The 72,089-nt window shown below is 40.3% G+C and overlaps 2 pseudogenes; one reads left to right on the forward strand and one right to left on the reverse strand.

Moving 5' to 3' along the window:
• The first annotated feature begins 1,559 nt into the window (after positions 1 to 1,559).
• LOC116589668 lies at positions 1,560 to 33,685 on the forward strand (annotated as a pseudogene).
• A 13,453-nt stretch (positions 33,686 to 47,138) lies between these two features.
• On the reverse strand, positions 47,139 to 48,743 carry LOC116589684 (annotated as a pseudogene).
• Positions 48,744 to 72,089: the final 23,346 nt, after the last annotated feature.

Consider the following 72,089-nt stretch of genomic DNA (forward strand, 5'->3'; position numbering starts at 1 on the left):
TAGTGTTGTGTCTCTTAATGTTTTGTCTTATTGCTGGTTCTCCAGTGGTTTGCTCCTCCAGACTAGGGAAAATTTTTCCTAAGTTATCTGTAACTTATAGAGATGTAAAAGCGCTCATTTGTATATGAATCAAGGCATTCAACTTTTCTCTTTCTATCTGAACCCTCTGAAGCCAAAAGGTCTAGGTTAGTATTCTTTCTTCCTTGGAAATCAGTCATTTGCATAAGTTCAATAAGAATCTGTTCTCCTTGTAACAGGACCAGCAGGCAGGACGAGGGGGCACATCCACACCTCCCCGATTCCACCATTGCGCTGCCCCGAGGGAAACAGGACCCCCCTGATGACACTGGTAACCCTAGACTCCAGTACTGGTCTTTTTCCACTAGTGATCTGTATAATTGGAAAGCTCAAAATGCCCGCTTCTCTGATAACCCCGGAGACTTAATTGCCCTTTTGGACAGTGTAATGTTTACCCATCCGCCCACCTGGGACGACTGTCAGCAACTTCTCTGGATCCTGTTCACCACAGAGGAACGGGAAAGGATCCAGGTGGAAGCCCGAAGGTAGGTCCCAGGAGATGATGGCCAGCCCCTGACCTGATTAACTCTGCTTTTCCTCTCACCAGACCCCCACAGGATGGCTGGGACCACAAGGAGGCAGAAGGTAGGGGACGACTACTCATTTATCACCAGACTCTAATGGCGGGTCTCCGGGCTGCTGCTCACAAGCCCACTAATATGGCCAAGGAATATGTGCATATAGAATAAGACAGAGAGTCCAGCGGCATTTCTAGAAAGGTTAATGGAAGCCTTTAGGCAGTTTACCCCCATGGACTCTGAAGCTCCTGAGAATCAGGCAGCATTGGTTATGTCCTTTATGAACCAGGCAGCCCCAGACATTAGGAAAAAATTACAGAAATTAGAGGACTTAGAAGGGAAACAGATCCAGGATCTACTTAGGATCGCCCAGAAGGTTTTTAACAATCAAGAGGCACCGGGAGAAAGGCAGTTAAAGGCCATGGAAAAGATGATTAAAGTCTTGGCAGCAGTAGTACAGCAGGACAGCCCCCCCCCACCCGCTTGCGCAAAGGCGGATCCCCTCCTCCCCGCTTACGGCGGGACTTAGAGCCGAGGCATAGCCAAGGCGATCTTGATCCAACATCTGGGTCCATGGTGAGGGCCAGTAGCTTACCTGTCTAAGAAGCTGGATTCAGTAACAGCTGGATGACCATCGTGCCTCCGGATGATAGCAGCTACTGCCTTGATGGTAAAGGAACTATGGGACAGGAGCTACAGGTTACTACCCCACAGTCCATTGAGGGCGTCCTCAAGCAGCCACCTGACCGCTGGCTCAGCAATGCCAGACTCACTCACTATCAGGGACTGTTGTTTAAAGTATTTTCCTGCCACCAACCGCCCTTAATCCTGCGTCACTTCTGCCCGACCCCGACCTGGGCGCACCGCTCCACGACTGCACAGAGATTTTGGCCCAAGTGCATGGAGCCAGAGAAGATCTGAAGGGCCAGCCGCTGATGGATGCTGAGGTCGTCCGGTTCACCGATGGCAGCAGCTTCGTTCATCAAGGACAAAGGTATGCAGAGGCATTGCCCCCGGGGCACCTCAGCACAAAAAGCTGAGTTAATCGCCCTGACCCAGGGCCTAAAGTTGGGGCAGGGTCTCCGGATGACTGTGTACACGGACAGTCGATATGCCTTTGCCACAGCCCACATCCATGGAGCAATTTACAGAGAAAGGGGGTTACACACTGCCGAGGGGAAAGACATTAAAAACAGGGACGAAATTATGGCCCTACTAATGGCCATCTGGGCCCCCAAGAAACTGACCATAGTACACTGCCCCAGCCACCAGAAACGAAACGATCCGGTTTCCCGGGGAAACAACCTTGCTGACCAGACTGCTCACCAGATAGCCCATGGGACCATTTCAGTGTTGCCTATACAGCTGCCTGACCCAGGGCCCCGAGAACTGCCACCTCACCCCAAGTACTCTGGAGAGGACATCGTCTGGATTAGTACACTCCCAATGACACAGATCAAGGATGGTTGGTGGCAGGATACCAGGGATAACATTATCCTCCCTGAAGCCTTGGGGCAGACAGTCTTGGAGCGAATTCATCGCACGACCCAGTTGGGTTCTAAAAGACTCCAACAACTTATAAGGCAATCCAAGCTACTCATCAAAGATATCACCAGGAAGACAGAGAAAATTACCTCAAGCTGTGCAGCCTGCCGTCTCCAGAACGCTCACCCACATCCTGCTGCAGCCGGATCCCGAGAGATGGGGACCCTGCGGGGAGCCTACTGGGAAATAGACTTTACAGAGGTAAAGCCTGGAAAATATGGCTATAAGTATTTACTGGTGTTCATAGATACCTTTTCAGGTTGGACTGAGGCTTTCCGAACCAAGCACGAAACAGCACAGGTTGTAACAAAGAAACTACTCGAGGACATCCTGCCCAGGTATGGCTTTCCTATTGTGATAGGATCAGATAACGGGCCTGCCTTCGTTTCTAAGGTAAGTCAGGGACTGGCTTCCATACTTGGGGTTAATTGGAAATTATATTGTGCATATAGACCCCAGAGCTCAGGACAGGTAGAGAGGATGAATAGAACCTTAAAAGAGACCCTTGCTAAATTGACCATGGAGACTGGCGCTAACTGGGTGGCTCTACTCCCCTACGCTCTGTATCGCGCTCTGTATTGGGTACGCAACACCCCATACAAGCTGGGGCTCACGCCCTATGAGATCATGGATGGCAGGCCTCCTCCTGTCATTCCCAAATTCAAAACCGATCTCATAGAGTTGGACCAGGATAACTCCCTCTTGTTTTCCCTCCAAGCCCTGCAGCAAGTCCACAAAAGGATTTGGTCTAAACGGAAGGACTTGTATAAGACAGAGCCACCGCCTGCACCCCATCAGCTCTGCCCAGGGGACTGGGTCCTCGTCAAGCGACATCAGCCTGAGACCCTTGAGCCCATGTGGAAAGGACCTTACCAGATCATCTTGGCCACCCCCACAGCCGTCAAAGTAGACAACATAGCATCCTGGGTCCACCACTCTCAGGTCAAACCAGTCGACCCCCTGTCGGATCTCGTTGGGGAACCTGACCAGGATGTCAGTTGGACAGTGGACCGCAGTAAGGACAATCCTCTTAAACTAACCCTGCGCTGAAAACCTGACCCCCGCTTCCCCAATAATTAATATGAAACTTTCTCTCTTTGCTCTGCTGTTTACATTCCTGCCATGGTAAGGGGCCTCTAGTCCCCAAGCCCCAGCCATTTTGACTTGGCAGGTCACTAATATTGTGTGGGCTTAGTAGTTTGGAACATATCACATGCAGCCACTCCCTACACCTGGTGGCCTAACTTATACCCTGACATTTGTAAGTTAGCCATGGGAGCTCCAGCCTGCTGGGACGTAGAGAACTACTTTAACCTACAGAAGCCCCCTTCCCAACCATCCCCCCGAGGGTGACTCGGATTAGATCCTTGGGGAGGCTGTGGGGACTGGAGTCAGTGAAGTATGCTAAGGACACTTACTTTCTATGTATGCCCCGGGCTCCACAGACCCAGGGGGTGGACCCACTCATGTGGTGGGGCAGCCCATTTTTATTGTCGCAATTGGGGCTGCAAAACCACTGGTGACACTTACTGGAGACCTACTTCAAGCTGGGACTACATAACCGTGACAGCAAATTATTCTCACGCTAGGAGCAGTCCCTGGACACAGAACCCAGCCTGCAAAGACCAGTGGTGCCACCCACTCAAAATAACCTTTACTGAGTGGGGAAAAAGACAACTTAACTGGGTGAGGGGGCATACTTGGGGCCTTAGATTCTATAAAGAACGATATGACGATGGTCTAACGTTCACTATAAAACTTTCTATAGAGACCTCTAAAGCCGCTATAGGACCCAATCCAGTTCTCGCCTTGCCTCCGCGGAGACCAAGGCCGGCACCACCTACACACATGCTAACCATCCCTACCCTAAACCCCGAAAAGCGGCCTGTAGAAATCACGGGCCCTAAGCCAAAAGACACCCAAACCCGCTTAACCCAACTAGTTCAGTACGCCTTTCAAGTTCTAAACTATACTAATCCTAGTGCCACAGAGTCTTGCGGGTTGTGTTATGAGATCTAATACCACCCCAAAATACCTGGTGGGCCTGTGCCTCCGGACTTACCCCATGCATCCATTTGTCAGCACTGAACCGAACTAATGACTATTGTGTTCTGGTGCATCTTGTACCTTGCCTAATTTATCACCCCTATGAGGACTTGATTTCATACTGGGAGGGAGGATCGCACAGGTTTAAGAGAGAACCTGTGAGCCTGACTCTTGCACTTATTCTAGGATTAGGACTAGGAACTGTGGCTACTGGGACTTTAGCCTTAATCTCGCAACAACACCACTACCAGGGCTTGCGAGAAGCCATAGATGCAGCTAGAATTATCTATCTCAAAGTTGCAAGAGTCTGTCAGCTCGTTATCAGAAGTAGTCTTACAAAATAGATGGGGGTTAGATCTCCTATTCCTCCAACAAGGGGGCCTCTGTGCAGCCCTTAAGGAGCAATGTTGTTTTTATGTTGACCACTCTGGGGTAGTTAAAGATTCTATGGCTAAGGTGAGAGAAGGGTTGGCAAAGTGGGAAAAGGAGCGAGAGGCAACAGAGGGTTTATTCCAATCCTGGTTTGCTTCATCCCCTTGGCTAATGACCTTAATTTCTTCCTTGCTGGGACCCATCTGTATTTTACTCCTCCTGTTGACTTTTGGACCATGCATTTTAAACCGCCTAGTAGCTTTTGTCAATCAACGCCTCCAGACAGTACAAACTCTGGTCTTAAGACAGCAATATCAGCCCCTAGACTTACATGACAACAACTGCATACATGACCATGGAGGATCCAAGATTGGATCCTCAGGTACTTGAGAGAGGGGGAAATGAAAGGCCTGGACAAACTTCACCCAAAAGTTGTTTACTCCACACGAAAGTTGTTTGCGCCTGAAAGTGTTATCAACCGGCAACTTCTGCTTCTGTAAAAATGCTTGCTCAACGCGCGAGCTAACTAGCTACTTTCGCTTCTGTTTGAATGCTTGCTTGATGGCGCGCGGGCTCCCAATACCAGTCAACCAACACCAGGTATGATTTTTTAAATTTGTTTGTACCCCACCCAAAACTTGTTTGTACCTGCTTATAAAAACCCTGCACTTACTCTGCCTGAGACCTCTCAGCGTCACTGGCAACGAGTGCGCGGAGGTCCGGGTTCGAACTCGTAATAAACGACCCTTGCTGTTTGGCTTTGACTTGCGTCTCTGGTGGTCTTTTAAGGTGGGCATACAATGCGCTCGGCATTACAGGGCTATTGGGGTGAAGAAGACTATCAGGATATTGAAGGCCTGGTTACTATCAAGCCAAGGCCACTTTCCCTCTAATGAGGCATTAACATAAAGACAATTGGGAGTCTCCTGGTGGAATGTTACATTCCTGCTATCAAGCGTCCTTGTTAATGAGATTTAGGTTTAGAAGAAATTTAACTTTATTTACTTTTCCTTCTACCTCCGCCTCCTTTGGTTTTTTATGGAGGGGAGGGTGACGTTAGGGCTTGAGGAACTGAGTTATGTGTCTTTGGAAATTGGGCTATTGATAAGGTAACTTCTTTGTTGTAAATCTCAAGGACATTTGCAAACCAAGGGAGACTCCTGCCTTGTAGGACTGTGATCTCTGCAAGTTAACTATTTATCGTTTTATGGCAGTCAGGGGTGCCTGATGTATGCTACACATATTATGGAGGGGAGCGGGTGGAGAGGGCGTAAGGCGCCAGCTTTTGCTCTGTCCTCAGCCTGCCTCCTACTCCCTCTTCAGTTGGGCCTGGCCACACACAGGTAGCCAATGAGATTGTAACACACACAGGAAACTCCACAGTGATGCTAGGTGACCAATTGAGTTACAATTTACCCTAGTGGACATTTGAACCAGCCTATTACACCTTGATTGGGATTGGCGCCCAAAAGTCTCCCAAAGGGTGGGGCCCATACTCCTTGGTAACCAGGGAGACAGTATGCATCCCTCCACTGATCGGATGTTTCACCTTTGTATCTGGGCTTTGTTACCTGGGACTGGTTTCCGGGACTTGCTTTTAAGTAAGTTCCCCTGGGGGGTGGTGCCAAGGTCAATTTAAGCTTTACAGCAAAATGGCAGTTCAAACGGGGTGGGGCTGCTCTGGCTGAATAGGCCCTTATAATCTAATCTATGTTTCTTTGATTGATGTGTCTATCTCTTCCTCAGTATCATACTCTCATTACTAAGCCTTAAAATCAAGTAGTCTAGGGACGCCTGGGTGGCTCAGTTGGTTAAGCAGCTGCCTTCGGCTCAGGTCATGAGCCCAGCGTCCTGGGATCGAGTCCCACATCGGGCTCCTTGCTCAGCAGGGAGCCTGCTTCTCCCTCTGCCTGCCATTCTGTCTGCCTGTGCTCGCTCTCTCCCTCTCTCTCTCTGATAAATAAATAAAATCTTTAAAAAAAAAAAAAGAGCTGCCTCAACCATGAGGACCTTTAAAAAAAAAATCAAGTAGTCTAGTTTTTCCAACTATAGTCTTCTTTATCAAAATTGTTTTAGCTATTCCAATTTATTTATTTTCCATAATACTTAGAATAGTTTTGTCTATACTAACCAAAAAACCCTGCTGGGAATCTGACTGATATTAGATTTCCATTATACATTGTTTGTGTATAGAAATATGACTAGTTTTTGTATCTTGACCTAGTACCCTACGAACTTGCTTACCTCACTTATTAGTTCTAGGAGATTATTTGATGATTCCTTGAAATTTACTACACAGAAAATCATGTTGTCTATGAAAGGGGATCACTTTATTTCTTCCTTTGTAATCTATATGGTTTTTAAGCGGGTTTTTTTGTTTTGTTTTTTTGGGTTTTTTTTTTTTTGTTCGTTTGTTTCTTTTTCCCAATTCCATTAGCTAAGGCTTACATTTTGAGTAGCGGTGGTGAGTAGACATCCTTGCCTTGTTCCCAATGCTAGAAGGAAATTATTCTACCTTTTACTAATGAGTATGTTAATTGTAGATTTTTTTTTTTATAGGCACCCTCTATCAGGTTGAGGAGATTCTCTTCTGATTCTGCACCTAATTCTGATGTGTTTTCTACACCACTGAGAAATTCTCTGACACCAGCTGGGCATCTTAAATTTCAACTCAATCCTAACACTGTCTATGTGGCGATAGCATCAGATCCCTTGGGCTCAGTCCCATTTCAGACACAAATCACAAAATCAAGTTATCACCTGCACTTCTGACCAGCTGGCTAAAGATTGGAAATTGCAACAAACTCCTGCTTGGGTTTGACTAATTTGCTAGAGCAGCTCCGAACTCAAAGAAACATTTTACTAGATTATCAGTTTATTATAAAAGGATCTAACTCCAGAACAGCCAGATGGAAGAGATGTGTAGGGTATGTGGGAAGGGATGTGAAGCTTCCATGTCTCCAGGCATGCCACTCTCTTAGAACCCACCTCATATTCACCAACTCAGAAGTCCTCTAAGTCCAAACCTTTTGGGGTGTTATGAAACTTCATTATGATGAGGAAGCAGAAGGCTTGTTGAGGACAAAGCACAAGCTGACACCCCCTCTCCCCATCATGGATTCTGTGCCACGTTCCTCCAGGAAACTTCCAACTTTTTTAATGTTCATGCTTTGCTAAAGGGAAAAACAATCTTGATAATAGTAAGCCTCCAGTATCCTGAAGGTCTTTAGCATATGAAAGTCCTTTTAGACACCTTTTTTCCTTACCTCCCCCAACTCCCAAGTATATAACCAGTCACCCCTCACAATCCTGGTGCAGCCCTTCTGCTGAAGTTTTAGAATGTAAGTGAGGTTCAATGGGTTGAGGTCCAGAGCTGATGGCCAAGAAATAATTCTTGAGACATCTTTGGTACAGAATGATGGTTTTTTAAAACAGGGGACAGTACCCATGAGCAGAAACAAGCTGCTGTCCTGGGGTTTTGAGGGGTGGCAGATTATTCATGTAAGGGTTGGGGGAGGTAAGGAAAAGGGAGGTTTCAATAGAACTTTCATATGCTAAAGATGGCCAGACCTGTAAAATACCGGATGCCTTAAGGCCTAGTCATTGTTAAGGTTTTTCCCTCTAGCAAGGTATTAACATTAAGATAGTTGGGATATTCCTAAAGATTGTCACATATGTTAAAACCTGTTTAACTATTAGGGCCTGCTTAGCCAGAGCAACTTCCTATTGCCTAGGTAGCCATATTGTTGTTTACATCCACGGACTTCATTCTGGGAATAACGCCCCTGTAGTTCCTGGTATAGGTTCTGGGTATCAATTCCAGGAGTAAATTCCTTAACAATAGAAACCACGTACCTTGGGTCTGTGGTTATGCCCTATAAAACCAGCCTGTGAGATTGGAAGGGGGTTGCTCTCTTTGGAAGGGGCCCTGCCTGGTCAGTCTGACTTCTAATGCTTGGCATAGAATAAAGCTTCACATAACTTTCACTTTGTCTCCGTCTCGTTCCCCTGGCCAGTCAGTCTAACTTTTAATGCTTGTCATAGAATAAGGCTTTGCATAACTTTCACTTTGTCTCAGTATCATTCCTTTGATAATGGACCCCAACAATGTCCCACCTAGGAGTGGGGGTAGGGGAAGGTTGCAGGGTGTCAGTTTTTTCTTTGTCCTCAGTCAGCCTTCAGTTCCTTCATCACTTCTTGCTACCCATGGATCTTGTCCCCATGCTTTAATAAAACCACCAAAGACATCTCAAGAATTCATTCTTGGTCTTTGGCTCAGGACCTCACCCCACCAAACCTCACCTACATTCCAAAACTACATCAATTACATAGGCATGTTGACTAAATCATTGGTCATTGATGCTTGAACTGAATTTCTGGCCTTTATCTCTTCCCAGGAGGTATGGGGGAAGCGGGTAGGGGTTGAAAGTTCAATCCTTTTTTTATTCTTTAAGATTTTTATTTATTTGAGAGAGTGAGAGTGAGGGAGAGCAAGTGCGCAGCTGTACAATCTGGGGAAGGGGAAGAGGGAATGGGAGAAGCGGACTTTGTGCTAAGCTCAGAGGCCCCTGTGGGGCCTGCCCTAGTGATAGCACTGGGGATCAAGCCAAAGCTTTTGATCCCAGGAACCTGAAGATCAAGATCTGAGCCAATGCCAGAAATTGACTGATGCTCCCAGGTACTCCTTCCAGCAACCTCCCCTATCCTTAGGTGCTATGTAGAAGTCATCTTGATGAGGTAGCAGGAGGCTGGCTGAGGACAAAGCAAAAGCTGGCACCTCGCACCCCCCTCTCCATCTGCTCCCCTAGGTAATGTGTGTGACATTCCTCAGGCACCCTTGACTGCCATAAGCGAGAAACAAATAGTTAACTTGCAGAAATCACAATCCTACAAGACCTGAGTCTCCCTTGGTTTACAAATGTCCTAGAGATCTACAAACAAAGAAGTTACCTTATCAATAGCACAATTTCCAGAGGCAAATAACTCATTTCCTCAAACCCTAATGTCACCCTCCCCTCCATAAACAAAACTGAGGTAGAAGGAAATGTAAATATTGTTAAATCTCCTCTGAACCTAATCTCACTAACAATGACGCTTGATAGCAGGATTGTGACATCCCACCAGGAATCTCCCAACTATTTTGATGTTAATGAATGGCCAAAAGACAACATTGATCAAGCTGCAAGGCCTCCAGTATCCAGGCACCTTGTAGGCCCTCTTTAGCATAAGAAAGTTCCTTTGAAACTTCCCTTCCTCTTATCTTCCTAACTTGCCATCTCTCACACTCCGGAGCAGCAGCTCTTCCTGCCCATGGGTCCTTTCCCCCATGCTCTAATAAACCACCATTTTGCACCAAAGATATCTCAAGAATTGGCTCAGTGGGTTAAAGCCTCTGCCTTTGGCTTTGGAAATGCTCTGGCTAAATAGGTCCTAAATAGGTCATGATCCCAGGGTCCTGGGATGGAGCCCCGCATAGGGCTCTCTGCTTGGTGGGGAGCCTGCTTCCCCCTCCCCCCCCACTCTCTACCTGCCTCTGCTTACTTGTGCGCTCTCTCTCTCTCTCTCTCTCTGTCAAATAAATAAATAAAATATTTTAAAAAATTCTTTTCTTGGTCATCGGCTCCGGACCTCAGTCCACCAAACCTCACCTAGGCTCTAGAACTTCATCAATCTCATTAACATATTAAGAGACCATATTAAGAGACCCCTGCTCTTATCACAGGAAAATTCCAAGGGTTTTAGGAGCTCTGCTTGGAACTAGGACCTAATATATATTTTGTTATAAATTCCAATATCGTACCTTCTATTCTTTTTTGAGAATTCTTATCAGGAATGTGATGTGGGGCCACAGAGTGAATGGTCAAGAAAGAATTCTTTGAGAAGTTTTTGGTGCAAAAAAGATGCCTTTTACTATGGCACACAGATAGGACCAAGGGCAGAAAGAGCCACACTGTGATTGCACAGAGCAACTGATTATACACTTTTTAAGTTGGGTAGGGGTAGAGATAACAGAATTCTCTAAAGGGATTTTCATTTATTAAAGACGACTTACAGGATCCTGGAGGTCTGGCGGTTACCAAGCTAAGGTTTCCTTTGTCTCTAGCAAAACATCAACATTAAGACCACACTGAGTTCCTTGAGGAATGTTACACTCTGCAAGTCTCAGGTATTTATCACTGGGCTGCAAATTTTAAGGAAATTTAATTTTTTCTACATTTCTCTTTTGTTCTTATCAGAATGACTGTTGGAATTCGTCAAAATGTCTTTTCTGCATCTATTGACTTGATCATATGGAGTGTTTTTTCTTTAGACTACTGATAGTGAATTACAGGGATCAATTTCTGAATATCGAGTCAGCTTGCATTCCCAAACCAAACCCCACTTTATCACTGTGTATTATCCTTTTTATATATTGTTTTTCATAATTTGCGAATATTTTCTTGAGCATTTTTATATCTACTTTCATGAACAATGTTAGTGTGTGTTAGGTCCCCCAAATGGGTCTGAGATTAAAGGAGTGAGACTGATAGAAAGCAAAGGTCAAGCAAAGCTTTATTCCACACCAAGCATCAAGAATCAGACCGAAGGTTCGGGGTCGCACCTCTTACAAGAGAGGGCAACCTCTCTCTGTTTCACAGACTAGCTTTTAAGGGCAAAGGCCATGAGGTTGGGCCTGGCCACGCACAGGTGGCCAGTGAAATTGTAACACACAGAGAAAGCTGCACAGTCATGCTAGGTCACACATAAGTGACCAATTGAATTACAATTTACCCTATAGTAGACATTTGAATCAGCCTATCACCTTGGTCAGAATTGGCACCCAAAAGGTGCCCAAAGGGGGGGCCCCATACTCCTTGGTAACTATGGAGACAGTATGCATCTCCCCACTGATTGGACGTCTCCACCTGGCCTGACCCACCCTTGTATTTGGGCTTTGTTACCTGGGGCTGATTTCTGGGACTTGTTTTTAAGTAAGTCCCCTGGGGGAAGGGGAGCAGGGACAGTTAAGTTTTAAACAACAAAATTATTGTTTAACCTGGATGGAAGTGCTCTGGCTAAATAGGTCCTTACATATGTACTTTCATTTTTGTACTGTCTTTGTCCATTGTATCAGGGTAATGCTGGACTCAAAAAATTCTGGAAAATATTTCCTTCTCTTACTCAGAATTGATATTTGGTTGAATTTGCCCATGAAACCATCTGTATCTGTTGATTTATTTTTTGGAAAGATTTTAGCTATAAGTTCAATTTCTTTCCTTTTTTTTAAAAGATTTTATTTATTTATTTGACAGAGATCACAAGTAGGCAGAGAGGCAGGCAGAGAGAGAGAGGAGGGGAAGCAGGATCCCTGCTGAGCAGAGCTCCCAATGCGGGGCTCGATCCCAGGACCCTGGGAGCATGACCTGAGCCAAAAGCAGAGGCTTTAACCCACTGAGCCACCCAGGTGCCCCTAATTTCAATTTGTTTAATAGTTATAGGACAATACAGGTTCTCTATTTTATCTTAGGTGAGGTTTGATTGTGGATTTTGAGGAATTGGTACATTTTATCTAAATTTTTCAATACGTGTTTAGGGCAGCTTGTAGTAGTCCTTTTAAAGCTTGTCAAGTCTACAGTGACCCTTTTTAATTCATTCCTAGTGATGTGGTTTTGGAATATAAGTGAGGTTCGGTGGGGTGAGGTCTGGCGCCGATGACCAAGAAAGAATTCTTGAGACATCTTTGGTGCAAAAAGGTGGTTTTATTAATGCATAAGGACAGGACCCATGGGTAGAAAGAAGGGTTGCACCAGGATTGTGAGGGGTTACTGATTATATTCTTGGGGGTAAAGGGAGATAAGAAAAAGGAAGGTTTTCAGAAGAACTTTCATATGCTAAAAAGGACCTAAGAGATCCCAGAGGCCTTGCCATTGTCAGTTTAAGGTTGTTTTTTCCTTCAGCAAGGTATTAACAGGAAGATAGTTGGAAGCTTCTGGGAAGAATGTCACAGGGTTTGTAGGGTGTCAGCTTGTGCTTTGTCCTCAGCTTGCCTTCTGCTTCCTGATCACCAATACTGGTAATTTGTGTCTTTTCATTTTGCTTTTCAGTCCTGCTAAATGCTTGTTAATTGTATTAATCTTTTAAAAATACTAGCCTTTAGTTTCATTGGTTATCTATTCTTTTTCTTTTCCAATTAATTTCTGATCTTTCTGTTAGACTTTTAAAAAAATATTCACAGTTCCTGTGGTTTATCTTTTTCCCAAATCTTTTTTGTTTTTCAGATTAACATAGATCAATAGAATTTAGCCAAAGCTCATTGACCCTCTCCTCCCTCTATTTGCTCTTGAGTACATCCAGACAGTTTTTTACTGTTGTTGTTGTAATTTTCCTTACAAAATTTACACCTAATCTTTCCTATGTACTCTGTTTCTTTGCTGAGACTTTCTATTTTTAGCATTTGTTTCAAAGTGCTCACAATTGCTTGAGTAATTTTATAATGGCTGACTTAACATCTTTGTCAGATAATTCTGTCATTTTTTTTTCTATGCATCAGCATCTGTTGATTGTCCTCCTCGCAAGTTGAAATTTTTGTGGTTCTTCATATGCTGAGTAATTTTGGACTGTATTCTTGATGAAGTTTTAGAATATAAGTAAGGTTCAGTGGGGTGGAGTCCAGAGCTGACAACCAAGCTTAAAAGAATTTTTGAGACATCTTGGTGCAAAATGGTGGTTTCTTAAAGCACGGGGACAGGATCCATGGGCAGAAAGAGCTTCTGCTCTGGGATTGTGAGGAGTGGTCCATTATATACTTGCAAGTTAGGAGGCGGTCAGGAATAGCCTAAGTCTCTAAGGAATTTTGAAAGCAAGGTTTCCAGGATGTTGAGGGGCTAGCTGTTGTTGGGAAAAGGTCATTTATTACTGTTTAATAAAACCTTATTCACGAGACCCTTCAGATATATATCGGTGGGCCATATGCTTGGGGATGATTGCCAGCATGTATCTTGGAGTGTACAGAGATAAAGGAACTTTCTAAAGGAATTTTTATATGTTAAAGTAGACTTACAGGATCTTGATTAGGGGACAGGGGGACATTCAGGCTAGGATTGCCTTTTGTGCTTAGCAAAGTGTTAAGGTGGAGGCAGTTGAGTCCCTTGAGGAATGTCACTCTGCCTGTTTCAAGGACTTGTCAGTGGGCTCTCCAGAGCAAGGAAATTTAGTAACTTTTCTTCTGCCTCTGTTTCCCACATCATCCAGACATTTTAAGTATTATATTTTGATACTCTGAATCTCGTTCAAATCCTTTGGAGAGTGCTAATGTTTTTGCTTTCGTTGCGTTTTTTGTTTTTCCCCAGAGCTAATGTTTTTGTTTTAGCAGGCAATAGATCTGATTGGGTTTAGGCTAATAGTTTCAACTGGAAGCTATGTTTTCAGTATCAGTTTAGTTGTCAGAATCCTTGTAATGCTCTTCTTGTCTGTCATGAATGTGTATCACCCAGTCTGGAACCCAGCATTGTCAGTGTACTCTATCCGGGTAATCTATCCATTACTTTAGCCGTCAAAATCTTTAATATGCTATTTGTGATATCATGCACAAGTCAAGGCTCAGATGAGAGCACTGAAGTTCATAAACAACTGTTTATAACAGCTCGTCTCATTAACATTTGCTTTTCTGAGCTATTCCATCTCTGTAGTCTCCCTGGTATTTTCTGATTTCTTAGAGCTCTCCTTTTCAGTCTTCTGGCCAGAAAACTGGGAATGTAGTTCTAATACTCAACCACACACTTCTATGACTGGCTCTGCATTCAGGCCAAATGCTGGGAAGATAGAGATAAAAAATCAACAGGGGTTGGCCGCATCATTTGGTATCAAAGTCAAATACTGCAGCACTTGACAGGATTACCTGGGGGCTGTGGTGTGAGAGAAAAAAAGGGAAGATTATCCAGGAGGATTTCTGGATTTCTTTCTTTCTCCCTCTTCCTCACCCCCAGCTCTGTGTGTGTGTGTGTGTGTGTTTAGCTTTCCAACTTCTCAAGCAAAAAAAAAAAAAAAAAAAAATTCTTCTGAAGCTTTTCTGTGCCACAGGGCTCACTTCTGAGTTTCTGGCTACGTTGAGTTTGACTGGGAGATATTGCAGGAGAAAAGAAAATAAACTCCTTACCAAATTGATGGTCGTTTGTTTCTGAGTTCTGCCCCAGTCAGCCTGCTGTTATTTACTTTTTGAAGTTCTCAAATAACTATCTTATGCACTGTGTTCAACTTTCATAGTCATGTACAGTAGGAGTGATGGGTAGGTGCTTATTCTATATTATTCAAAAACTGAAAACCAGGTTTAAGAATTTATCCCAAGGAAATAATCAAAATGGTGCGTTGAAAATTTTGACAGTAGTCCCCCTTATCCATAGTTTCATGTTCTACAGTTATACTTACTCACAGTCAACCACAGTCAAGAAGCTGATGATGATCATCCTTGGGACATATTGTCAGAAGGCCAGTAGTAGCCTAACACTACATCACAATGCCTACATCATTCACCTCACATTTTATGTATACATTTTATCATCTCACATAATCACAAGAAGTACAAGGGTGAGGTACAATAAGAGATTTTGAGAGAGAGAGAAATCACATTACATAACTTTAGAGTATATTGTTATATTTTTTCTCTTTTATTATTGTTAATCTCCTACTGTGCCTAATTTATAAAGTAAACTTTATAATACCTTTGTATATATAGGGAAAAACAGTAAAGTTTAGGTACTAATTGCAATTTCAGGCATCCATGAGGAGTTTTGGGATGTATCACCTATAGATAAGGGGGTCAACTGTATTCAAGGATTTTCATCACAGTAGTGATGAAATATAAATATATATATTTATATATTATATATAAATACATAATATTTATATATTTGTATAATTTATATAATTCATATTTTATTTTACATAATATCTTACATTTTATATTTATACCAAAAAGGAGAATTAGAGACTATTATCCCTGATGAATGTGGATGCAAAAGTTCTCAACAAGCTACTAGCTAATTGGTTCCAATGATAGGGAAAAACTGTACTCTAAGATGGCTGACCAAACCAGAAAGGGAATTCCAGTTCCTGTCTCAAAGCCCTTCTGGGTTCTTCTTTCCTACCCCGCTTCCCACACACACCAAAGTACTAAGTATGTGGAAGTAGAAGGGTATAAATCCCCTTCCCTACTTGGGCTTGGGGCTCAGACCTTTGGAGAACAACCTTGTCTGAGCCCACCCGTGTTAAATAAACCTCCCATCCTCCAAAGTTTCCAAGGGCTTCTTGGTTCTTCTATCAGGATCCAGTCCAGGTTCTGCAACACCAACGGTACATCAAAAGGATTTTTCACCATGACCAAGTGGGATTTATTCCTGGGTGGTAGGCATAGTTTGACATCCACAAATCAGTCAGCATGATACACCACATTAATAAAAGAAAGAATAAAAACCATATGATCTCTCAACAGATGCAGAAAAAGCATTTGACAAAATATAGCATCCTTTCTTAATAAAAACTCTCCACAATGTAGGGATAGAGGGAACATACCTCAATATCATAAAAACCATATACAAAAACAAACAAACAAAAAAACCCAAAAAACAAAAACAAACAAAAACCTATAGCAAAAATCATCCCCTCAGGGAAAACAGCTTTTCCCCTAAGATCAGGAAGGTACATGACAGGGATGTCTGCTCATACCACTGTTGTACAACATACTACTGAAGGTTCTAGCCTCAGCAATCAGAGAACAAAATGAAAAGGTATCCAAATCATCAAAGAAGAAATCAGACTTTCACTCTTTGTAGGTGACATGATATTCTGTAGGAAATCCAAAATACTCCACCAAAAAATGCTAGAACTGATACAGGAATTTAGCAAAGTCACAGGGTATAAAACCAATGCATAGAAGTCTGTTGCATTTCTATACACTAACAATGAAGCAGCAGAAAGAGAAATCAAGGAATCCATCCCATTTACAATTGCACCAAAGCCCTAAGACACCTAAGAATAAGCCTAATCAAAGAGGTAAAAGATCTGTACTCTGAAAACTATAGAACACTTATGAAAGAAATTGAGGAAGACACAAAGAAATGGAAAATCCATGCTCATGGATTGGAAGAACAAATACTGTTAAAATGTCTGCGCTACACAAAACACTACACATTCAGTGCAATCCCTATCAAAATACCATCAACATTTTTTATAGAGCTGGAACAATCCTAAAATTAGTATGGAACCAGAAAAGATCCTCAATAGCCAAAGGAATGTTGAAAAAGAACACCAAAGTTGGAGGCATCATAGTTCTGTACTTTGAGCTGTATTACAAAGTTGTAGTCATCAAGCCAGTATAGTACTGGTATAGAAATAGACACATAGATCAATGGAACAAAATAGAGAACCCAGAAATAGACCCACAAGTCTTTGGGTCAACTAATCTTTGACAAATTAGGAAAGAATATCCAATGGAAAAAAGACAATCTTTTCAACAAATGTTGTTGGGAAAATTGGACAGTCACATGCAGAAGGAAAATGGACCACTTTCTTTCTTCTTCTTCTTCTTCTTCTTTTTTTTTTTTTTAAATTTTATTTATTTGTCAGAGAGAGAGAGCAAGCACTAACAGGGGGAGTGACAAGCAGAGGGAGAATCAGTCTCCCCACTGAGCAAGGAGCCTGACTGGGGACTCTATCCCAGGATCTTGATCATGACTTGAGCTGAAGACAGATATTTAACTGACTGAGCCACCCAGGTGTCCCAGAAAATGAACCACTTTCTTAGACCATACAAAAAAAAAATAAACTCAAAATGGCTGAAAGACCTAAATGTGAGATAGGAAACCATCAGAATCCTAAAGGAGAACACAGGCAGCAACCTCTTTGACCTCAGCCTCAGCAACTTCTTCCTAGAAACATCTCCAAAGGCAAGGGAAACAGAAGCAAAATTGAACTATTAGGACTTCATTAGGATAAAAAGCTTTTGCACAGCAAAAGAAACAGTCAATAAAACTCAGAGACAACCTATGGAACGAGAAAAGATATTTGCAAATGACATATTAGATAGAACACTAATATCCAAAACAGATGAGGAACTTATCAAACTCAAAACCCTGAAAACCAAAAAATCCAGTCAAGAAGTGGGCAGAAGACATAAACAGACATTTCTCTAAAGACATACAAATGACTAATAGACACATGAAAAAATGCTCAACATCGTTCAGCATCAGGGAAATACAAATCAAAACCACAATGAGATACCACCTCACACATATCAGAATGGTTAAAATTAGCCACTCAAGAAACAAAAGATGTTGTTGAGGATGTGGAGAAAGGGGAACCCTCTTACACTGTTCGTGAGAATAAAAACTGGTGCAGCCACTCTGGAAAATAGTATGGAAGTTCCTCAAAGAGTTAAAAATAGAGTGATCCTACACCCCAGCAATTGCACTTCTAGGTTTCCATCAAAAGGATACAAAAATAATGATCCAAAGGGGCACATTTCACCCCAATGTTTATAATACCAATGTCCACAGTAATCAAAATATGAAAAGAACTCAAATGTTCATTGACAGATGAATGGATAAAGATGTTAAAGATATGGTATGTATGTATGTGTGTGTGTGTGTGTGTGTGTGTGTACACACACACATACATACATATAAAATGGATTATTCCTCAGCCATCAAAAAGAGTGAAATGTTGCCGTCTGCAATGATGTGGATGGAACTAGAGGGTGTTATGCTAAGAAAAGTCAGTCAGTCAGAGAAAGACAAATACCATATGATTTCACTCATGTGGAATTAAGAAATAAACAGATAAACACAGGGGAAAGGAAGGAAAAATAAAACAAGAGGAAAATGGAGAGGGAAACCATGAGATTCTTTTTTTTAAAATTTTATATCTTTATTTGGCAGAGACAGCGAGAGAGGGGGAGTGGAAGAGGGAGAAGCAGACTTCCCACTGAGCAGGCAAACTGATGTGGGGCTCAATCCCAGGACCCTGGATCATGACCTGAGCTGAAGGCAGATGGTTAATGACTGAGCCACCCAGATGGCCCAAACCATGACACTCTTAACTCTAGAGAACAAAGTGAGGGTTGCTGGAGGGGAGGTGGGTGGGAGGATGGGGTCATTGGGTGATGGGCATTAAGGAGGACAATTGATGTAATGAGCACTAGGTGTTATATGCAACTGATGAATCACTAAATTCTACCCCTGTATCTAATAATACACTGTAAGTTAACTAAATTGAATATAATAAAAAACTTAAAAAACAAAGAATGCCAAGGAGGATGAGAAACTAGCCTAAGTTGTGTAGTCACAAAAAAATGTCCAAATTCAAGCCCCTAGAGACTGCCTCAAACACCAGTATCCAGTTTTGGTTACTGTGAGTTACACTGGACTCTAATCACCACTAATTATAGTGTAGCCATTGCTGTCCCCAGATGCCACTATCAGCAAGGACAGTTATCTGTTGTTCTCACTCTTTTGGATCCCTCTGACCCAATCATAATGTCTCTTCTTTATAACACTTCCAAAAGGTCACTGAAGGCTTTGTGTTTTTTAATAACTTTGTACTAACACAAGATACTAACTTTAAGCACTAAACTGTGTACCAAAGTTGATAAGGGTAGAATTTTAGAGGACAGGGACACCACTGAGAACATCAGTTATAGGAGAGAAGGCTTTTGGTGAGTTGGGGCAGAGCTGGGTCTTGAAGTATGGTATCAGAAGGAGGGTTGTACAAGTCAGCTATTGCTACAAACTGAAGTGTAACTGTTTTTAGATAATATTTCTCACTTACGGACTTAGAGGCAACCAGGGAAGTTCTAATTCTGGTTTTAATTTTGCCCTTTCTACAGTTTCTATGAAATCCTGTGGTTTACATCTTCACATATCTCATACCTTTCAACCTGACAGCATTAGGTTTTTCCAAGTTTGCATCACACCAACCTGGCCTCACCAGTTCATATAAGAATTTACTCAGGTGAGATATTTTGTGGTTTTGCTATATTTCATCAAGGATTTGAGGGATCGTGTGAAAGGGTCCCATCTTAAAATACATGGCCTTCAGCCACCTCAATGGCTATTTTCTCTTCTTCTTCTCCCTGCCCTTCTCCCTTTTTCATTAATTTCCACTTCCCCCTTCTCTCAACCCACAAATCTCTTCTCTGCTCTTTCACTAACCATTTTATGCTCACCCTGTCCCCTCAGGGTCTCACCTGCTTACTAATGGCTTAACAAAGTATTTCTTTCAAACATACCCCGTACTCTACTCAAGAGAACACTTGGTAAAGAATATTCTCTCTCAAAGCAATCACAGTTATGTGTTTTTCTTCTATTTCCAATCAGTTATTCTTACTCAAGTTGTTATTATCCAAGAATAACTAGGCATTCAATAAGCAAATTATTTGTAGGAGATTTAACCTACTTAAAGGGGGGAAGAAATGAGATGTGGCTACCTGTGTACTATCCCTTGAAGAAGCTTATAAAAGTACAGCCCCAGTAGCTGGGATGCTCTGAGGAGAACCCCAGTGGGGAGAACAATGGCTAAAAATAGGACTTGACCTTGGGTATCTGAAAGGAAAATGATAAAAAATGTTGACCGAAGAGTTTAAAGTATCTTTGAAGAAAAAAGAAAAATAAAAGCACACCCACTTTTTTAAAGTGCATGGAAGTCACCTTCTGCACTTTCTGGAAAGGAAAAGCTATTCAGCCAAGATGTAGGCTTTCAGGTATGACCTTCGACAGGCAAGGGGCAGCAATCCATGTACCAAGAAGATGGTGAAGGAAACAGGGCAGCAAAGGAGAGTGATAGATGCCCTCCCCAAACTTGAGAGATCACAAAGTAAGTGGCCAGATTGGGAGGCAGAGCTATCATGTAATCAAAACTTTTAAAAAGGCTACTTTCACTCTCAGCAAAGAGATACACATCAGATGGGCTGCAGGTTCTGGTGTTGATGACATTAATGGGAATTGAATGTTCCCACAGAGGAATAAGGGAAGAAGCATCTGATTCTAATACCTTCTTACAAATGTATTCACCAACGCCAGCACCCCACCCTAGCCACTTTGCAATGGAGATTCTTATTAATGTGAGGAAATGAAAGACTGAAAGAGGTTTCTTTTTGATTCTCACACTCCCCAATTGCTGTCTTGCTCTGATCTTTCCCTTTGCTCTTCCCCTTTACTCTTAACTACATAAAAGCTTACCTCATGCTAGCAACTATGGAAAACTCAAAAATGAATGAGGCAGTCACTATCCAGCTTGTCCATAACCTAGTAAAGCTAAGAGGTTAATGAAACCTATGTTGGAAAAAACCATTATTGTGCCCACAGAAATAAGGAGGAAGACTTCGGTTTATGTAAGAAGTAATTTTAAGCAAAGCCCCAAAGAACATTCTGACTATTTTGGGTGGAGCTGGGCTGGGAAAAAAAGACCTTTAGTGAGTAAAGGTAAGTGTATCTGTCACGTGCTAGTCACGTGCTAGACACTGTTACTATCCATGGGTTATGTTATTTAACTTTGTTTCAACAATTTATTGAGTAAACTAGATCTGGATCCAGTTATGAACAGAGGACTCATTTTCTTTATGGAAATTGGAGTCTAATGGTATGACAGTCAGAACAATGGCCTTCCAATGTGTCTACATCCTAATCCAGAGAACCTGTGAATATGCTGTTGTTATGTTATGTTTTATGTTATGTTATGTTATGTTATGTTATGTTTTATGTTATGTGACAATGAAGAATTAAGGTAGCAGGTGAAATTAGACTCACCTTAAAATAGATTGATGATCTTGAACCAGTGTAATGACAAGGATCCCTAAACACGGAAGAGGGTGGCAAAAGAAAAAGTGTCAGTGATTGCTGTGAAAGACTTGACCAGACATTGCTGACTTTGAAGATAGGAAAGGCCATGAGCAAGGAATGCAGACTGCCTTTAGAATCTGGAAAAGACAATAAAATGGATTCTTCCCTAGAGCCTTGAGAAAGGAACAGAGGCCTGCTGGCACATAAATTTTAGCTCGGTAGCATTCATTTTGGACTGCTGACCTCCACAGCTATAAGACAATAAGTTTGTGCTGTTTACAAGTCACTAATTTTGGGGCAATTGCATGTTGCTGCCAAAGCTTTTATCTGGTAAGGAGTAAGGCAGAAAGGGCTATAAAAGGTGTGTTGCAGTGAGAGATAGCAAACCATTGTGTTCATTCCAACTTTCTATTAATTCATAGATTTACTCATTTAGCTGGAACCATGTGCTGGGCAGAATGCCAGATGCCAGAATACAACACAAAACAAGACAAGAAAGTTTCCAGCTCTTAAGGAACGTGCAGTCTACTTAGAGAGAAGATAAAAAGTCAATGAAAAGATAAATAATCCAAATTGTAATAAACCCAATGAATGAAATTAACATCATAGTGCCACAAGAAATATAATGGTCAGGGAAGGCCTTTCCTTGGATGATATTTAAGTCAAAAGCTCTTAAAAAGAGAGAAAATAGAGTATATATACAGACAGGAAGAACAAGGTCTTGTGGCTGGAAAGAGCTGTTACCATGATCTAAGATTTGAGGGGTGACTTATGAGACTGGAGAAGTGGATAGGCGCTAGCTCATACAGACTTTGTAAGCTGTATAAGAAATTACTCTTGAGAGCAGTGGAAAAGTACTGAAGGGGTTATAAACAGAAGAGTGCTGTAACCCTCTAAACATTTCATCTTATTGTTTGTTAACTTTGTATTTGAGATAATTATATACTCCCAGAACATCGCAAGGAAATATAGGAAGTTCCATGTATCCTTCACTCAGCTTTTCCCAGTGGAAAAATCTGGCACAACGACGGCACAATTTCAAAACCAGAATATTGGCATTGGTAGAATAAGCAGAACTTACTCAAATTTTACCAGTTTTACATGTATTTATTTGTGTATGTGTATATATAATTTTATGCAGTTTTTCCACACGTGTAAATTCATGTTACCACCCTCATAGTCAATACACAAAACTGCTCATCAGCACAGTGCTCTTATATTATCCTCTTATAGCCACAAGTATCCCTCTTCCTCACCTAAACCCTTGGCAACCTATAATCTCTCTATCATATCTATAACATTACTATTTCAAGAATGTTATATGAATGGAAACATAGAGTATGTAATTTTTTTTTGAGACTGGCTGCTTTCATTCAGCACAATGCCCTCAAGATTTATCCAAGTGGGTGTTTGTACCGATTTATGTTCCTTTTTATTGCCAAATAGTATTCCATGGTATAAATGTACCACAATTTGATACCCATTTACATACTGAATGAAGTTTGGGTCATTTCTAGTTTTCAGCCTTTACAAATAAATTTGCTGTTGAATAGGTTTTGCTATGTGCAGGTTTCTATGTGATATAAGTCTTCATTTCTCTGAGATAAATGCCCAAGTGTGTAGTTACTAGGCTCTAAGGTAGTTGCATGATTAGTTTTATATGAAACTTCTAGACTTTTTCCCAGAGTGGCTATACCATTTAAAATTTTCACCATCATGTATGAATAATACAGTTTTTCTACATCTTCACCAACATTCGGTGTTTTCACTATTTTTAGCTAGGTGATGGTGTATGGTGTTAGCTATTCTGATAGGTATCATGGATTTAATTTGCATTTTCCAAAGGGCTGATGATACTGGGCATTTTTCATGGGCTTATTTGCCATCTGCTATCCTCTTCGGTGAAATGTCTGTTCATGTCTTTTGCCCAATGTTTATTTGGATTATTTTCTTACTGTTAACTTTGGAAAGTGATTTGTCTTATGTATTCTATGTACAAACCTTTTGTCATATATGTGCTTTGAAAATATTTTCTTCTAGATTTGTATGTTCTTCATTTTATTTTATTTTATTTTTTAAAAGAGTTTATTTATTTATTTGACTGACAGAGATCACAAGTAGGCAGAGAGGCAGGCAGAGAGAGGGAGGTGGGAAGCAGTCTCCCTTGCCAAGCAGAGACCCCTATGTGGGCTCAATCCCAAGACTCTGGGATCACAACCTGAGCCAAAGGCAGAATCATGCAGGCGCCTCTGTTTTCTTCATTTAATAAGCCTTTCACAAAGCAGAAGTTTTTAATTTTAATGGGGTATGATTTATCAGTTTTTCTTTTTATAAGTTGGGGTTTTGAGTTAAAAATAGAACTCCCTACAACTCAGCAATTGTACTACTAGGTGTTTATCTAAAAATACCAAAATAATGATTTGAAGGGACACATGTACCCAAATGTTTATAGCAGCAATGTCTACAATAGCCAAGATATGGAAAGAACCTAGCTGTCCATCAACAGAAGAATGGATAAAGAAGGTGTGGGGGATATATAGATATTATATATTTATATATTCCATTATCTATATCTATATCTATAGATATATTTATATATTCATCATACATATAGGATACATATATGATGTATCATATGATATGTATGACGTATCATACATATAATGATACATATATCGTGCATATATGATGGAATATTACTCAGCCATCAACGACTATGAAATCTTGCCATTTACAATGGTGCCGAAGGAACTAGAGGGTGTTATACTAAGCAAAATAAGTCAGTCAGAGAAAGACAAATACCATATAATTTCATGAGTATGTGGAATTTAAGAAACAAACAGGTGAACATAGGGAAAGGGAAGGAAAAACAAGAGAAGACAAAAACAGAGAGGGAAGCAAACCATAAGAGGTTCTTAACTACAGAGAACAAACAGGGTTGCTGGAGGGGAGGTGGGTGGGAGGATGGGGTCATTGGGTGATGGGCATTAAGGAGGGCAATTGATGTAATGAGAACTGGGTGTTATATGCAACTGATAAATCACTAAATTCTATCTCTGAACCTAATGAAACACTATATGTTAACTAAGTTGAATTTAAATAAAAAACGAAAAATAAGTTGGGCTTTTGGTGCCAGTTCTTTAGCTCTAAGTCCCAAAGATTTTTTACTTTTTTCTAAAAAGTTTTTAAATTTTTTTATACTTAAGCTTATAATCCATTTTGAGAAATTTTTTTTTTTTTTTTTTTTTTTTTTTTTTTTTTTTTGTAAGATGAGAGATTTAGGTTGGTTTGGGATTTTTTTGTTTTTTGCCTATGGAGGTGCATTTATTCCAGTTCCATCTGTTGGTGTTCTCTCTATCCCTCCAATAAGTTGCTTTTGTACCCTTGTCAAAAATTGGGTTGAGTTGGTATGCTCAGTATTGTGTTCCATTGATCTAAGTTTCTATTCCTCCTCAATACCACACTGTCTTCTGTATATATATATATACATATATATATGTATACACACTCTGTGTGTGTGTGTGTGTGTGTGTGTATACTGTAGCTATATAATAAATTTTGAAGTCAAGATTGATTCTTTCACTTTATTCTTCTTCAGTATGGTGTTTTTATCTGTTTTAGCTCCTTTGTCTCTTCCTGGAAATTTTTAAAATAAGTTTGTATATGACTACAAAAAAATAATAAAACCTTTCTGGAGTCTTGATAGGAATTTTAATAAATGTATAGAGCAATCTGGGCAGAACTGATACCTTTATTATGTTGGGTCTTCTACTCCATGAACGCAATATATCTCTCCATTTATTTAGATATCAGATTTTGTGCTTCAGCATTTTGTGATTTTCAGCATACCAATTCTGTACTGTTTTGTCAGATTAATAGCTATTTACTTCATTTTCCTTGGTATTATTTTTGAGTTTCCACATGTTTGTTGTTAGTATATAGAAATGCAATTGATTTATGTATGTTTCTCTTATACCATGTGGCCTTGCTAAAATCACTTATTAGTTCTGGGAGTTTTACAGATACTCTGGGATTTTTAACACAGAGAAACATCATCTGCAAATAGTTACAGTTTTATTTCTTCATTTCTAATCTGCATGCTTTTTACACTTGATCTTAGCCAAAAGGCCAAGAAACAATTAATCTGCATGCTTTTTAAATCGCCAAAAGATTTCTCTGCTTCTTAATAAATGGAGTATAGAAGGACAACTGATTTTTGGATATATGAAGTGAATAGAGAGTAGAGGTGTTTGTTAAGATTGGAAAGACTAAGGGAGAAGAAGGTTGAAGGGAGAAAAATGAAGAGTTCTGCCTATTGACAACTAAGTGGAAATGTTGCATGGGAGAAGGCTTCAGAAGAAAAGTTAAAAGCAGAGATAAAATTTGGGAGTAGTCAGCAGTTAGATAATCTTGGAATCCAAGGAAGAGGAAGGATGGAGGCCAGAAGACCAAGGACCCAGCCCTGAGAACTGCAGATAATTAGAGGTTGAGTATAGGAGGAGCCTGCAAAGAAGGACATTCAATGACTTCAGAAAAATCACTCTCTTCCTTTACACTTTAGTTTATTCTCCTGAAAAAAATGGGAGTTTTGGTGAGAATAAAATTACACCACTCAAGTGTGTAAGGAGTAATGTTCTTTAATTTGGGGAGTTTCTGATCATGCTACATGGGAGAGGACTGGACAATGAACCATTCCCTCATTTGCTCATTTTGTGAGACTTTGGTGCTTTGACAATGATAAGGATATGACTTCCATGGACAGATAGCATATCCTGATTAAGGAGACATCTATGTGTTGTGGTTTGAAGTGGTGGGGTTCAGAGCCAATGGCCAAGAAAGAATTTGAGATGTCTTTGATGCAAAAAGTGGTTTTATTAAAGTATGGGGACAGGATCCATGGGCAGAAAGAGCTGCACTGGGGTTGTGAGGAATGATTGATTATATAAGATTTTCTGTCTTATGGAAGGGAGGGTGAGATTAGGGCTCCAGGAAATTGAGCCTATAGGTTTCTGGAGATTGCTTTTTTCTTATACATCATTAAGACAGTGAAAACTGATGGAGACTCATATCCTGTGTGACTATGATCTCTATCAGTTAACCATTTGTTTTTCCCTTTCCTTTTTTCTGGGGCAGCCAGGAGTGCCAGAGGAATGTCACAAAAACTGCACCTTGGGGTGGGAGGAAGGGGGTTTCCAGAATGTTATCTTGTGGTTTGCCCTCAGCTTGCCTTCTTCTCCCTCATCATATTAGAGCACTTCTCTTACCTGGCTCTTTGGTCAGCCATTAATAATACATCCCCACAAGTCAATGGATTCCTATTAGCAATAAAGCAAAGCATTTTGCTTGATTGGAAAAGCCAATCAGGTTCTCTCAATGCTCTGTGAGCCCAGCCACTCCTGATTCCACACCGTAGCTCAAAGGCTGGCACTTCCAATCTCCCCTGCCCTGCCCCAGTTTGCTTTTCCTCCCCATATCTCTTATCCACTTCAAATGCAATAAACATGTTAAATAGGTAAATATGATCACGTTTATTTTTCTCCAACCAGAATGTTAACTCCTAGTCATAGCTCCCAAAAACCTAGACATGTGGCCAACACATAATAGGAGTTCTAACATTTGTTAACAAATTTTGAAATAATGTAAATTACCTCCAAATTTTAAGTCCAAGGATTACTGTCCAAAGCTGGTGGGCTCAGTGTCAGTGGTGTTTGTTATTAATATTTAGAGAAACCACTTGAGTATAACTATTTATGAAAAAGAGAGTCTGGAATTATGCAAAGCTTAAATTATGCAAGATTGTCATAAATGCATCCTCATGTAAAATATAACAAGTTTGTAACTTATTACATACTTGTGCTATAAATTGGTGTGCAATCATTAAATAAGATTTAAAATACATTTAATGATATATGGAAAATAACCTTAAGTTACAATTTTGAGTTCAGATGATGGGACATAAAACTATATAGAGAGGGGTTCCTGGGTGTCTCAGTTTGTTAAATGTCCGACAATTGATTTCGGCTCACGTCATGATCTTGGGGTCATGAGATTGAGCCCCACACTGTGTTCTGTACTCAGTGGGAAGTTGCTTCTCTCCTTCTCCTTCTCCCTCTACCCCTACCCCATTCCCACGTGTGCTTGCTCTCAAATATATGAGTAAATCTTAAAACTATCTGTAGAATATGAGGAGCACATTTTTGAAATGGGAATAAAATGAATCAGAAACACAAATAATACCCATTGTGTACACCGAAACAGTGGAATACTAAGGTTACCAGGTTTTTTGGCTTTTTGGTGTTTTTTTTTTTTGCATCCTTTTGTCTTTCTGCTACTAACATGTAAAACTTGTATAATCAGAAAACACAAACCATCAATAAGTCGAGAGTGCTTGGAAGAAAATTTTATCTAGGAAATGAAGGCACTTTTAGGACCATCAAAGACAGCACCACAGACCTCATCTGAGAGGTCCTTAGGCCTCCTAGAAATCAGACATGGAATGAAGGAGGGGCCAGCAACCATGGGAAAGAGTATATCTCAGCTGGATTGGGCCCTCCGCATTTAAAGCATGGAGGTTACCCCAGGGCCTTTCCAAAATACCAGAAATTCACCCTCACCTACCCTTCTAAATAATACCTAAAGCTATAGATAACAGAAAATAAATTTAGCCGGTTTCAACTACAAGAATATTTTTTTCACATAAAAGAATCCAAAATGAGCAGGACAGCTCCTGGATTAGGATTATAAATGCGGGGTTATGGTCTCCCCTTTCAATCACTCCAGTGCATTCAGTCTACCTCTAATTCTGATGCTGCAATAGCTGTGGTCATTTCTGGCCTCACTTGCATGCCAATGACCAGAGGCCGAAGAGGTTCTGCTTCTTTCTTACACATAAACGATGAGGCTATCTTTCAAGAAAGACTCCAGTTGGTGAGAGCCAGGGAGAATGGTAGAGTAGGAGGATTCTGAGCTTACCTCCTAACATAGACACATTGAGGCAACAACTACATATAATGCAATTCACTCTGAAAACAACCTGAAGACTGGAAGAACAGATCATCCATAGTTAAAGACATAAAGAAAAAGCTATATCCAGAAGGGCTGTAGAGGCAGAAACATGATCAGAAAACAAACCTCCAGGGTGGTGACCAACAAGGAGGAGAGATATCAGTGGTGTAGAAATCCTCCTTGAGTAGTGAGGGGGATCAAGAACCATATCAGGTACCCCCAGCCCTGGTTTAGAGGCCCAAACCAGAAAGATAATCCCCCATAATATCTGCTTTTGAAAATTGGTAGACATTAACTCAGGGAGAACCATAGGGCTACAGGAACCAAGTCTTCATTCTTCTTCTTCTTTTTTTTTCCCCCCTAATTTAAGTTTTTTTTGTTTTTTTTTTTAGTTTTTAAAATTTTTTTATAAACATATAGTGTATTATTAGCCCCAGGGGTACATGTCTGTGAATCGCCAGGTTTACACACTTCACAGCAGTCACCATAGCACATACCCTCCCCAATGTCCATAACCCCATCACCCTCTCCTTACCCCCCTCCCCCCGGCTACCCTCAGTTTGTTTTGTGACATTGAGAGTCTCTTATGGTTTCTCTCCCTCCCGAGCCCATCTTGTTTCATTTATTCTTTTCCTACTCCCCAAACCCCCCAAGTTGCATCTCCACTTACTCATATCAGGGAGATCATATGATAGTTGTCTTTCTCTGATTGACTTATTTTGCTCCAAGTCTTCATTCTTAAAGGAGAAGCATTCTATATCATTCTACCACAGAGGCAGCAGTTTGAAAGGAGCCTGGGTGGGGTACCTGGGTGGCTCAGTCAGTTAAGCATCTGCCTCTGGCTCAGGTCATGATCCCAGGGTCCTGGGGTGGAGCCCCATGTCAGGTTCTGTGCTCTACAGGGAGCCTGCTCCTCTCTCTGCCAGCTGTTCCCCCTGCTTGTACTCTCTCTCTCTCTCTCTTTCATTCTGAGAAAAAAGAAGAAGAAGAAGAAAAAAGAGCCTGACTTACACCTATTTACTGACTAATTTTAGGACATGAGCCAGAGGGTCAGGGATCTGAAGAAGCTTTCTCTGGAAGTAGAAGTGCCAGTCACCATTTTTCCTTTTTTCCTTCAACCAAGCTGTGTGGACACTTGTGGGAGCCAGTTCTGTTGCTTTCCATTAACTTTACTAGTACTGTCCAACCTGCATTAGTGTTCCCTTGTAGACCCACCTCACCCAACATTCCTGTCCCAGAAGGTACCCCTCCAATGTGGCTTCTTCCCTGCCACATTCAGCAGGCAGTCTCAGTTAGGACCAGTATTCCCCCAAAGTGACTACTGTCTGACCAAACCCAGCAGACAGCCTAAGCCACATCTGATGCCCTTCCAGGGGATTCCTAACCCACTGAGTGGGTCAGCCCCATACTTGCAGCAGTTATAGCTAGGTCTCTAAGCCAGCCACAACCACCAGCATTTTCACAGCAGTTACAGCCCTGTCACAATAGGAGGGCATGTACAACCCATATGGTAGACACTCCTGAAATACCTTGTTCTTGTGGCAAGAAGAATTGCACTACAGGGCCCCAGAGGATGCCTTCTACATGAGGCCACTACTTTCAAGACCAGGAGACATAACTGAACTACAAAATACATAAAAACAAACAGATAAAATGGAGACAAGTATATTTCAGATTAAAGAACAAGACAAAACCTCATAAAGAGCCAAACAGAATGTAGATAAGCAATCTACCTAATAGAGTTCAAAGGTATGGTCCTAAAGATGCTCACCAGACTTGAGAGAAGTGTGGCTGAATTCAGTGAGAACTTTAATAAAGAGAGAGAAAAATATAAAAAGGAACCAACAGAGCTGAATAATACAGTAACTAAAATGAACTAGAGTGATTCAACAGCAGATTAGAAGATACAGAAGAATGGATCAACAATCTAAAAGACAGGGTAGTGGGGACATCTGGCTGGCCTAGCTGGAGGACTCTTGACTTGGGGTCATGAGTTCAAACCCCACATTGGGTATAGAGATTACTTAAATAAATAAAATGTTTAAAAAAAATCAATAAATAAAATTATACAAGAAGGAAAGAAAGGAAGGAAGGAAGGATGAAAAGGCAGTGGAAAGCAACCAAGCTGAAAAGCAAAAAGAAAAAAAAATTTTTTTTTTTTAAGTATGTGCCACACTAGCATGGAGCCCAATGCAGGGCTTGAACTTACAACCCTGAGATTCAGAACTGAGCTGAGAGGGGTGCCTGGGTGGCTCAGTGGGTTAAAGCCTCTGCTTTCAGCTTGGGCCCTGATCTCAGGGTCCTGGGATCGAGCCCCGCATCATGCTCTCTGCTTGGCAGAAATGAAGAACTGAGCTGAGATCAAGAGGCAAACACTTAACTGACTGACCCACCAAAGTGACTCCCCCAATTTTTTTTTTTTTATTGAGGATAGTTTAAGGGACTTCTGGGACAATCCTGAGTAACTAACATTCACATTTTAAGGGTCCCAGAAGGAGAAGAGAAAGAGGAACAGAACATTTATTGAAGAGATAATAGCAGGAACCTTTCCTAACTGCGGAAGGAAACATAGCCAGACCTAGAAATCAATGAAAGCTCCAAACAAGGTGAACCCAAGGAGGTCCACACCAAGACATAAAATAATTAAAATATAAAGTCCCCTCCAACCAGTGGTGCCTGGTAGGTGTCTATGGGTGGGGGCAGCCACCTGGGACATGGGGGTTGCTGGCTGGTAACTCCGGCAGCCGCAGCAGCAGCAGCAGTAAGGATGGCAGTAGTGTCAGGGCACGAAGGATGGTACCAAGGATGGCAGGAAGTGCAATGAAATGGGCTAGGAAGGCAAGTATCCCTAGATTGTCAAGGAGAACAAGCCCTTCCAGCAGTACTACCAGGAGCTCAAGAATACCCAAGGGCAAATGGGACCAGGTCATGGAAGCACTCAGGGGGCCCCTCCTGGCCACTTTAGAATTACTGATTACAAAAGTCACACACAAAAAACCTCTTTATTGCTTAAAGAACAAGTATTTCAAGAAATTGGAGGACCTGAAGCAGAAGGTCAGGAAGTTAAAGTTCCACCGCCCATGAGTCGGTATTCTAAAGAACATGCCAGGCACACAAATTTAGGTGGAAAAATCTGAAAAGGTCCCCACACTTGGAAAAGTTTCACTGGTTAGTGAAACTGAATCTGGAAATATCAGTTGTCAAGAAGCCGTTAAGCCTGATTCCACTACTATTACTTAATACACATCCTCTCCATAAGATCTTAGATATGTGTGCAGCATCTGGATCAAAGACCACACAATTAATTGAAATGTTATATGCGGACATGATTGTCCCTTTTCCTGAGGGGTTTTTCATCATAGAGATGAGGTCAATAAGCATTACTATCTGCTCCTTCATCAGGCCAAAATTCTGAGCAGCCTCTGCATCTATGGTGATCAACCATGATGTATCCAGCATATCCAGACTCAAAATAGACATTAATAGGAAGGAAAGAAATTCTCTTCTATAATTGCATTATATGTAATGTCCCTTACAGTGGAGATAGCACTATGAGGATAAAAAGCCACTGATGTTTGGAAAAAGTGGAAGACATCATATAACTTGCAGCTGCATGAATTATAGCTGTGGATTGTTAGGTAAGGCACTGAGAAGCTAGTGGAAGGTGGTAGGTTGGTGTCTTCTATATGTTCACTAAACCCCCATTAAAGATGAAGTAGTAATAGTATCTTTACTGGAGAAAAAAGTGAAGGTGCTTTGGAGCTGGCTGATGTTTTCTGAGCTGCCAGGACTTAAATGGTTGCCTGGAATTACATAGTGGAAGGTAATGATGAAAGATGGACAGTGGTTTAGAGAGTGAGAGGGTAGTGCTCACAGCAGACATACCCAGATTTGGCCTACCAGGTTCCACTGAAGGAGCAAGAATACTTACAGGGGATGCACCTAGAGTGGTATCCTAGAATATTACCACATCATCAAAATACTGGAGGGTTCTTTGTAACAGTGTTAGTGAAAAAGTCTTCAATGACGTGGCATAAACGTCCACCAAAGCTGGAGGGTGAATCAGTGGTGCCCAGAGAAACTGGTCCAACTCTGCAAATCCCACAGAAGGAAAAAGTACAAACTCTTTCTGAGCTGGAAAGTAAACCAGGTAGTGGAATTGACAACACAGAGATAATGGAAAGAACTGAGAATTTAGAGAACAATGGAAATAAGAAAGATGGAGTGTATGGTTCTTCTCCATCTAAGAAAGTAAAGTTATCAGATGGAAGAATTTAAAGATGATCCATTTGTATTTGTTCTTGAAGATGGACCATTATTTCCACCTATCCAGAAATTCTTTTTTTTTTTTTTTTTTAAGATTTTATCTATTTGACAGAGAGACAGTGAGAGACAGAACATAAGCAGGAGGAGTATGAGAGGGAGAAGCAGGCTTCCTGCCAAGGAGGGAGCCTGAATCAGGGTTCAATCCCAGGACCCTGGGATCATGACCTGAACCAAAGGCAGATGCTTAACTACTGAGCTACCCAGACACCCCTATCCAGAAACTCTATGCATGGGGTCCTTCATTCCCTAAGATGAATTTATTAACTCATACTATGGAAGGGAAGAAAAGGCAACTCTACATAGTCTCCAAGGAGCTGAACAATGATGTGCTGCTAAATAATAGTGAGAGGATGAAGGTTGTAAACACTGGGATATAAGTCTGGTATTGGAATAACAGTGATCAAGAGTTTGATTGTGCTTTTCAGTTAGCACAAGAGGGAGTATACACGTTATATTCATTTATTAATTCAAGAATGATCACTGTATCAATGGAAGATGTTAAAATTCTATTGACCCAGGAAAATCCATTTTTTAAGAAAACGTAGCAGTAAGACATACAGCTAAGCCAGGGACTTGGCTAAGGGGAGCATCATCCTGAAGTATGAGCCAGACCCTTCTAAACCAGATACCCCTCAGTGTCCCATTGTGTTATGTGGATAGCAGGGAAAGTCCTCCATTTGGACTTTTATGTTCAGGAATGAATGGCTTCACCATCTCAGAATGATGGGGCTAGAGGTGTTGACAGAAAAGAAGAAAGGGACTGTTCTGGGTCATAAGAATACAAGCAGCTCTGGGCTGCCTGAGGAGAAAGTGAGTGCCAAACATGGCGTGGAGCAGGCCACCAGCACAGATGCCATTGTGAGACCTGATCTGATCCATGAGGGGCTGCCCTGCCTCAGTGAGGACTCCCAGGGAAAGCCTGCCTGGACCCTGGCAGGGGCCTTCACCTTGGTGTTTAAAGCCAAACCCAGAACTTCTGACCTATAAACTATGTATTTTTGAAGACTGGAAACAGATGGAATGATAAAACAGTCTGTGAATCATCTCAGTACTGCTTTCATATATTTTTTTAGATTGTTAGAAGTTGCTCATTTTACCTTGTTTCTTTGGAAAAGCTGGGTCCAATGTACCTCTTGTAGGCAGTAGACTTTGACCATTAAAGTCTTACTTCTATCAAGAAACAAAACTGCCCTTGCAGGAATTTTCAGTCCCCTTTGTTAGGTATATATTGGTCTTAAGTTCCAGTAATTGTTTTAATTATTATTTATAGAAAGAATCTATAACCATTATGATTGTTGGAAAATCACACTGTAAGTTTTAATAATCATATTAAATTGCACATTAGTAGTGTGATATTAGTGTGCAACAGGTTAATATCTGAGGTCTCAAATGACTTCTTTTAAGATTTTATTTATTTATTTGATAGACAGAGAACATAAGTAGGCAGAGAGGCAGGGAGAGAGAGGGGGAAGCAGGCTCCCTGCTGAGCAGAGAGCCCAATGCAAGGCTCTATCCCAGGACCCTGAGATCATGACCTGAGCTGAAGGCAGAGGCTTTAACCCACTGAGCCACCTAGGTGGCCTTGGATGACGTCTGTACCTTTGTAATAAAAGGCATTTATTACTTTCTCAGAGTTCAAAAAATTAAAACCTCAAAAGCTAAAAATAAGGAATCTTAAAAGCAGCAAGAGAAAAGCAAATAGTTACATATAAGGTAAATCCCCCTAAGGCTATCAGCTAATTTCTCAGCAGAAATTTTGCAGGTCAGAAGAAAGTGGCATGACACATTCAAAGTGCTAAAAAGAGAAAAAAAAACCTACAATCTAAAACACTCTACCTAGCAAGGTTATTATCAGAATTGAAGGAGAGTTAAAGTGCTTCCCAGACAAACACGTTAAAGGAGTTCACCGCCACTAAACTGGCCTTACAAGAAATATTAGAGGAATTACTTTTTTAAAAAAAGATTTTATTTGTTTGTTTGTTTGTTTATTTATTTTGACAGAGACCACAAGTAGGCAGAGGCAGGCAGAGAGAGAGGTAGGGGGAGGGGGAAACAGGCTCCCCACTGAGCAGAGACCTGATGTGGGACTCAATCCCAGGACCTCAAGATCATGACCTGAGCTGAAGGCAGAGGCTTAACCTACTGAGCCACCCAGGTGCCTCTAGAGGAATTACTTTAAGCAGAAAAGAAAAAGCCATAAATAGAAGTAACCCAATTCTAAAAGGAAAAAATTTCACTGGCCAAAGCAAATATATTCTAAAGGTAGTAGATAACTCATAAAGCTAGTAGATAACTTATAAAGCTAGTATGCAGAATAAAAGACAAAACTAGTAAAATCAATCATATCTATAAAAGCTAGTTAAGGGATATGTAAAATAAAAGGTAAAGTATGATATCATATACCTAAAATGTGTAAAGGAATAAAAATGTAGTACTTTTAGAATATGTTTGAACTTAAGCAGCCATCAACTTAATATAGACTGCTAAATATGTAGGATGTTATACATAAGCTTCATGGTAACCACAAACCAAAAACCTATAATAGAAACACAGAAAATTAAAATAAAAAAAGGAATCTAAGCATAATACTAACAAAAGTTATCAAATCACAAGGAAAATATAGGAAGAGAAGAAAGAAACAGAATAATACAATAATACAAAAACAACCAGAAAATAATGAACAGAATGGCACTAAACACATATCTGTCAATATTTACTTTGTAAATAGACTCAGCGCTCTAAGCAAGAGACATAGGGTGACAGAATGGAGAAAAACACAAGATCTATCTATATGCTCCCTACAAGCAATTCACTTCAGACCTACAGATATATACAGACTGAAGGTGAAGGGATGGAAAAAGATGTTTAATGTAAATAGAAACAATAAAAGACTGGGATAGAGGTACTTTTTAAAAAAGTGTTTTATTGGGCAACAGAGTGGCTCAGTGGATTGGGCCTCTGCCTTTAGCTCAGGTCATGATCTCAGGGTCCTGGGATCGAGTCCCGCATCGGGCTCTCTGCTCAGTGGGGAGCCTGCTTCTCCCTCTCTCTCTGTCTGCCTCTCTGCCTATCTGTGATGTATCTCTCTGTCAAATAAATAAAATTTTAAAATGTTTTATTTATTCATTTGAGAGAGAGAGAGAAAGAGCACAAGCAGTGGGAGAGGAAGAGGGAGAAGCAGACTCCCTGCTGAGCTGGGAGCTTGATGTGAGGCTTGATCTCAGGACCTGGAGATCATGACCAGAATTGAAAGCAGATGCTTACCCATCTGAGCCACCCAGACACCCCAGGATAACAAGACTTATATCAGACAAAATAGACTATAAAATAAAGACTGTAACAAGAGACAAATAAGGGCATTATATGATGATCAAAGAATCAATCCAATAAGAGGATATAACAATTATAAATATCTATGCAACCAATACTGAAGCATCTAACTGTATAAAGTAAATATTAACAGAACTAAAGTGAGAAAGTGACAGTAATATAATAGTAGGGGACTTTAATGCCCCACTTACTTCAATGGATAAATCATTCAGACAGAAAATCAATAAGGAAAGTGTGGTTTTGACCAACACATTAGAGCAGATGGGCTTAACAGCTATATACAGAACATTCCATCCAAAAACAACAGAATACACATTCTTTTCAAGTGCACAGAGAACATTCTCCAGAATAGATCACATGTTGGGGCACAAAACAAGTCTCAGTAAATTTAAGAAAGCTGACATATCCAGCCTTTTTCCCCCCTACATGGTATGAAACTAACAATTAATTACAAGGAAAAAAAAAACTGGAAAAAAAAGAAACACGTGGAGGTTAAGCAACATGTTACTGAACTACTAGAAGGTCAATGAGGAAATCAAAGAGGAAATTAAAAGGTACCTGAAGACAAATAAAAATGGAAACACAGCAGTTCAAAATCATTGGGATGCAACAAAAGAAGTTTTTAAGAGGGAAATTTGGAGGAGCTTGGGAAGATGGCAGAGTAGCAGAGTAAGAGGACACTGAGCTCACCCCATCCCACTTTTTCAACTGGATATTGTCCATTTTCAAGTCAACAAAATGGAGAGCAATTTGAAGACTGGCAGAATAAACTCCACAACTAAACATAGAGAAGAAGCTGCATCTGAAAGGTTAGGAATGTCAGAAATGCAGAGGGAGGCTGCCCACAGCAGGGAGGGAGCTGTGCATCTAGAGAGGGCAGAGAAATGGGCCCTTGCACTGGGGAACTCATGCAGGGAAGATTAATCCCTATAACACTTGCCTTTAAAAACTGGAGGCTCTGATCTATAATGAACTCCTCAAACTCAACACATGTGAAACAGACAATCATATCAAAAAAATGGGCAGAAGATATGAAGAGACACTTCTCCAATCAAGACATACAAATGGCTATCAGACACATGAAAAAATGTTCATCATCACTAGCCCTCAGGGAGATTCAAATTAAAACCACATTGAGATATCACCTTACACCAGTTAGAATGGCCAAAATTAACAAAACAGGAAACAACATGTGTTGGAGAGGATGTGGAGAAAGGGGAACCCTCTTCCACTGTTGGTGGGAATGCAAGTTGGTGCAGTCTCTTTGGAGAACAGTGTGGAGATTCCTCAAGAAATTAAAAATAGAACTTCCCTATGACCCTGCAATTGCACTCCTGGGTATTTACCCCAAAGATACAGATGTAATGAAAAGAAGGGCCATCTGTACCCCAATGTTTATAGCAGCAATGGCCACGGTCGCCAAACTATGGAAAGAACCAAGATGCCCTTCAATGGACAAACGGATAAGGAAGATGTGGTCCATATACACTATGGAGTATTATGCCTCCATCAGAAAGGATGAATACCCAACTTTTGTAGCAACATGGATGGGACTGGAAGAGATTATGCTGAGTGAAATAAGTCAAGAAGAGAGAGTCAATTATCATATGGTTTCACTTATTTGTGGAGCATAACAAATATCGTGGAGGACAAGGGGTGTTAGAGAGGAGAAGGGAGTTGGGGGAAATTGGAAGGGGAGATGAACCATGAGAGACTATGGACTCTGAAAAACAATCTGAGGGGTTTGAAGTGCCGGGGGCTGGGAGGTTGGGTACCAGGTGGTGGGTATTATAGAGGGCACGGATTGCATGGAGCACTGGGTGTGGTGAAAAAATAATGAATACTGTTTTATCTGAAAATAAATTAATTAATTAAAAAAAAAAACCCGGAGGCTCTGAATTCCATGAGTTTATACAACCACTGGTACTTAGAGCCTGGAGCTTTAAAAGTCTGCTGACTCAGCACTGGGTGAGGAGGGAGGGTGAGTGATAGCTCTGCCCACCACCTTTAGAGAGAAAGAAGCCTTCATGGAGAAGCAACATAAAAATGGCAGTTTACACAAAGCCACGGGCAAATAGGAGACAGATCTGTTTATACTGATTTTTTTTTTAAAGATTTTGTTTATTCATTTATTTGACAGACAGAGATCACAAGTAGGCAGAGAGGCAGCCAGAGAGAGAGGAGGAAGCAGGCTCCCTGCTGAGCAGAGAGCCCGATGTGGGGCTCGATCCCAGGACTCTGGGATCATGACCTGAGCCGAAGGCAGAAGCTTTAACCTACTGAGCCACCCAGGCGCCCTGTTTATACTGATTTTGCAGCATGTTGGGTACTTCTCCAAAAGGTGAGGGAAGCGGCAGGTGCCATTTTCCTCCTTTGCTTCCCAGCATAAACAGAGCCACCTGTAAGAGGTCGGACTGCATAGACACTTGCTACCTAACCGACTAGTAGTGCACCACACCCACAAGTTCTCCTGAGGACTAGTTCACTCCAAGCCTGCTGGCCTCAGCCCTGGGTTGAGGGCAAATTTGGTTAAAGCCACGGATCACCCTTACAAGCCACTGGATGCACAGCTGCTATTCACCATGCAGAACCACCATTCTAGGCCCACTTGTGACTCAGTGTCTAGTCACCATACTGTACCCAGCAATACACCCCAGCTACCATCATACACCAGGTCCAGCCTGGCCCAGCCTTGTGCCCCCGACAGCCCTGACACACAGCCTCCAACCAGCAAAGTGCTTGGAGGAATATCACATTTGTGTAGTCCAGCACAAATTTTACTAACACCATGGCCTCACTTCCAAGTTCTCTGGTGGGCACACCCCTTAAGAGCTGGCCTGCCTGGGTCCTACTAACAACACAGAGAGCAAACAGAGCCCACAACAGACAGAGTACAGATGACTGCCCTAAAAGGAAAAGTGACTCAGACACAACAGTAGGGTGTAAGCAGCACACATAGGACACTCTCCTGAATTCTGGTGAACAGGGAACAAGGCAGTCTAGGAACTCTTCTTCATAAAGTCACTACTTTCAAGAGCAGAAGATACAGGTGACTTTCTAAACACAGAGAAACAGACACAGAAAGACAGAAAAAATGAGGAGACAGAAATTTATCTCAAATTAAAGAACAGGACAAAACCAAAGCCAGACATCTAAGTAATATGCCTAATAGAGAACTTAGAGCAATCCTCACTGGACTTGGAAAAAGAGTGGAAGACATGAGTGAGACCCTTAACACAGAGATAAAAAATAACATTGCAGAGATAAATAAGCTTAATGAAATGAATAGCAGAATGGAAGAAGCAGGGGAATGAATTATTGACCTAGAAAACTGAGTAATGGAAAGTATTCAAGCTGAACAAAAGGAGAGAAAAGAATTTGCAAAATGAGAATAGCTCCATCAAACATAATAACATATTATAGGAGATACTGAAGAAGAGAAAGAAAAGGGGGCAAAAAATTTATTTGAAGAAATAATAGCAAAAATTTCCCTAATCTGGGGAAAGAAACAGATATCCAGATCCAGAGGACACAGAAAAACCCCAAGAAAAGCAGGCCTACACCAAGATATATTGTAATTAACTTGCAAAATATAGTGATAAAGAAAAAAAAAATCTTAAAAGCAGCAAGATAAAAGAGTTAGTAACTTACAAGGGGAACACATAAGGTCAGCAGATTTTTCAACAGAAACTTTGCAAGCCGGAAAAGAGTAGCATGATATATTCAAGGTGAAGGGGACAAATCTGTAGCCAAGAATACTTTATCTAGCAAGGCTACCATTTGGAATAGAAGGAGAGAAAAAGAGTTTCCCAGACAAACAAAAACTAAAGGAGTTCATGACCCCTAAGCCAGTCCTGCAAGAAATATTAAAAGGGACTCTGAGTGGAAAGGAGAGACCGAAGGTGACAGTATAGAGGATGGACCTAAAGAGTACTATGGTAAGTGAAGTAAGTCAGATGGAGAAAGACAAATACCATAAGATTTCACTTATATGTGCAATGTAAAAAACAAAAAGAAAAGTGGAAATAGAGTCATAAGTACAGAGAACAAATTAGGGGTTGTCAGTGGGAACTATGGGTAGCATAGGTGGTAGGTGTTAAGAAGTACAAACTTCTAGTATTAAAATAAATAAGTCAAAAGGATGAAATAGGGACTATTTCATTGGGAATATAGTCAATAATATTGTAATAACTTTATATGTGACAGATAATAAGCATTTTGTAAAGTATATAATTGTCAATTCATTATGTTTTGCAACTGAAACTAATACAGTGTTGTTTATCAACTGTATTTTAATAAAAAAAAAAAAAAACCTTAACACCTATTTCTCATATTCTTTGTGTCATCCAACTTTGCCAAATCCAATTACTTACGAGAGAATAGTTCTCTGATTACACCAATCAAACCCACCCGTGGGGGTCAGTGTCCTCTGAAATCCAGTATGTATGAACATTAAGGGTTATTTGGGACCACAAGAAGTGTGTGTGTGGATGCCAAACCAGCAGTTGACAGCATCTACTGTAACTACTGGATCCTCCCTACCAGTCAGTAGGCTTTCTTCTTCCTAACTAGAGGAAGCCACAGGTAGGTTCTCTTTGGATACATCCAGCCTCAAAACATGAAGCCTTCCCAAAGATCCACAGAAATTACTTCAAAAGACATTTGGAAACAAGATTTACAACATGGAGGACTTTCATCTCTGTTTCATAATGTCTACTTAACCTGCATTTCCTTCTTCTGACAGTTCTTTTTATTAACTGAGCTAAGCTATGGATTTGTCCATTGTAAGATTTGTCGTTTACTCAGCCTTAGACCACGGTAACATCTCCCAAGAAGTCACAACCTACGTCTTTGCTTCAAAGAGCAGAAGTGCTCATAGTTGGATGTGGACTACAGAGAGCACAGCACAGGTATGGAGTGGAAAAATCAAGGTCTTTGGAAAAAAATAAATAAATAAAAATTTTTTAAAAATCTGGGTTTGAATCCTGCCTTTGTTAGTTAATTGCTGATTAATTTAGGCAAAATATTTAGCCTCTCTGAAACTACTTTCTCATCACAAAATAGAAATACTACTGGGACACCTGGGTGGCTCAGTGGGTTAAGCCTCTGCCTTCACCTCAGGTCATGATCTCAGGTCCTGGGATCCAGTCACGTTGGGCTCTCTACTCCCCGGGGAGCCTGCTTGCCGCTCTCTTTCTGCCTTCCTCTCTGCCTACTTGTGATCTCTCTCTTTCTGTCAAATAAATAAATAAAATCTTAAAAAAAATACTACTACCCACCCAGAGGGCCATTGATGTGATTAAATGACTACCAATCTTTTCTCTCCTCATTTTCTTAGAGAAGTCTATATAGGGAATTATCAGATCATACAAGTGCAACCAATACACAGTTTCAAAACTATTGAAATATTGAAAACAGTTTTCAACATTTGGCTTAAATTCTCTAACACAAAACAAGTTGACTGGCTTTTAGTAATTATGCTATAGAGAGTGGGACTTCATTGCACACATGGCTGAGATCAGAAGGCAATCTATAATTCAGAGAAGTCATTAAGTGCTTGCCTAGCATTTTGATTTTTCTATAGATGAAAAGTCATGATGTTTTCTAATATATTTGGAGGCATTTATGGAATTCAAAATGGTGTGAACAGCAACTCTGAGCACTGTCAAAACTGAGCATTCTCAGTGCGGTGGATAAGTTATGTGGTTACTACTTAAATTATCACCTGTTAAACACAAAGTGTGCTACAAACCAAGTTATCTATAATATGTAAGATAAGAATAAATGTTTCCATCAGGAGCATTAATTTTCAGCCAAATTCTCTTTATCTGCATTGAAGTCCCAAGTGGAAATTTCTAAAAGTCCATAATATCGTGAAATTTATTTCCCCTTCAAAATTTAAAAAACAAAACAAAACACAAACTTTAGTTGTAGTTTTCCAAGTAAGTTTGTGTACTTGAGTTTTAATTATTTTGCAGTTCTCATTTGATAAACAACTATGACAAGTTGCCTTTGGATCTAATGACATATGCTGTTAGTAGTACTGAGAGCTTTATCTGCCCTCCATTTGAACAAACCCTATGTTGTCTCAGGAAAAGAAAGGGGAATTCCCTCAAGTTAGCCTCCTTTATACCTGTCTGCAAATATCCATCCAGAGCCAAGTGTATTAGTGCTCAGTTAGCCTCACCGTGTAGATCCTGGCACGCTTGCAGCTGAGGACAAACCAGGTTAGGGATACATATAGAGGTACGAAGTAACCCACAGCTGAAAACTGATCGGTGGGTGTGTGGGGGGACAGTGGGGGTTATGAATGAAATGATGGCTTCCAATTTCCTGGAACAATAAGTGAAGTTTTCTCTTTTTCAAAAGGCAGCTTTTTTTTTTAATATTACTGTTCATTGATTATATAATATTAACTCCCGAGTATAAAAGAAAAATACTATTTTACTAAAGCTTTTATTTATTATTTTTTAATTATTTTATGTTAGTCACCATATAGTACATCATTAGTTTTTGATGTAGTGTTTCAAGATTCATTGTTTGCATATAACGCCCAGTGCTCTATGCAATATGTGCCCTCCTTGATACCCATCCCTGGGCTAAGCCATCCCCCCACCCCTTTCCCCTCTAAAATCCTCAGTTAGTTTTCTGGAGTCCATAGCCTCTCATGGTTCATCTCCCACTCTGATTTCTCCCCCTTCATTCTTCCCTTCCTTCTTCCAATGTTCTCCATACTGTTCCTTATGTTCCACAAATAAGTGAAACCATATGTAAATTGACTTTCTGTGCTTCACTTATTTCACTTAGCATAATGTCCTCCAGTCCCATCCACGTTGATGAAAAAGTTGGGTATTCATCCTTTCTGATGGCTGAGTAATATTCCATTGTATATATGAACCACATCTTCTTTATCCATTCATCTGTTGAAGGGCAACTCAGCTCTTCCCACAGTTTGGCTATTGTGGACATTGCTGCTATGAACATTGGGGTGCATATGGCCCTTTTTTTCACTATACCTGTAACCTAAAGGCAGCTTTAAAACATCTTTAATTTCCCGCAATTCACCTTCAGAAATGCTAGTGCTAAACTCCAATCATTTACTATTTTGTGCGTACAGAGATTTTTTTACACTATCCAGCAGATAAACATGGATACTTCCTCCTGTGCCTGGGGAGGAACCTGAATGCTCTCCTGTGTGGCAGTCTCACATCGATGCAGGCACAGAAGCTTTCAGGCTTGAAACTCATATAACCCTGATGCAAATGCTGGGTACATCACTGCCTGAGTCTGTTTCTTTTTCCTTTTTAACTAGTCATCTATTTTTAACAAAGAGTATATGACCTGTTTATTTGTCATAAAAACCACAAGGCTGAAGGCAGTTGGAAAGGACTGAATTTGATGGGAATTTTTTTAACTGACAGGAGAGCTGCCCAAATGTAAGGGCAGGGCTCCTCAGTGGTTGTGTTTGTGCTATGTCCAATCTTGCCTTGTGTCTATGTTTCCATGTCACTGGGAGGAATGAGAAAAAATGGAGAGCAATGAGTACCCAGTCTTCCAACATCTGCTTTGGGGACCACACTCTGAAAGAAGAGTTAAAGTTCTAATAGCTGATAATAGCAGATATCATTTATGGACTGTGCTGCATGTACTAAACACTGTGCATTAGTTTTGCATGTATTATATCATTGCTTTCTCTGTGAGCTGCTGTTCTCTCTATTTTAAAAGTGGGATGGGAAAGCTGTGAAGAAGAGAGGCTGGGTGTCCTGCTCAATGTTCAAGAGTCATGCCATAGAATTGTATGATGCCTTCCTATGAGGCAATGAAGGAGTGTCTTGTTAGAAGATCTCCACTCAAGGCATAAGCTTGCAGTGGAACTGTCAGTGCCCCACCCAGACCCTGTAGGCAGCTTTCCAAGTTCATAGAACAGATTTCTCTCTTGCAGAACCTGAAAATCTTTGCTGAAGGTCATTCTTTGGCCACACTGTCCATGTGTTCAGCATGCTGTAAGTGCTAGGAAATTAATGCCCAATGATTGACCAGGACAGTTCTGAGATATGTTTGTAATATGATTCTCCAGAGAAGCAGAACTAATGAGATGTGTGTGTGTGTGCATGCGTGCATGTGTGCTGACACACATAAAGACAGACAGAGACAGAGACAGGTTTAAGGAACTGGGTCACATGGTTGTGTATACTAGCAAGTCCAAAATTTGTAGGATTGGCTAGCTGGCTGGAGACCCAGAGAAAAGTTGCTGTTACAGACCAGATCCAAAGGCAGACTGCTGACAGAACTCTTTTTTGCTTGGGGGAGATTAGTCTCTTTCTATTCAGGCCCTCAACATTATGGAGAGTATATCTTCTTTACTCAAAGTCTGCTGATAAAAATGTTAACCTCATCCAAAAAAACAAAAAACAAAAAACAAACCTTGGCAGAAACATCCTAAATAATGCTTGATTAAATATCTGGATATGGTGGCCTAGCCAAATTAATACATAAAGTCAGCCATCACAATGTTCTGCCCTATCCCCCAGGTTTCCCAGGAGAACTATGCTCCAGCTACTCACAGTAATCACTGACTTGATGACAGACGGCATTGATTCCCTCCGCTCCTCTCTCATTTCTCCAGGTCCCTGTCTAGTGCCTCCTGGGTGCACTTCCCAGATAAAATGTAAAATGTGGCTAACTCCACATTTCCTAAAGAGGAATGTGATTGGCTGTACTGATGCTATCAAATCAGGCCACTTGTTCGTTGACTGGTGCATAATTGGACTTCCCTTGAGTCAGACACTTTACTCAATGTTCAGATAGCCAAGGACAGAGAGGTGGGGTCGGATAGAACAGACATGCTGATAGAACAAATGCTCACTTGCCCCTCAACAGATTATGCTGGGAGTCTTCCCATCAATAGGAAGAGGGGCAGAAAGACCCAAAATCCAATGTGGACATAAATCATTGTATAAATATTTGGCAGACTCCCTAAAGAAAGACTTGATTGGCGAGGATTCATTTTCATGGTCACATTTAAACATTGGACTAGGCATAATAAAAAATAATTAACTTGTTTTCATCTAAAGTGCTTTCTTCCATTTTCTTTTTTTGAAGGGATGCCAACTTGATATGAAAGGTATTTGAAGTTAATACAGCCTTCAGCATCCAGGAGTGATTAAATCACTCTTGCAAAGTCATAGATATTAAATCAGAGACAGAGTCAGGACTAAGCCTATAGACAACTGAATTCACATGTCAAAGTGGAAATCAAAATATACCAAATTTACAGTCATTTCACAATAGATATGTGTATCAGGTCATCACATTGTACATTTTATTTTTTTGCATGTCTATAAAAATTATTTTTTTAGCTTATTTTTTGTTGAGGTATAATTGAAATATAACATTATATTCATTTCAGGTATACAATATGATGATTCAATATTTGTATACACTGAAATGATCACCACAGTAAGTCTACATGATTCATTTACATCAACTATAAGAACAGAAAAAGCTAAAGTGATAGAAGTCAGAAAGGGCTGAGGAGAGATAGGGGAGGGCCTGAGATGTTCTGAAGCGGTGGAAATACCTATACATTGTTTTGGTTGCTGGTTATCTGGGTCTGTACCATTTTTAAAACTCAGTAAACTGAACACTTAAGATGTTATACTTTAACTAAAAGAAAGGAGAATCCAATATAATAATTTAATCAGTCAAGAAACATCAATGGACACTGAAACAATTAGGAAAAAATTGTTGGGGAATAGGATATCTACTTGATGCCAAAGTACCATGCCTAGGGAAAACCCTACCTATTTCATGGCAGTCAGCACCACACCCAAAGGACCAGGCATAGCAGCATTCCCAGCAGAACAACTGTTTCATGCCTTGTGGTACAATGCAATAGGAATTAGCACCACCTATGAAATATCTTTGCCAAAATGTAGGACTTGAATCTAATCAAGCCTCTAGACCAAACCTCCAGGATACAGAATATACAGGAAATAGAACAGTTAAGTGACATGAAGAAACAATCAGACAAATCCAGAATGTAGGATATTCTTCAAGTGGCTTGGATCCAAAATCAGTATCACCAGGGGGAAGAAAGAAGTAGGAGGACTGTTCTAGATTAGAAGAAACTAAGCACACATAAAAACCAAATGTGGGGGCCTAGCTGGCTCAGCTGATAGAACATGTGACTATTAATTTTGGGCTTGTGAGTTCAAGCACCATGCTGGGTGTAGAGCCTACTTAAAAAAAAAAGAGGGAGATTATTTTTTTTAATGCAATGCACAAACTTTAATTAAATCCTGGTTTTTAACAAAGTTACAAAAGGGTTTTTTTGAGACAGATGGGAAAATTCAAATCAGGGAACCAAATATTAGATATTGCATAATTATTTTAATTTTTAAGTAGTGACAACAGACCATATTTATATAGGAGAATGTTCCTATTCTTCAAAGATTAATGGTAAAGGCTAAAGTATTTAAGGGTGGGATGTCATGAGCTCTGCAACTTACTTTCATGGTTGAGAAAAAATTTTATTTACACAAATATATAGTATAATTTAAGAAATGGCAGAATGTTAACAATTGCTGATGCAGAATATATGGGTGTTCATTGTACTCATTATTCCACTTTTCTCTATATTTAAGCAGTTTTGTAATAAAAACACTAGAATATAATACAGTTGAAAGGAGTCTAAATGCAATATGGTACACAGAATAGTTCCTTAAACAGAAAAATGACATTAGCAGAAAATCTGGTAAAATACAAATTAAGCCTATAAATTATAGTTAATATTATTGTGCTAATTTCCTACAACCAGTAATGTAAAAGCTAGAAATTTTTATTGTATTTTTATATGCATAAAATCAAACAACTTCAAGATCGAGTATCTACAACAATGACCTTCCACAAATCTCTAGTTTGGTGCAAAGAGACTTCAGGCATAAAAAACATTTCCTCAGGACCATGTATCAGACAGAAGGGAAGCAGTTGGTACCCACTGCCTGGACATTAGTGTGGCCGGTCAGACAGTAGCCTTGATCCTTGTGGGTGAAACCGCCATCTGGGCAGCAGCCAGCCACCTTGTTTTCCAGGCTCAGTGGAGCTTTCCTCAGTTCAGCAAAGACATGGGCTGAGCTGTCTGCCTGTGCAGCACTGACTGAAGACCTGACAGTGGTGCTAAAAGGCTCAGTTTCTCCCCAAGTAGTGGATGCTTGGCATGCTTGGGATGGGGGCATTCAAAAGGAAGAGGTCTCTTGGAAGGGGCTGTTGGAAGCAGGAGAGGTAGAATCAGACTTTGGGGTTGATCAGTCCTGTTATGGAAGGAGAGCCCTTCCTGGTCCCCTAACAGTAAGGATTTGGCAGGAAGTGGTTGGGGATGAAGGCCTGAGAAGAACCACTTTCCAGGGGTTGGAAGAAGTGGAGGTGGCTTGCCCACAGTGGGGGTATTCCTGCCTTGAAATGAGGCATGATCACTGCTAGACAAAGAGTCCAGTGTCTCCAAGCCTTCTAGTTGCCCTTTCCTGGTCTTCAGGTAGTCAAAGAGGAGGTTCAATTCATTTCTGTACAAATGCTTTCTCTCAGTCAACAGAAAGAGAAGGTCCTGGATGCTGGAAGGGATGGAGTAACTCTTAAGACACTCCAAAGCCTAGATGTTGTCCACCAGATCTCCAGGCCACAGAGCAATTCAGCCATTCCTACTGTTTCCATTTAGAGAGAAATCTGTATTTTTTAGCCACTAGTGCCAAGGCTTCTTCCAAGGGTATATAAGATGTACTTTGATTGACCCAAGAAGCATAGGTCTATCATTAGACTGTTCAGTAAGAATGCAGTCCATCAAAAACTAATGATGTACTCTATTTTGACTAATTGAATATGATTAAAAAAATAAACTTTTAAAAAATATTTAAAAAGGGAGAATACACCAAAATCTGAAGAAAATTATTACATGTGGAGATCAAAATGGCATCAGGTGTGGGATAATAATTGGGAATTTTACTTATTTTGTTGTTTATCATTCAGTGTGTTTCTATATATATGGGCATACCTCGGAGACATTGTGGGATGGTTCCAGATCACCTCGACAAAGCAAATATCACAATAAGGAAGGTCAAATGGAAAAAAAAAAAAAAGGATGCAAATGGGGGACCCATCATCTTTAACTTCCTGGAGTGCTCATGTAAGACTCAACTTGGCAGAGAGGTGAGTCATACCCATCACAAGGCTGAGATCCTGCCACTGATGACCTATGACTGCTGTGTATTCCCTGCATTCTTCCTTGATAGAAATAATAACACTCTCTGAAGGCCTCTCTTGATCACCTTCTTTCTGAACCACTTGACAAAAATGCTGGAAAAGCCTTTCTTTCTGAGCGTCCCTGCTACTGGCGTCACCAAACTGAGTGGACTGGTATCACTCTTGGTTCTCTTCATTCATTGAATAATCAGCCACATTCTGCCATAATTCTTTAATGCTTAGCATGTTTTCAGTCTCCTTTAAGCAGCTCTCTTTGGGAGAATAAGAAGTTGGAAGAAAAGTTTTATATGGCTTACTGCTAAAACTTTGAAGACAAAGCATAGCGTTCTCTCCTGAGCATGAAGCTGGCTCTGTGGGGTGCTCCTGCAGGTGCCTTTTTGCCATTGATGATAATTTTCTTCCTTTTAGCCACTGAAGATCTTCCATATTGTCTTCTGAGAATCCTGGCCAATGAAGACATCTAAAGTCCTGAATGTCAATGATGCAAATACCTCTGGGAGGGAGATTCCAGAGGTCATACAGGAGTATACGGTTTCTTCATTGAGAATCTAAAACTGCCAGTGAGGGCATCTCAGTTAGATTTTGGTGAACCTCCAGAATTATTGAATGTCAGCACCTGAGATCACACAGCTGGTAAGTGGCACAGTACAGATCAGGTGCGAAAACTGTCCACGGAAGGTGATGAAATCCATGTGTAAATCTCAGCCTGCTGAGGATTCCCAGAAGCACTACCCACATTGTAAGCTTTAAACTTATGTATGTTGTATATCAATAATGTCACAATAAAGCTGGAAAAATAAATGAAAACAATGCAGTAAAAAAAAAAGAAAAAAATATACTATACAAAGCAGACACACATACATGTGCACACACACACTCATAAGTACATATGTCTTGGCCAAGTACAGCTCTAATCAAACTTGGAAAGTCTTCACTGGCTTTGCTCCTCTACTGATTACATTGCAGCTCTTGTTTTTAAACATTTTTCAAGTAATTGTGAATATGTCTATATTTCAAGTAATGTGAAAACAGAAGATAGGAAGTATACTGCAGCATTTTTAAAGATAATAAAGATAAATCATTGTATTTTGCCAGCATTATATACATGATTAAAATGGTTTTCTTTCTGCTAAATGTACGGTGTGCATAGTGCACACCCTGAACATTGGAGATCTATTCTGACTTAACATGTTTCCACAGGTTCTCAGTCCAAGAACTTCCCAAGTGACTTCCCAAGTGACTGCAGCCATCTCGTGCTCTGTGAGGGCAGTCCTGGGTCTATCTCATTCACTGTTGAGTCACCAATGCCCATCAACACTTGATGAAGGAATTAACGAAATGCCCACTCATGTGCCAGGCTCTGTGAAGGATGAAGAGGAACCCACCATACCCAACAATAAAGAAACTCACAGAGAAATTAATCATTCTGTCATTATTATGGATTTTCCAGTTTCTCTCTGTAGTTCTATGGTTTAGCTATCACTTTCCTATCATCCCCAAACAAACAACCTCTAGTGTACTTTATGTACCTATAGATTTACCTTTCCGAACATTTCATATAAATGGAATCATGTAATATGTGATCTTTTGTGATTGCCTTCTTTCACTTATCATGTTTTTATGTTCAGCCATACAAAGCACATATAAGCACTTTATTCCTTGCTATGGATCAATAATATTCCAATAAATAGATATACCATATTTTGTTTATACATTCATCTGTCAATGGACACTAGGATTATTTCTACTTTTGACTACTATGAATAATGCTGCCATTCATATTTGTGTATAGTTTTGAATAGATAATGTGTTTTCAGTTCTCTCAGGTGGATACCTAGGAGTGGATCAAATGGTAACTCTTTGTTTACCATATTCTTGCTATCTTGATTTTGCTTTTTCTTTTCCAAGTTATCAGTTTCTTAAACCAGAACTATGACCCACATACATTTTTCTTGCATTTTCTTAAATTAAATCTCCTAAATTCCAGTTTTTTCTTCTACTAGTTAGAAGTTATATATTCCATATTATTTTAACTATTTATCCCTTAACTTTTACTCTTTAATTTTAAGCTTTAAATGTCTAAGTCACATATATTTTTTTTTCTAATAAGTTCCTTCTCTATATTTCCCCCTTCCTAAGGGCCAAGAAGCCCCACATAGGCAAGAAGCATAATGTACGTTTTTATACCTTCTACTCCCCCCCACCACCTACTGCCTTATCTCCATATTGAAATCATCTAGAATTCTAATGTCAGATAATTCTTTTAAAACATTTTCTTAATCAGTACTAATTTGGTTCTAGATTTTACTCACAATAGCATCTCTCCCCTTCCTCCTGGACTAATTCTTCTTGACGAGTTATAGCCTCCAGTATTTTTTCAGAGTCCATGAGTGGTATACTTTAAGTCCACACCTTTGAAAAAAATGCATGTAAATCACAAATTCAAATTTCCCTTCTGTGATTAAACCATGCAATCATCTCTGATTTTACTCACAGCAAAAGTCACACTTTTCAAATCCTAGCATGACCTGGTGCCCATTCTTCTCAGTCCATGTTAGTGACTGCTCAGATTCATTCATTGCTGCAGTAGCCCTCCTCACTATTCCTCTAATATGAGCAGGCAGGCAGGTGCCATCTCACCTTGTGCATTTGTTCTAGCTCTTTTCTCTTTGGAATATAATATTCTTCCCCCGGACAATTATTTAGCCAACTTCCTCACCTCAATTCTTTGCTCAGATGTCACCTTCTCAGTGTGGTTTCCTCTATATTTACTTCTTCCTTTTAACCTGGAATACCCTGTTCCCTTTATTTCATTCTACTTCTTTTTTTCCATAAGAAAACAAAAAGTTTATCTCCCAACAAATGAAAGTCTAGGACCAGACGGCTTCACTATTGAATTCTACCAAACATTCAGGAAGAATTAATACCAATCCTTAAATTCTTCCAAAAAATAGAAGAGGAAGAAAATTGATTTGATAAGGGCAGCATTACCCTGATAGCAAAATCAGACAAGGACACCACAAAAAAAAAAAAAAAAGAGAGAGAGAGAGAGAGAGAGAGAAAATTACAAACCAATATGCCTGATGAACATAGATAAAAAAATTCTCAGCAGAACATTAGCAAACTGAATTCAACAAAATAGTAAAGGGACCATATACCATGATTAGGTGGGATTTATTACACGGATGAAAGGTGGCTCAACAGCCACAAATCAATCAATGTGAGATACCACATTAACAAAATGAAAGAGAAATATCATATGATCATCTCAAGAGATGCAGAAAAAGCATTTGACAAAATTCAACATCCATTTATGATAAAAACTCTCCACAAAGTGGGTATAGAGAGAGCATATCTCAGCATAATAGAGGCCAAATATGATAAGCCCATAGCTATCATCATACTCAATAGTGAAAAGTTGAAAGTTTTCCCTCTAAGATTAGAAATAAGACAAAGAGTCCCACTTTCACCACTTTTATTCAATACAGTACTGGAAGTCCAAGCCATAACAATCAAACGAGAAAAAAAATTAAAAATCATCCAAATTTAAAGGAAGAAGTAAAACAGTCGCTATTTGCAGATGACACTATTTGCAAATATTATAAATCAAAAACCCATAAGACTCCACCAAAAATCTATTAGAACTAATCAAGTTCAGTAAAGTTGCAGGATATAAAATCCATTGACCAAACATGTTACATTCTTTTTAAGATTTTATTTATTTATTTGACAGAGATCACACGTAGGCAGAGAGGCAGGCAGAGAGAGAGAGAGAAAGAGAGAGAGAGGAGGAAGTAGGCTCCCCGCTGAGCAGGGAGCAGGAAGCAGGCTCTATCCCAGGACCTTGGGATCATGACCTGAGCCAAAGGCAGAGACCTTAACACACTGAGCCACCCAGGCACCCCAAACATTTCTATACACTAATAACAAAATATCAGAGAGAGAAATGAAGAAAAAAATTCCATTTATAATTACCCCAAAGAACAAAATATCCAGGAATAAATTTAACCAAGGAAGTGAAAACCTGTACAATGAAAACTAGAAGGCACCAATGAAAGATGGTGAAGATACAAAGAAATAGAAAGATAATTCTGTGCCCATGAATTGGAAGAATTAATGCTTTGAAAATTTCCATACTACCCTAAGCATTCTACAGTTTCAATCCAACCCCTGTCAAAATTTCAATGCCATTTTTTTTTTTTTACAGTAATAGACCAACTATCCCCAAATTGATATGGAACCACAAAAGACCTATGAATGGGCCAAATGCAAAATGAATGCCTGGTTTTGTCTTTCTGGCCCTAGAAGTGGCAACAATTTTCTGCTGTTGCTAACTGTGGGTAACCTACACCCTGTTTAGATTCCCTACTCTCTCAACAATTGTTAAAATCTTTTACAAAACCCCTTCCATATTAAGATTCTAACATGGTTTATTTATTCATTTTTTACTGAGGTATAGTTGACACACAATGTTACATTAGTTTCAGGTTTACAACATTGTGATTCAACAACTTTATACATTATGCTATGCTCACCACAAGCATAGCTACTATCTGTCACTAGATAACATGGTTGCAATCCCATTGAGTACATTCCTTGACTTTCATCCCCATAATTTATTCATTACACAACTAAAAACCTGTACCATCCCCTTCCCTTTACCCATTTTGCCCATTCCCCACCCCTTTACTCTGGCAACCATGAGTTTGTTCTATATATTTATGGGTCTGTTTCTGGTTTTTTTTTTTTTTGTTTTTTTTTTTTTTGCCTATTTATTCATTTGTTTTGTTTTTTAGCTTCTATATGTAAGTGAAATCACTTTTTGTGTTTCTATGTTTGACTTATTTCATTTGGCATAATACCCTCTAGATCCAGCCATGTCATCACCAAAGGTAAGAGCTCACTCTTTGTTATGGCTGAATAACATTCCATTGTATACATATACTACATCTTCTTTAGCCATTCATCTGTCAATGGACACTTAGGTTGTTTCCCCATCTTGGCTACTATAAATAATGCTGTGATGAATATAGGGTGCATATATCTTTTTGAATTAGTGTCTTCATTTTCTTTGGGTAAATACCTAGTAGTAGAATACTGAATTATATGGTATTTCTATTTTTAATTTTTTTAGAGATTTCCATACATTTTCCACAGTGGTTGCACCAATCTACATTCTCACCAACAATGCAGGAAGGTGTCCTTTTCTCCACACCCTTGCCAACCCTTGTTATTTCTTATCTTTTTGATATTAGCATTTCCAACAAGTGTAAGGTGATATCTCTTTACGGTTTTGATTCGCATTTTTCTGATGATTAAGGATATTGAGCATCTTTTCATGTATCTGTTGGCCATCTGTAGGTCTTCTTTGGAAAAATGCCTATTGAGGTTCTCTGCCCATTTTTAATTGGATTTTTTTGTGGTTTTTTTGATGTTCAGTTATGTAAGTTCTTTATATATTTTGATATTAACCCTTTATTGGATATACTGTTTGCAGATATGTTCTCTTATTCAGTAAATTGTCTTTTCATTTTATAAATGGTTTCCTTCACTGTACAAAAGCTTTTTACTTTGATGTAATCCCAATGAAACCACAAAATACCCCAAACTGCCAAAACAATCTTCAGAAAGAAGAACAAAGCTGGAGGTATCATAATCCCAGGTTTCAATATATACTACAAAGCTATAAAATCAAAACAGTATAGTACTGACACAAAAATGGGCATATAGATCAACAGAACAGGATAGAGTCCAGATAAAAATTCATGCTTATATGATCAATTAATCTACAGCAGTGGAAGGAAGAATATATACAATGAGAAAACATCTCTTCAATAGGTGATGCTAGGAAAACTGGGCAGCTACATGCAAAAGAATGAAACTGGATCACTTTCTTATACTACTCACAAAAACAAACTTAAAAAAAAAAAAAAAAAGGATTAAAGACCTAGAGCCTCCCAGGCTAGTCTACTTTCAAGACAAATGGAAGTACTTAAAAGGTTCCATATAAGAAACATATCCTGTGTGGGACTTGATATGAAAAAGGATGGGAGGCAATGGCTAAGAGTAATTCATCTGTGTTCCTGGGGCTAGTTAAGAAGACTATCTCAGACACCTAAGTACTCTGGTTCTCTCACTGGGTGTTATATGCAACTAATTGTTGCACACTACATCAAAAACTAATGATGTTGTCTAACTGAACATAATAATAAAAAAAAAAGAAAAGAAAGAGTAAATTTAAATTTATAATTTACTTACATTTGTAAGACCTGAAACTATAAAACACGCAAAAAAAAAACCATAGGCCATATTCTGTTGGACATAGCCTTAGTACATCTTTCTAGGTACATATTTTTAGGTGAGGGAAACAAAAGCAAAAATAAACTTTTGGTTCTAAAAGGGTTTTGATTTTCTTGGCAAGATACTGATTCATACCCAACTATATAATTTACTTATTTATTACATTTGCAATTTGTCTTCCTATAAGCTCCACAAAGGCAGGGATATTTGGGTTTATTTTATTTACTGATATGTGGCAAATGCCTAGAATAGTGCCTGGCACATAGTAGGTGCTAAACAAGTATTTATTTATTGAATAAATGTTAATTTCTTTGCTGGATGCTGGAATGTGACTCCCCAGATACCTTTGTTAAGACTAAGGAACTTAACTGCCAGTGCTGTGGGAAGACGTACCTTAGTTTTCAGGCTTCTCCAGAAATGGCTCTAAGCTAGAAAGAGCTGCTCCATCCAATGCTGCACTCTTTTCCTGGGAGCATCCTGCATTCAATAATTGATGCATATTAGAGTAGAAAGATCCAGTCCCTCACTATAATGTGGGACAACTCTGAAGTCCATCCCACCTCAGAGCTCCCCTTGGGTTCAGCAGAAGCAATTTCCAGGGCTTCATTGCAGCCCAACTTTTCTCTTTGCCTAATCTTATTTCCTTCTCTTCCCCCAGGGGTGTTGACCCCTCATAAAACTGAATACAAATCATCTCAGTGTCTGCTTCCTCGTGAGTCCAACCTGAAGCAGTTTTTTGGGGGCTATAAAACTCTAGGTAAAGTTCTTTTCTTCTTTGCTTTAAAGCAATAGTTCTGTTGTCTTGTTTCTAGTGATACTGGTAAGTATTTTAATTCCACCTGAATCTAGATATTTTATAGTTGTGGTAGATGTTCAGTTGCCTTCCTTTTTTTTTTTTTTTAAATTATTATGTTCAGTTAGCCAACTTATAGTACATCATTAGTTTTTGATGTAGTGTGCAACAATTAGTTGCATATAATACCCAGTGAGAGAACCAGAGTACTCAGGTGTCTGAGATGGTCTTCTTAACTAGCCCCAGGAACACAGATGAATTATTCTTAGCCATTGCCTCCCATCCTTTTTCATATCAAGTTCCACACAGGTTATGTTTCTTATATGGAACATTTTAAGTACTTCCATTTGTCTTGAAAGTTGACTAGCTTGGGAGGCTCTGGACACCGTAGGTTCCACCTAGGCTGCCCTAAGCACCAATAGAATAAAAATCTCAGAATTGTCACCCACTTTTAGCACTGGTCTACCAGCTGAGACTCTGATCCAAGTCAGTCATTCAGTCATAATAACACCATTCTTCCTGGCCATACTTTTGTTAAGAAAGACAGAGTTGCCTTTTCTAGCCTTCGGTCATTGTTGGGTAGATAAGTGATGTGTGCAGATGTACCATCTTGTAACCATGGGTACCAGACTAGAAACAAAAGGCAAATACTCTATGGGATGCAAAGCCAAAAAACAACAACAATAACAACAACAACAAAAAGAAATATTCTGGATATCTGATGACATGAGTCACTGAATTAATACTGGAACCTTCTTACCCAGGACTTGCGTGTAAAGACTTTTCCTCACTGGGTGTCTGTGTGGCTCAGATGGTTAAGTGTCTGCCTTCAGCTCAGGTCATGATCCCAGGGTCCTAGGATAAAGTCCTGCATTGGACTCCCTGCTCCTTGGGGAGTCTGCTTCTCCCTCTGCCTCTGCCCCCCTCTCTCTGTCTCTCATGAATGAATAAATAAAATCTTAAAAAAAAAAGAATTTCCTCATTTTAAAAATCTTCTTTTGATTCTTCTATTTTTTGGACCGAAAAGCATCCTATCTGATGCATTGGGTAATCTTGCTTTTTTCTAGTCAATTTGGGGGTAGCATCTAAAATAGCAAAATCATTTTTGTCCTTTTCCTTCTGTCTCCTTCCTGAGGTCAGAATGTGTGCATCTTGTCAGAAGCTCTAGCAGTCATTTCTAACTTTAAAAGAATAGCCAAGCAAATGAAGAAGACATCTTTGTCCTGAACCAGTGGCAGCAACATCCTCCCTCTGAGCATATTACAAAAGAAAACAAATCCTCAAGTCTTTAAGCTAGTACAGGTAGGTCCCTGTCAATAGCAGTCAAACATAACTCCTTATGGATCAAATATCCTTTGCATATTCATGTAGTAGGTTATCTACTTCTTGTCAGGTTTTAGGAGCTTTTTATGTATTATAAAGATTTGGGGCACCTGGTGGCTCAGGTGGTTAAGCTTCTGCCTTCCACTCAGGTCCTGATCCCAGGGTGGAGTAATCCTCTGCTCAGTGGGGGGCCTGCTTCTCCATCCTCATCCTCCCCTTCCCCCGCCTCAAGTTCTCTATCTCTGTCTTTCTCCCAAATACATAAATAAAATCTTTAAAAGAAGAAAAGATTCACCCTTACTGTATTACAAACTTTTTCTTTCTTCCTTCCTTCCTTTCTTTGTTTCTTTTTTAAAGGAGCCTGATGCAAGGCTTGATCCCAGCACCCTGGGATCATGACCTGAGCTGAAGGCAGACACTTAACCAGCTGAGCCATCCAGATACCCCTACAAACACTTATTCAAGCAGTCTCTTTTCTATTAACTTTTACAGTATTTTGCCATGCAAATGATTTATAGTTTCATATAACCAGATTTTTTTTAAGCTTCTGAGATTCTCCTCTTGGTTAGTGTGGTAGTGTTAAAGATTAGCCAAGAATTCTTTGATACTCCTCCCAGCAAGAAGTGGAGCTCAATTCCCCTCCCCTTGAGTATGGGCTGAACTTAGTGATTTATTTCTAATGAATAGAATATGGCAGAAGTAATGAGATGCCAGTTTTAAGATTAGGTTATAAAAAGACGGAGGCTTCTATCTTGGGTGTTTATTCTCTCTCTCTCTCTCTTTATCATGTCTTACTCTGGGGAAAGCAAACTGCCATGATGTGAGCAGCCCTGTGGAGGTATCATGGTGAGAAGTGAAGGCTTTCTGCCAACTGCCAGCAAGGAACTGAAACCTTGTGGCCAAGAGCCACATGAGTGAGCTCAGAAGTAGATCCTCTAGCCCCACTTGAGCCTTCGTATAACTACCATCCTGGCCAATAACTTGGCTGCAATCTCATGAAAGACCCTGAACCAGAACCATCCAGTTAAGTGACTCCAAGATTCTTAGGAAGTCTGTGAGATGATAAATGTTTGGTGGAGTGTTGGAGTGATCTGTTACACAACAATAGATAAGGAATTCAGTTACAAACCATGTCTGTTTTCCCAGATTATATCTGCACTGTCCTGCATTTTCTTGCAAGATTTTAACTTTTAAAAAGTATATGTTAGGTCTTGATTTAAAAAAACAAATTTTATTTCTTGAATCTACTTGATTTTATTTTTTATATGGCATAAAATAAATTCACATACTTTTTCTAGTATGAGTATCATGTATTATATAATCTATTATAAATCTCTTAATTCCTCAAAGTATTACATTTTTATAGAAGTCAGGATTTCGGGGCACCTGGGTGGCTCAGTGGGTTAAGCCTCTGCCTTCGGCTCAGGTCATTATCCCAGGCTCTTGGGATCAAGTTCCACATCGGGCTCTCTCTCTGCTCAGCGAGAAACCTGCTTACCCCCTCTCTCTGCCTGCCTCTCTGCCTACTTGTGATCTCTCTCTCCCTGTGTGTCAAATAAATAAAGTCTTAAAAAATAAGAAATCAGTATTTCTTTCTAAATTCTCTCCTGGAACAGAGACATCACTTATGTATTTGCCAATCTCTAATCTAATAGAAATCATTTGATTACAGATCAGAGGCCACCAGATGAGTCTATAGGCTCAATGGTGGCAGTATAGAGGGGACTGGACGGTAGAGGAAAGGGGTATGTTATATCAAGGGAGATACAGACATGGAAGAAACTTAGGGAGACATAGCTGGAGGTGCCATGGGAAACAGAAAGGAGGAGAAGGACCCTATCTTTTCTTCTCCTCCCATTCCTGAATCTTCTGCCAATGACTCACTTTCAATGGACCTTCCAGAAAGAAAGAGGAAGGAGATCAAGATAGGGTAGGAAAAGTCTAAGATTTCAGTATAGCTCCAAAAAAGTTTCAATCCAGCCAATCAGGAGTCCTCAAGTAAAAACTGTTAGAGGGTTCCAGCATTTCACTAGAATGCCCACTATATGTGGTCAATGTTGGGAGTAACCCCAGTAAGCATGATTTCAATGCAAACGTGGGGGAATCCAGAAGAGTAACAGCCAGAATAGTCAGTCAACTACATTTCCCTTGGTAGGATATCTGATCACTGTATTTCCATAGTCACCACTTATGGTTTTAAAATTCAATATGTATTTAAATCACTGAAACAGAACCACCAGTGGTCTCTAACTGCAAGGCTAGAGTTATATAGTTTCTGACTATATAAATACTTAGCATTGTGCATCTTGTCAAAATACCATGTTATTTAAAAAAATGCACACCATACTCTGTTTTCATCAATTGTCACAGCATAGCTATCTTATTTTTTTTTTTTTAGATTTTTATTTATTTATTTGAGAGAGAGACAGTGAGAGAGAACATGAGAGGCGAGAAGGTCAGAGGGAGAAGCAGACTCCCCATGGAGCTGGGAGCCCGATGCGGGACTCGATCCCGGGACTCCAGGACCGTGACCTGAGCCGAAGGCAGTTGCTCAACCAACTGAGCCACCCAGGCGCCCTACAGCATAACTATCTTTTATACCTAAGGGAAAATAAAAAATATTTGGTATGCTCAGATTGAATGGCTATCATGTTCCAAGCAATGTTCTTAGGCTTGGGGTGAGGGTGGGAGAGATACAGGGATTTAAAAAGAAAAAAAAAAAGGACAAACAGATTCTGCCCAAGTAGAGTTTACATCCTAGGGAACATGGCAGGATACAAAATAAAAGAGGGTAATATAATTAAAACCCTGATTTGTAGGGTGGATTGTACCCAAAGGGAAGAAGGCAGAGCAGGACATTAGATAGAGTAATTCGGGCCCCTGAAGTGATGAAAACTGAGTTGGTGCTTGAATGAAATCACTTTTGCTGTCTCAAAATGTTTCATAAGTTATGTTCAATGCTTTAACTGCTTTTGGACAGTCTTAATAAGTAATAAATAGCAGTCAATATATTAGATATTTAGAATTCTTGATTTTGAGATAAAATCAAATGGCTTCTTTTTATAATCTTTATGATTTTCTGTTAAATGACAAATTTAGAAAGTTTTAGGCTACTTGCAAGCATTTCTCTACAAAGAACACATTATAGATGTGGATAATATTAATTCACAATAAATAGCCAAATAGAAGTAATTTTCACATTTTCTCTTAGCATTGGTTGCCTACATCAGAGAGACATGTTGATCTGCTATATAAAGATCTCGATCAGATAAATGCGATTTATAGATCTGAGAAGACTATCTTGAGGCCAATTTGAGGAATTATCATTTATCTTCTGGAACATACATTTCAACAGCAATGTTCCTCATGTCTCCTACCTTCCATCAAGTGTTCATTAGAGCTGTGAATTAAATACTATGACTAAGAATAAAACAAATTAAAATATATCATGGTTAAGGTAATTGTAATGTTCACCCTGCTCTAATTTCTACAGTAAACTTGGTTTAGATAGACAATCAAACTCTTGAGACACAGTAGGCTCCACCTAGCACCAAATTTATTTAGCTTTACTAAAGGATGAGGGCCCATGACTCTTAGGCACAAGCATTCTGAGTGTGACATGTGTCCTCACAAGAGACAGGACTTAGTGCAAATAACCCCAGCTCAAGAAAGTCATCAGCTCTAAGCCCTCCTCTGCTTTATGCCAGCTGGCCGTGTAACCCCCTATACACCTTCATTCTTCAGGGCAGCTGCCATCTCATCAATGTCAATTACTCATTGCTAAAGAACCAATTTTGACAGTGTGCATGTATAGACTAATCACTTGTACATAATCCTCAACCAAATTCTATTTAATCAGCAGCATATCATCCCAGTAATTCTTTGAATTTAATATTGCAAAAAGAAAAGATCAGGATCCTCAGATACCCCTAAGCCTAGAGGAAAAACTACAGAACCAGCTGTTAACACTTTCTTTCAGTTCACCTCGCGATCCCCATTAAAACCTCCTTGATACACATTTCAGGCATTTTCTTATTCTTAGTACATCAACTTCTATAATAGTTGTATAAAATATATATATATACTACAATATAGATAATCACTAAGATTTGCATCCTCCAATGAGGAGTTCCAATTCTTGGGATTCTCTTTGCAACACAAGTCAACAAGACTCTGCTCCATTCACAAGTTTTCTGATATATATTCCTTTACCAATTGCTCGATTCCTCCCTCCTCCATTTTCCGTCCTTGCCTGCATTGTTTGTCCCTTCTTTATAGGTATTGATAGAAACATTCAACTCTGTGGTGTCCTCTGGCAAGTTTCTATGGAAAGTACATCAATTGAATTTCATAAGTCAACTCCCCAAAACATCTATTCATCCTGGAGATCATCTTCTACATTGCCTTGATTTTCGTTTAGCTCTATATGTGAAGTTAAAAATCATTTATTATACTCTGTAACAGGTTAAAATAATGCTTAATACATCATACATCAGTTGATATCATGGTGCCACTTTTTCAACTTTCCAAGCAAAAACACCTTTTTTCTCAGATACTGCTTATTTCCCTTAACCAAGGTGGTCACTATAGGCCACAGCTCAATAAACTCTAGGTTCCATCTAGTATGGGGATGACCATATTCCAGCCACCATGAAACAAGTTTTCATTATACCAGGCTTCCAGTTTCCATTCTGCCTTACCACCCTTTGCTTTTCCAAATTCCAGAAGAATCAATGGGACATAGCCATCATATCTCACAGATAGTTACCCTCTTGGACATTCATTATTCTGATTCCATGATGCTTGACTGTATAGTTTGCAGTCACATCCACATCTGACATAGTCAAAAGCAGAGCAGATTCTGAGATACTGTGTAAGCAGCAAGATGCAATTCTTTATGCCCTTAGAGAGAAGCCATCCTGGCTTGTAACAATACAATGTATCAGGTTCCAGAAAAACAAGACCATGTGTCCACCTCAGTTCAAAGATAGGATTTCTCTCAAGTCTAAAAGAGAACGAATATTATAGTATAGCCCAAACAAACAAAATTAAATAAAAACCATGGATATCAAGCCTGCTATTATTTAGGTTGGTCATCAGGTGATACTGAGTGATGTCACTTCTTTAAATCAAGCAACTAGAATTCTAAAGTGTAGCCAATATTCTAGCTTCATTCATTCAAATCTCATTCTCAAGAGAAAGCAAATCCAGAGTTTTCTCCCATATCTGCCATGGTTTAGCACAAGGGACATTTAAGAGCATTATTCTCTTGCTCCAAGATACAGTTTTGGGAAAATACAACATTATCCCTTATCAGCATCAGTAACCATCTGTGTGCTCCATTTCCATCTACCACAATTTACCTCTTGTCCATTTGTTATCCATCCCAGACAGTGAACCTGGATCCCTGGATTCAGCCATAATGTCCACTAATAGGACAGATAGCAGGATTAGCCTTGCCATAACTTCCTCTTTTGTCCATTTTCAGGAAGGAGAAGAAATCAAATTAGAAAAGCAAAGGATGAAAATAAAATTAAAAAAAAAAAAAGAAAGAAAATAAAAGAATGAGGGAACTATACCAGCAGGCAGCTGGGAGGATAACATTTAGAGGCAGTCCTGGTGTAGACGCAAGGTGAAGCCATTAGCTTGCCCTTGTCACCTTTGGGAAAAAAAATCACAATTAAATTCCAAGATAATGAAATAGTATCTTGAGTCTTGTCACTGTAGTCTTGGCCCAAGTTATTCCCAAGAACTGAACTGACTGAGCCCTGCATTTTAGCCAGTCCGTTGACTATCTTCAGCTGTGGTGTATGTGCTATTAGAGTTCCCCAGTTCTCCATAGTTGCTTCTTCTGAAAAGGAGACCATCCTAACATCAATGTGAAACAAACAAACCCTTAGTTTTGTTGGTTGTAAGCATATACTGGAAACTTCAGTTACCCTTGTGGGAAGATGCATTCCTTCCATAAAAAACAGCAATAATAATAAATTGTGCTGGCCTCCTTACAAAATTCATATAGAAAAATTAGCATTAATCAAATCTGTCAATGTTTAACCTGTTCCTAAACACCTTTCGCTGTGTATATAGCTTACTGAAAAGCTACGATAGCCAACATGTACTCTCCAGGAGCCACCTGCTTTACTCCTAGACCAAATAGGATGACTAATGTGACAGTGAAGAGATTATCAGTCCTGCTTCTGTTTAATCTTCCCATGACTCAGTATTGCTTAATATTCAGCTGAAAATGTGTGTGGTGGAGAAAAGAAGGAACATCATATATGGGAAATGAATTGCCACTTCTACCCAAAAGTATTCAATAAGTAGCCAAACACATTTGATCTTGAGGTGGGTTTTCTTCCCAGTCACATTGGAATGATGTCAATAACTGTGAAGGGTCTGAGATTTTACCTTACTTGAAGGCTAAAAAATTTAGCCTGCTGTAGTGTCATTGTAGAAGCTATGAGATCCCTGGATCAAAAGACTTTATTACTCATAGAACATGAAACATAAGGGGCGTGTTTGCATGGTTCCCCTGGCACCAGGTAGATGCTGCACTGCAGTTATCAATTTACTGAAGCTAGGAAAAGCATCAGCATGATTAAGAACGGGAAGAATACTGGGGTGTCTGTATGTTTCAGTCAGTTGCACGTCCACTCCTGATTTCGTTTCAGGTCAAGATCCTAGGATCATGAGATTGAGCCCTGCATCAGCTCCATGCTCAGCGGGACTCTGCCTGAGATTCTCTCTTTCTCCCCCTCCTTCTGCCTTCATGCTCTCTATCACTCCCTCTCTAAAATCAACCAACCAATTAATCAATCAATCAAACTTTAAAAACAAAATAAATTTAAAAAATATAAGAAGAGTAGAGTGTGCCTGAAGCCGGATCATCAAGGGGAGAAAGAGAATGAAGAGACTAGCAAGGTAAGCAGAAGCCATATTTTCAGGACCTATGAATCATGGTAAGAAGTCCTGAATTTTATTTTTTTTTAAAGATTTTATTTATTCATTTGACAGACAGAGATCACAAGTAGGCAGATAGGCAGGCAGAGAGAGAGGAGGAAGCAGGCTCCCCGCAGAGCAGAGAGCCCGATGTGGGGCTCGATCCCAGGACCACAGGGCTCCATCCTGGAACCCTGGGATCATGACCTGAGCTGAAGGCAGAGGCTTTAACCCACTGAGCCACCCAGGCACCCCCTGAATTTTATTCTTATAGAGAGGGACCCATGCAACTCTTCAAAGTAGGAAATACCATAAAGTGATTTATGTCTGAAAAAGATCATTCTAGCTACTATGCGACAAAAAGATAGAGAAAGGTCGAGAGTGAGAAGTTTAGTCCAAGTGAGAGGTTAAGGATGGCTTAATTAGGAGGTGGTAGGAAAATGGAAAGACATAGATATATTTAAAACCATAAGTAGCTCAAACCAATATGTCTTGCCAATGAATTGGTGGGGGGAGGCTCTGTGCTAGAGGTGAAGGAAGAATTGTGGCTGGGGTCCCTGTTTTTCAGCTTGAAGAAAAAAACAAACATATAAGAGGTGGGAAGCTAGGAAACAAGATTTGGGCAACCAGAGGGATATTGTAAGAGCTCCTTTTGAACAAAAGTGTATTGAAATGCATATAAATTTTGGGGTGTTAGTACTTTGGGTTTAAGTGAAGACATGGAACTAGACAATATGACCCAGTGAATTAGTACAGAGAAAAGACTAGAACAACACCATAGATGTGGACAAAGATTTAGCTATAAGAGTGGACATCATTGTGTTCATCATAACAGAAAAAAAAAAAAACCCTTGTAGCCCCAAATCCATTAATAGATGAGTGATTAAACAATACTATGCCCCAAAGACTCCACCCCCAAATTATTAGAATTCATACAGCAATTCAGCAGTGTGGCAGAATACAAAATCAATGCACAGAAACCAGTTGCTTTTCTATACACTAACAATGAAACTGTGGAAAGAGAATTTAAGGAAACTATCCCATTTACAATAGCACCAAAAAAACCATAAGATACCTAGGAATAAACCTAACCAAAGAGGAAAATGATCTATACTCTAAAAACTACAGAATACTTATGAAAAAAATTGAGGAAGATATAAAAAGATGGAAAAACATCCCATGCTCATGGATTGAAAGAATAAACATTATTAAAATGTCTATCCTGACCAGAGTAATCTACACTTTCAGTGCCATCCTTATTAAAATACCATTGGTATTTTTCAAGGAGCTAGAACAAACAAACCTAAAATTTGTATGGAATCAGAAAAAACCCTAAATCACTGAGGGAATATTAAAGAAAAACAAAGCTGAAGGCATCACGTTGCCTGACTTCAAGCTATATTACAAAGCTGTGATCACCAAGACATGATAGTATTGGCACAAAAACAGACACATAGACCAATGGAACAGAATGGAGACCGCAGAAAGGAAATAGTCAACAAAACTAAGAAGCAACCCATGGAATGGGAGAAGATCTTTGCAAATGACATTACAGATAAAGGGCTGGCTATCCAAGATCTCTAAAGACCTTCTCAAACTCAACACCCAAAAACCAAAAAATCCAGTCAAAAAGTAGGCAGAAGACACGAACAGATACTTCTCCAAAGAAAACATACAAATGGCTAATAGACACATGAAAAAATGCTCAACATCACTAAACATCAAGGAAAGACATATCAAAACCACAATGAGATACCACCTTACACCAGTTAAAATAGCAAAAATTAACAAGAAGGAAACAACAAATGTTGGCAAGGATGTGGAGAAAGGGGAACCCTTTTACACTGTTGGTGGGAATGCAAGCTGGTATAGTCACTCTAGAAAACAGTAAAGAGTTTCCTTAAAACATTAAAAATAAAGCTGCCTTATGACCCAGCAATTGCACTACTAGGTATTTATCCCAAAGATACAGATGTAATGGAAAGAAGGGACACATGCACACCAATATTCATAAGAGCTACGCCCTCAATAGCCAAACTGTGGAAGGAGGCAAGCTGCCCTTCAACAGATGAATAGATAAAGAAGAGGTGGTCCATATATACAATGGAATATTACTCAGCCATCAGAAAGGATGAATACTCCTCATTTGCATCAACATGGGTGGAGGGGATTATGCTAAGTGAAATAAGTCAAGCAGAGAAAGACAATTATCATATGGTTTCATTCATGTGTGGAATCATGTGCATGTTGAATCTTAGCATTGAGGAACATGGGGGAAGAGAAGGAAAATTGAATGGGAAGAAATCAGAGAGGGAGATGAACCATGAGAGACTATTGACTCTGGGAAACAAACTGAGGGTTTCAGAGGGGAGGGAGGTGAGAAGGGGGGTAACTAGGTGATGGGTATTAAGGAGAGCATGTATTGTGATGAGCACTGGGTGTTATATGCAACTAATGAATCGTTGAGCACTACCTCAAAAACTAATGATACAATGGCTAACTGAACATAATAAAAAAAAAATCTGTAAACAAAACAAAACAATACTATGTCATCACTTAAAATTGTGTTCTATACTGTATTTGCTTATATAGAAGAGGTTTATGATGTTAAAAGAGTTATGCAGCTACATATCCATTTTTATTCAAGAACTCCATGCATGTACAAAAAATAAGAGTAAAAGAAATAAGTATACATAAAAATATTAATGGTGGTCTGAATGGCTAGATTACAATTTTTTTCACTTCTACTTCTTCCTCAGAACATGTATTACTTGTATAATAGGAGAATAGTTATGAAAAAATGAATTGACTCCTCAAAACTCATCTTTCTAGGGACTTGTGTATAAGCATTAATCCCAGGAAACCAGACCAGTCCAATCTGTTTTACTTCTTAGCATCATTGGTGTAGTCAGTGGTTCTGACCCCTTGCTACACACTAGAATCCATGGGGAAACTTGCATTTCTATGCCAGGGCCCTCACCCTAGAGATTCTGATTTAAATGGTCTGGGCTGGGGCCCAGGCATAACTCTTTGGAGGTCCAGGTGATTCTGATGGGCAGGTAGGGCTGGGAACCACTGGCAAACCCTGGCTTGGTCTCCAAAGCACGGTCTGTGAAAATTGGGAGAGGTGAGGAGGGTAGAAAAGAAGCTAGAAAAGGAGGAATTGTGAAAGAAAGAAGACTTGGAAATAAAACATTAGAGAAAAATTAATCAGGACACAAAATGCAAAGAGGAAAAGGTTGAGAACTCCTCCCACCTCAAAATAGCTTTTATTTCACACCAGGCACTAGTTGCAAAAATCTGATCCTTGCACAGAAGTTGATAATAAGAGGCCGTTCCCAAAGCTGCTGGAGCAGGTGTTTCCTCCCAAAGGGGGGCGGGCCAGAACTGTAAATCTCATTTTGGAAGTTTCGATCCCTGAGGATACTATTCTGTGTTGCTGCCACTCTTGCAGCCATCTGTACTGAAACTCGGCTCCCGTTTCTGGGGCAGCCCTCGATCCAACTGGCAGCCCCACGGGTTTGCATTCTTGCACAGTGTGTGAATGGAGGGGGAGAGCCTTTGGCAAGGCAGCCCTGGGGTCTCCTTCCCTCAAAAGATTCGCCAGTGATCCTTGCCCTGCTGGCGTCCTCTTTTAATTGCTCCACTGTGGGGAGCAATTGAGATTAAACGGCTGCTTGCTGGGTGGCTGTGCAATGCTAGGCCTGCATGGCCCTATTTGGAGCATTTGTTTGATTGAATGAAGCAACTGCTAGTTGCTGAAGCTCCTGGGGTGTTCCTTGAAGCCATGTCAAAGCAGGCTCTTAATTTTGCAAAACAGCCTCCAAAGTCAAACTGGCTCTGTACTGGGGCCATTCTAGGTAGAGGGATGTCATAAGCAGAGAAGCCAGAAGGCACAGAAAGAACTGCGCAGAAGGAAATTTAGGACTACGAGTCAAGAAGATGGGTTATCCCCAAAGTCCAAGTTGCTCCTAGAAGTCCAAGCCAGAAACCCAGAAACCCCTAGCCTGCGAAGGAGAGAGATACACCCCCCTCACCACTCCCAGAGGTCCCACACTTCTCTAACAAAGCTGGGGAGCAGGAGGGGTGTCGGGAAAGGGTGGTGGGGTTATGGGCATTGGGGAGGGTATGTGCTATGGTGAGTGCTGTGAAGTGTGTAAAACTGGTGATTCACAGACCTGTACCCCTGGGGCAAATAATACATTATGTTTATTAAAAAATTAAAAATTTAAGAAAAAAAAGCTGGGGAGCCTCTGGGGTAAAGGTCATCCCAAGAGAGCCCAGCAGTTCTGTGTTTGGGATGCTAAGGCCCAGAGTAAGGATCACTAACTATGACCTTGGGCAAAGTGCCAAGCTTCCTGAGACCTCAGGTCAGTAAACCTGCAAAAGGGTGACAAGAAAGCATAGGAAATCAAGGTGTGTTTACATTTTTTCCTGGGAATGTTCTCAAAGATGAGCTTTGAGCTATGTTCAACCCCATAATACAGAATGGATTGGGGACCTCATTTAGATTGAACCAATACAAATGCCAAATCTCTTGGCAACCCCAGAAGCTGACCACTTCCTATTACTTGCAGTCATACTCAGCCTCCTCTGAACTCTCTGGCCTCATTGATTATTACCTTCCCCCTCACTTAGTTTATCCCCACTCCCCTCACACACACACACACACCTACCCCAAGACTTTAGCATTCAATTACGTACGCCAGACTCATATTGGAGAGTAAATTATACTTCTAGTAAAAAGAACAAGCATTTCCATTTAGTATGGATCTCTTCAGGCCCTACTGCAAATGAATTACCAAATGTATATATCAAGGCAGACCAACCAGGGAATGATGCCTGATTATTATCAATTATTAGCTATAAACCAATTGTAAATTGGGAGTTGTTTACTACACAGAAAGCTTTGCTTACTCGGACCTTGGATTCTGGGCAAAAATAGTTGACAGGACCTATTACTTACTGACTTCTAACATTTTGATGGTATAGTTCTAGCTTTCTTCTGCTTATAGTCAGTTTAGCCCAGTGTGCTGGGTAATCATTAAATGGAAAAGAAAAACATCTCAAACAGTCAGCCTATGAGATGTGAGGTAACTACACAAGAAACTAGAGCCAGAGTCAAACAGGCTTAGCAGGTGTTAAGAAGGGTGAAAGGGACAGGTACAGACTAGAGAGAGCAGATCTCATCTAAAGGAGGCACTAACCAATTATTATTCCATGGAAAGGTGGGTTTGGTGCTACCAGGTATAATTTTTCAGTACAAGCCAGAAACCCAAATTTATGAGAAATTCCTGTTTTAAAATATTGACAATAATTCAAATTGAAGACAAAAAGTGGCATGGGTTAAACTGTATCTTTGGGACAGATTCAGCAAACAGACTGCCAGTTTGTGAGTTCTGAATTGACACAGAGAAGGTTGCAGCAAATAAGGAATGAGACCAATGGAGCTCTATAAAATGCAGAGTGAAGGGTGACGGCCCCTGAACTTGAGATCAGGAAAGGTGTCAGAAAGAAAACAAGTCTTAAGACACTGCCTGAAGAACATGATTTGGAGTTGCAGGCAAGTGTGTATATGCCTGCCAAACTTCAGAACAGCCCGCAAAGGAATGGAGACAAGATGGACAATGCAGAGCTCAGCCAACTGAAGTATAGCAAGCATGCAAGTGCAGCAGGATATTTAACCTTTCCTTTTACTGCCCATGTTTTCACCTTTTAAGAATATAGGTGGCCCTGGGTTCATTGCCTCAGGGCAGAAGTCACAAGCAGCTGAGCTTGTTTCCAGAACCCCCTGGGTCTAGGGTATAATTCCCAAGAAAGGTGGTAGTAAAATGAAATAAATAGCCTAGAAAGGGCTTGCCCTTGGCTATGGAAGTGAAAGCAAGCAGAGAAGCTGAGAAGTCTAGTGGCAGAGGTAGACTGCTCTCCATTTGCCAGGAAGAACCATCTGGGAAGGTACCAGACCCCAGAAAGAAAAGGGATATAGTATACCCAGGCAGGTAAGTTTCTACATGGCTGCCCAGATAGATTCCCGGCTACCATCTGGAAGTAGCAGAGAGACCCCAGGAAAATGCATATTCTGTTTTACCACGTATGAGTGTATGTTGACAAATGCTTCAAAACCAGGGAGATCCCTCCCCATACCCTGGCTCCCCTAAAAAAGAGTAAAGTTAAAGTTTCTGAGGACCCAGTAAAATGGAGCCTTAAAATAAGAGTTGCTTTGTTTTTCACACACCTGAGTTTGTAGACTGAGATTTGTTGGGTCCCCAGTGTTGGGTCCCCCAATAATGGGTCCGTGATTAAAGGAGCGAGACTGATACAAAGCGAAGGTCAAGCAAAGCTTTATTTCACCCCAAGCATCAAGAATCAAACCGACCAGCTGGGGCCACGCCCGGGACCCCTCCCTGCCTACAGACTAACTTTTATAGAGCAAAGGCCATGTGGTTCGGCCTGGCCACACACAGGTGGCGAATGAGATTGTAACACACAGAGAAAGCTGCACAGTCATGCTAGGTCACATATAAGTGACCAACTGAATTACAATTTACCCTATAGTAGACATTTGAGCTAGCCTATCCCTTGGTGAGAATTGGCACCCAAAAGGCAGGGTCCACACTCCTTGGTAGCTAGGGAGACAGTACGCACGCTTTACTGATTGGATGTCTCCACCTGACCCAACTCATCCCTACATTCGGGCTGTTATCTCCACCTGACCTGACCCACCCTTGTATTTGGGCTCTGTTACCTGGGACTGGTTTCCTGGACTTGTTTTTAAATAAGTTCCCCTGGGGGTTGAGGGTCAATTTAAGTTTTACTGCATAAACAACAAAATGGTTGTTCAACCGAGGTGGGGCCACTCTGGCTAAATAGGCCCTTACAAGATTCAAACTGGATCCCTTACAGAGGAATTAAAGGTGAAGGTGAATAGGTCAGAAGCAGTGTCTGAACTTGACTCTAAGCTCCTCTGCCAATGATCAGAGGCAATCACTAACATGACCCCTACCCTGGTATTCACACCCTTATGTATTCCCTTTACATGTTGTACCAGGATTGGTCTGTGCATGACCAATAGCATACAGTAGAAATGATAGCACACCACTTCCAGGACTAGTTTATATGAAGACTGTAGCTTCTATCTTACTCTTGTGTGCTCTCTCTATCTGATCACTCTCTCTGGGAGAAGCAAGCTCTTGGGAACAGCTTTAGGAGAAGCTCACATGGTAAGGAACGAAAGCCTCAGACAACAGCCAGTGAGGTGCTGAGGCCAACCACTGACTATGTGAGTGAACTTGGAAGCAGAGTCTCCATCCTCAAACAAGACTTGAGATGACTGCAGCCTCACAAGAGAGACCCTGAACCAGAACACCCTAGCTAAAGCCACTCTCAGATTCCTGACCCTTATAAACTGTGTGATAATAAGTGTTTGGTGTTTCTACCTGTTTAGTTTTGGAGCAATTTATTATACAGCAATAGGTAACTAAAACATTACTCCCTCAAAAGATTCAGCAGAAGTTGAACCTAATAAATAGGAATTAAATGACTGGCCACCAGCAAAGTGCAGAAATGTCCTTTCTCTACTGAGATGATGCCACTACCTTCTGCCAGTGGACTGGATTCAGGACAGAGAAATGGACAAGGTGGATAGTCAAGGATAGATCATGACCTTGAGCAGATTCAAGAGAGAGGATTCAGGTAGATAGTCAGGTATAGAAGCTAAGCCACACTAAGCACTAGGCACTTCTGGGTGTTACAAATCTCGCACAGAAATTATATGTCATCAGAGGGAAGTTTGCCATCATGGTTTACAGCACTTGAGAAATGATGTGTTAGTTCCCAGGTGTCCTGGAAGCTTCAAGCCAAAGCCCCCCAAGCTGGGCAGCATAGTCACTTGCATTGGGTAATTTAAGGTAAAGACTAATTTTCAAGAGCAGCAAATCTTTGCAAGTCACTTCTTCCCTCCCACTCATTTTTTTTTACACAGAAGGGGAACATTTGCTGTTTTTTTAGTGCCTAGAGCCTTAGCATCTGCCCTCTTGTCATTTGGGAATTGAGTTTTTCAGCACTTGCTGATTTTCAAAGTAGCCATTAATCACCCATGACAAACCAGAAGTGGTTATAAACTGGAGCACTGAAGGGTTAACCCAGGGATTCTTCATCTCTGATGTGTCTGACATTTATTCTGCATGGTCTATGAAGCTGGTGTGTGTAAAGTGGATACCCCAGAACCCAAGAGAGAGCCTGTGGGAGGCCTGCAATCTAGGCCTCCCTGGACAGGTTTTCTAAAGTCTTTCTTCCAGCATCAAGTCTGCTCACAGGTATCCTTCTGTCTTAGGAGACCCCACAGGAAGGTGCTTCCAGAATGGTGCCAGTGACTTCCCTCCAGTATGGGCTGGCTCCACTGCTAACTATTCCCACTAGAAATGTTTGCAATCCTAAATGAACCTATTTTGG

Source organism: Mustela erminea, chromosome 1, assembly GCF_009829155.1.
Source record: "Mustela erminea isolate mMusErm1 chromosome 1, mMusErm1.Pri, whole genome shotgun sequence".
NCBI classification, from domain to species: domain Eukaryota; kingdom Metazoa; phylum Chordata; class Mammalia; order Carnivora; family Mustelidae; genus Mustela; species Mustela erminea.